Here is a 72,089-nt window from a genome sequence, read left to right on the forward strand (position 1 = left end):
GGGAAAATTGGGAAAGCATTTTTATTCAAATCCCCTATAACATTTCCTTTTTAAATAGCTTAGTAATTCGAAAATTGCTTTATTTTAATCCACAAAACCCACTAAATCAAGTGATATGTACTGCATCATTGTCAGTGTTTACCTTACACATGTCAACCTTAATTTAGCAGTAGCAATAAATCTCATTCACATTTGTTTTCTTCTTACAAACAGGTTTGTCTGACATTTCTAACCATCTGTTAAAAAGGAAATGGCTTGTATTAGGTTAAAAACTGTTCATGTATGATTTACATATTTTCTTGTAATACATATTATTTGTATGGATTATACTGGTTAAATTCACATTCATAATATTACGAAAAATGGGGTTAATTGGAACAAAGCTTCCCAGTTTGCTCCAAATAGTGAAGAAAAAAAAATAACGAACAGGTATACTTGATTATAAAACTGTTATATTTAAGAATGTTACTGTTTAACAATAAACAATAATAACAATTGATTTCTTTTTAGCTTGGATGAGGTATACCAAATTTCCCACGTACCACTTTACCCCATTGTGACCTATCGAAAACAAGGCAAGGCGAGTGGGGGGGGGGGGGTTAGAAGTCTTCTTTTCAGCTTAAACAAAGTCAAGGCAGCCCCTGGCCTCCTAGCGACGGCACTACCTTTTAACTTGATATATATGCATTACATTTGCAGGGCCATTACAAAAATGTCCTGGTGAATGAATTAAATCGCGACCCTAGTTTTTAAAGGCAAACGGAAATCTGAGTAGAAATTGAAATGTTGGTAAGTGATCATAAAGGATTAGCTCCTCAAGAAGAATATTTTATCAAGATACATGCAGGTGTTTCCGCAGGCTCTACTGGAAAGGAATGGGAAAATTTAAAAATATAATTTCATAATTATACAGCATTGCAGTTCTTGATGAAGCTTATATCAAACACGTAGTTACTTCAAAATCTATATCGATAATATCTTGTATGTAATTTCGGTTATCTCTTCAACATCATGTTCTCTCTTCTTTAGGGTAGACCCGTACTCGTCAATGACCCAATTGGTAAGGAGAAGTCTGTGATCGACATGGCTTACTCGTGTATCGAACGCGGTTTTATCCCGAAGATGCCCGGATACAGACCAAGAGAAGAGGGGAAGAGAAATCGAGAGGAGACAACAGGTGCGTCTGTACAAAGAGCCAATAATGCTGCTGTCGACCAACGGAAGGACGGCGTCTCTGAGATATGACCGTGCTTTCGGGTGTATTAAGTGGTCCTTTCATTAACTCGTTTTTTTTCTGGACATCATTCGTTCGGTTCACAGTACCGTTACGGATTCGCTGTAGGCAATATTTGTAACCGTGCTCTTAAAAGCAGTCAATATTTGAGTAACCTTGTTTATGTGCTCTGAAAATTGTTATCATCAATCTAATTTCAAATCAACCTACAGGGCTTGTCCTTAAACAAATCCTACTATACTAGGTAAATATTAACACGAATACAGTCTTTTTTTCCCACTCATTATCAACCATTTTCGGCTCAAATTTGGTAAAGGATATTTAATAAATGAGATGAGTTACCAACACTTATTCAACACTTATAACCCAAAATATGATTAGTGAATTGACACTTTTGGCAGCATTTAAATTCTAAAAATTACAATTGTTAGGAACTTATGGGGTGCTAAATTATTAATTACTTTATACAAGCACTTTTTTAGAATGACAGGATTTGTCCTAGCTGCATACGTAAAAAGGTGTTGATCGCTGTTAACGGATTACTGGACAACTGATATGATTGCTCGATAAATGCCCATAAAAAGTGAAGGTTAATATTTCAAAAGTCTACGAATCAAAGATTATTCTTTGATTTGTTATCAAACATCTCTTCAAAGACAACGAAATAATATTTAGCGGACCAAGGTTTGTTTACAAGAAATTCATTCTACGTTATGTGTTTCATGACATCAAAACCTAACGAAAAGAATGACGCCAATACAATATTTTTTTTTCTTCAACCGTCCATCAGCGAATTTATTTATCTCTTCGAAAGAAATGTATGCATAATTTATTTGTTATAAATAGGGCACTATGTATTATAATTCAGAAGAATACAAAGATCGTTGAAGCTATGCTGTGTTATAAAGTAACCATATTCGCGCAGCAGTCCTGCTCTCCAGTAATGCCAGTAAAGCCATAACAGTTGGAAGCACAAATGAATTCGGTGTTTAATTGTCAAGAGATGGCGTATCATTTTATTTGCTGTATTAGCTTAATAATGCTAAAAATACTGTCAAATGGCCAAACAGAAACTATTTGCGGTTTTAAAAAGGTTAATTGCGGTACTTAAAGTCTCATTTCCAGTTTCCCTTTACAGTCTGTACAATCAACAGATTTGATAATTAACATCGTTATCACTGTCTTGTTATGATTACTTTTTTTAATGAAATATTTATTTCTCTTTATTTTGTACTTCTTTTCTTCTTCTTCAAAATGTATTTACTGTTGTTCAGAAATGTATTTATGTTCTGTTTTGTTTATGTAATTGTTTCGGACCCCACGGATGACCAACTTTCCCATGCCGGGTAAGCTGAATGTGGGTTATCCACCGTATCTCATGCATTTTTATTATGTTTTTTTATACGGAAAAAAAATACTACTACTACTACTGTCTTGTAGTACATTAAATATACTATGTCCCTTTTGCAGCCAACATCAAATTTTGTAGAACTTTGCAGGTATTATGAATATGTCATGTATGTCCTATCTGTGCAATTTAAACGTTAGTAGTGTCCTAATATTCAAATTATGCAAGGAAACCCGTTTACTTGCTAGACTTCATTGTTAGACACTATTTAGTGACTGACTTTTTTTTTTCTTCTTTGGCAATAACATACATAAAATGAGCTGTAAAGAGTACATGAACATTTGTCTACATCAATAACCCACTTCTTTTATTGGTAAAATTAAACTGATTGGATCTTTGTGCAGCACAAAACGTACAACCATTCGGTACAATGGTCTGAAATAAGACTATTAGCACTATTTCGCACGTAGCACAGTCGATTAGACACATAGTAGTCGTTATTTTCCTACATAAAGACATTTTCAAGCCCTCCTTTTTTAAAAAGAAGTTCTAAATTCCATTTTTTGGCCGACAAGTGGGTCATAGTACCCTTAAAGAATCATATATTAAAGATTAAAAGTTTGAATTTTCAACGGTGCAGAATGTTCATATATTCTTTCAGTGACCAATAAGCTTATAATCCGTATTGGGATTTCCATATGAATTCTTAAATCTTTAAAATTGTGTCTTTAATTAGGTTTTCAGCCAAGTCCCGTGAAATTACAATTCAAATAAAAACAAAAGTTAATTCTATTTCGTGCAAAATCGAATGAAAGCATCAATCGTTATTAAACAAGCTTTAGTTTTCATAAAGTTAGAAATCAAGCGTGCGAATCAAAACTTTTTCAATAAAACAATTTACGACGTCTTATTAGTTTGAGTCTAAATATTAAAAGAGATGTATAACATTAAAGAGCATGAACGCCATTTGTATACGACAATGAAAATTTAGGCTACTTGTTCGAGTTAATATCAATTTTTGAAACATTTAAACGTGTGCTGTTTTGTATGTTATGGTTTACATACATGTTTAATCTTGCTATGTGATACACACGTATTACGAGCTCTGTGATTGCAAACCATTACGTAGAGTATATGTTAGATATAAATGCTAAACAGTTATATTTGTTCTTTCTGCTGAAAACCCCAGATATAAATATTTAAATCAGATGCTATACGAGATAACAGAATCAAACAATTTATTTGAAAATTTTGCATATGTTTTTACCGTCAAAATATCAGAATGGAAAATAAAAAATGCTTATGTATGTGAAGATTGTAATACCGTTGAAATATATCACGGAATATGATGATAGAGTGTAAACAGATAATTGTGTTTTGGAAGATGTTAACACGTTCGAAGTTTAGTTTGTTCGAAATATATATTAACATAAATGAGAAGACTTGAGTATTAGGTTACGAAATAGGCAAGTTAGATAACGATAACGAAAAACATTTTGTCTAATTTTGCTAAATATGTTATTAATAAAGGACTATGTTAAACATTTGAAAACAAAAAGGAAAATAAAGTGTATCTGATATGAAGAATGAATTGAAATAGCATTTAATTTCTAGTATAAATAAAGAGGTGGGTCAGGAGAGAGAAAGTTTATTCTTCACAGAGAAAAGAGTGTTTAATGAGAGAAAGAGAGAAAGAGAGATCACAGAAGGGTTTAGAGAAATATCATTTATTATAGAGAAAGGGGTGTTTCAAAAGAGAGAAAGAGAGGAGGAGAGACAGAGAGAAAGAAGGAGAGAGAGTGCGAAAAAAAGTAAGATACATGACTAGACGGTGGAGACAAAAATAATTTGTTATAGAAAAGAGGTGGTTCAAAAGAGAGAAAGATCATCTATTATTGAGAAAAGGGTGTTTAAGGAAATACAGAGTGTGTGAGAGGGAGAGAGAGAGAGAGAAAGGGAAACATAATAGAACGGTGGAGAGACAGATAGTTTATTATAGAGAAATGGGTACTTTAGAAGAGAGAGAGGGGAAAAGTGAGAAAGAGAGAGACAGAGAGAGAGAGATAAAGAGGGGTGATTCAGAACGGTGGATAAAAATATAATTTATTATATGGAAAGAGGCATTAAAGGGAGAGAGGGAGAATGAGAGATAGGTGACAGAACTAGATAGAAAAAACATTTTATTACAGAGAAATGGATACTTCAGAAGAGAGAAAGGAAACAAAAAGAGAGAGAGAGAGAGAGGTCCTCTATTATAGAAAACGGGGAGCTTCAGCGTGTTAGAAAGGGAAAGAGAGAGAGAAATAAAATGTATTAAAGAGAAAGAGGTCTTTCAGAAGAGAGAAAGGGAGAGAAGGACAGAGAGGGAGAGAGGGGGAGGGAGTTAACAGAACGGTGGAGAGAAAGAACATTTCGTCGTATGGCCGGTATAAGGGCGCTAGCATGCAATTTCACCATTTTTTTTTTTTTTTTTTTCACAATTCGATAAAGGTTGAACCTGGCCACCTTTAAAAAAAAAAAAAAAAATCGGCTTTGGAAATTGTTTATTTTTTCAGTTATTGTCAATAGTAAAAGGGCGTTAGCAGTTGCAAGGCTATAATCGTTCCCGGCAGAAGGGCGCAATGCGACCTTGCGCATGCGCACAACGTTAGCGCCATTTTACGAGAAACCGTACCCGTCTGCTAATTCCGAAAAGGAGCAAGAGGCCGACCGGTAAGCATGAAAAATTCAGCTTTCCAAAGTTATTTTCAACTCTATTCTATATGATACTGGTATTTAAATCCACACACTGTTTAAATCAAGGCAATGACCAAAAAAAAAAAAGTTAAATCGCAAATTTATGTCATAGTTTGTTTGTTCAGTCCCATTCGTTCAACTTTGTGTATTGTTTATAAAACTTTTCCAAAAAGCAATTGTATAGGGTCTAGTCTATCTTCTTCCAAGTTTCAGTTTGAGTACAGACTGCCGTTTGTTGTAATCCTTATTAGGCTTGTTTTGTAGAAGTTTTGGCTAGAATATGAGAAGGTGCTTTCGAGAAGTTTTGTCTTGATGAGAGTTTCCCACTTTTCTTGAACGATCGCATTTGGTTTCTGTGTGTGAGTCGCGTCGTTGTGAGTGTGACTGTGTCTGTGAATTCTGTGAGTTCATTTTCCGTTTTTGAGTACATCCATCTTTATAGAGTATTTATCGTACTATACTGGGGTGTGTGCAGGTGGACAACTACACTGAGGTTTCCCCATAGGTCTAGGCCTACTCTTTATACAAATAAATCTAGTGCAGTGGGTTCTTAACGTGCAAAGGTAGTGACTCTTCTCTACACACTACACAGGGCCTCCATTTAACGTCCTATACATGGGACGGAGTGTTTTCCACTTTAACATAGACTGCGTCTAGTTGTAGTCATGGCATGGGGGACTGCAGCGCTAGTATTTACTAGCCTAGTAGTACTTGTTAAGTTGTTTGACTTTGAGTGACGGTAGCCCGGCCCGGTAGGGTAGTAGGATTGGGGCTCAACTTTTCGAACGGGTTGAATGACCGTCATCAGGATTGGGTAACTGCATTCATGTGTTATTAAATTCTAATACTTGTAGTGCTGGGAGAACATTAGACAAATAGGGTGGCATTTTCTAAGACGTGCCCACGACTTGGCATGCATGGCTTAAACTTAGTTTAAATAACTAATACTCTATGCAACATGCAATTTGTATAGCGCATAAGTTCTTTTAGTCATACATACCAAGTCGTGGGCATGCATTGGTATAGAATGCCAACAGGGTAGCACCACCTGATTATGAGAAATCCATCATATTTTGTTGTCTTTAACTAGTGTTCACACTCTACATACATTCTTTATTTTTCTAACAGGTCACAGTCATGGAGCCCAATGACAAAACACTACTTCTCATAAGGTGGTTTCGAGATCGCACAGAAAATGTGGTTGCCTACAGGGACATAATATGTCGAAAAGGACATCCTCAAGTTGGGGATACAATTGTGATGCCAAGGATAAGTAGTTTCAACTTGTGTCAGTCAGGTCAAGATGGTTATTAATGTTATTTACTGAACAAAATTTTGATTTATATTTACTGTAGCCATTGAAAATGTTTTAAACCCCATGCCACAGGAAAACCTATGAATTATATCTTGGTTGCTACTTATCCAATGCTTTTAAAAGTTGCATGCATGCAAACGACGTTCTTAACTTTGTTTGCATTGAACTCAAATGACATTTTGTTGGGGCTAAATGGTCCTCAACCCCCCTTGTATTTTTTTCATTGTGATATGCCGCTTATTTTCAGTATTGAAATGAACCCCTTCCCCCGCCCCCTCTCCAGTCATGCTGCATAACATTTATCAGAATGCTACATACATATATTCTTTTTTCTCCATATATATGATAGCTGGCAGAAAAAGGAAGAAGAGAGGACACACAGAACAATATCATAGAAGGTAAATATCGGATCTATAAATCTTAATATTGCAAGGTTTTTTGTTTAGTATATTTTAATAAACGGTACATGCAATTAATTGATTTTTCAATGTGGAAATTTCCCATTGTGAATTTAATTTTTTCGCTCCAAAGTTATATAGATATATGTTTTTTCCAAACTTCACATCCACAAATAAATCGGATGCATTTCAAGCAGTAACAGTATATTAAAGTGATTCCATGCATCGTGTAAGTAGTGAGATGACAGTTTTCACGCCAGATAATGCTTTTTATTGCAGATAAACGTATCAGCATCATGGAAGAGGAGCTGGAGGACACTCATCATATAAAATCATGCGAACACTTTGGTGGTTGTACTATAGAAGTTTTGTTCGGTTTGTGTATTGTGTGAAGTGTTCCTGTGCTACGACCATTTCATCAGCGATGATCCGTGCTCCCAGCATAACCAGTACGCGGTGTGTATAATTAATATGGTTCCCCCTTTAAACTTATTTTTGATCGCAATTGCAAGGATATCGAAACATAAAAACAGGCAACTGGAGATGCTGTGGTACGATTGGATAAGAGCTTGACTTCAAATCACAGGACTCAAGGTCCAAAACAATTAACTGTCACCACCTTAATATAATTGTTTTTTCTTGACAGCTTGGCCTTCTAGTATTTATATTAAAAAAACACATAACAAGTCATATTTACGGGTTATATTTCATGTATGAAAGTAAATACATTTTTGAACCTAGATCGATGTACATGATTCATATGAAAAATTTAATTGCATTTTCAAGTTTACAATTTGCATGAACCTGATCAATATGAATAGCAAGAACACTTATCCAAGTTTGTCGAGCATTGTTGAGTAATCGATCAATTTTACTTTGTGTCTCAAATGTTACAGGAATTTGTTGAGATACCCACAACATGTGACAAGAATGCAGCACCTGTATCTACACCAGCAGAAGCTGACAAGGTACATTATATTATGTCAACAAATATCTGATGGATGAAAGTATATAAATCTTTTGAACCCAGATCGGTGTACATGATACATACTGATAGGTCTGTATAATGAAAATGTTCCATTTAATTGCATTTACAATTTTACAATTAGCATGAACCTGATCAATATAAATAGAAATATAAAAAAGTCATCCAAGCCTTCAAAACTTTTCTCAACAGCTAACAAGGCAAATAGACGGCACTTCATATATACTGCTTTATAAGTGATTGTCAAATGGGGTCTTAATTCCCGAACAGCTGTAAATAAGTTACAAACATTTGTATTTTTAATAAAAATATGAATTCATCCTTATTTATCTTACCAATCATTTGTATAATGTATCTATCTTGTTTTCATTATGATGAAACTGTGATTTATATCGTATTTTAATTTGAAATTGTATAACTTCCTTTTTGTGCCGATTTAAATGATTTCAATCTCTGCATTGATTATTTGAAATGTCCTGTACAATTGATGAATTGCATTTAAAATATGTATTTTTCTCTTTCTGTACTCTTGCAGTGTTGTGGTCTGAAGGGGCTGCTTTTTTCCTTTAATATGAACAATGTGAAATCCATGGCCAGCAGGTGTTTCCGCCATGAAGACATTCCTTTCACAATGCTTCCCTCGTCCATGAAGGGTATACAACTGGGTACTTACTTAGCAATCAAAGGTAAAGACCAGTTTTGGAAACGCCCCCACTCAAAAAATTAAATGGAAGCTCCTATTACCAATCATGTGAAAGAAAATGTTTTGACTAATACGTTATCATACAAATTTTGCAGAGAAACTGCCTTTAAATTGATATATTTGGTAAATTATTATATCTATTTGGACCTGATAGATATAACGCACGGGTCGTGCACGTGTGCGTAGTCCCATATACATCTGTCTGTGTACAGTGCTTGTAACTTTACCAAGACTGGGCCAAATTTCTTATCATTTTGATGATTCCAGAACCTTGCAGTACACAACAATACTTATATGCTAGATGATCAACCTTTTCTGATCGATTCCACAACTTTTCTTTCACAATGAAATCACATGACCATAACTGGTCTTTATCTTTAATGAGTAAACCATTGATGTCTTAGAAGGATTTGTTGCTTAATAAAAACCCTTATCTATAACCATGTCATCACATGTCTGCCAATGTAAAGAATGATTCTTGAACAATCATATTAGGTAGCCTGTAGTGAATACAAATTCTATACAGTTTCATAATATTTCTCATGAAAATATTAGCGGTATGTAATATAGCTCTGAATATCACACACTGATGAAACTTTCTATATAACATGGCAATATTTGTGCCATGAAATATAGCTCGAACTTTCTATAACATATCAATATTAGTGGTATGTAACATAGCTCTGAATATCACACAATGATGAAACTTTCTTTAACATGGCAAATTCTGTTCAGTGATTGGTCAACATAGCATCATGTGACCAAACATAACCTTGCTATGATGTCACCGTGACGTCATCCATGGTGTAGTGCAAACTATACCATGGCACTATACCATGGATGACGTCATATATATGCGATCGATCAAGATCAATGTGCTATCGGTCGTGGTCGCGGTACTGTCGTCTGTGCTGCTCTCACTGCACTCGACACTTCTTCAGTGACAATTAACTCTTATCGTGCCAAGAACACTGTTCTGTGCATGCGCTGGCATGCCACGCTCACATAATTGGGTTTATGGTGGCTTGCCATGCACACATAAACGCTCATTCGCTCGCGTGCCACGGACACATTTTCGTGCATAAGTACACACGCTAATTGAACCTACCTTAAATTAACATGGCACACAGAGGATTAGTGGCCTGCACAATAGGGATTAGCACTGTGGCACTGGGTGAATTGAATAGGGGCAGCTTAAGAGTTAACATAATTAATATTATTATTATTATTATTATGAAGGTTGGTTTGAAAAATATAAAACAAATATATCATGCACCATTTCAAGCCACTGGTTAAAATGATGGATTCTTCGGCGACAGAAATGGCAATATTTTCTTCGGTGCTACGCACCACAGAAAATAGTGCTATTCCTGCCACCTCGATCCATAATTTCAACTAGAGCCTCTCAGTGCATGGTATATTTGTTTATTATCAGTGTGTGATGTTTAGCGATTGCATTCAGGGACAGGATTGACTAAATTACAAGTTTTTACACATTCCTTATATAATATATTCATTGAAATCAAATACAAGTGATTTATTCGACAATGTACACAAAGAATGTGATTATTCATGTGTGAATAATGTATTAATGTAATTGTGAGTGTAATTTTTACCAAAATGAAATGAATTGATATTATAAATTATTTGATAATTTTGTTTGTAATATGTTCTATGTACTCTTTACAGGTATAATGATATACAGTGTAAATCTGAAGTTTGATAGTTCTAAAGAAGACTTTTTAATAATTAAAAGTAATTTTTGTTAATCATGAAATTATTATATGTTTGAATAGCTTCGTTGTTTTATCAATTGATAATACAATTTTTGCTGCAGACAATAACTTGATTGATATAAGCATTGGAAAGTGTTTGGTATGTTACAAATAGTGTCATTAATAAAAATGAACCCTTTTCATGGCTTGTAATTATGTGTATTGTGAACAGATTGTTGTATACCAGTTTCCTGCTTGGCATTGTGTTGTTGTTTTGAACAGAGTGGTTTGTGAACGTATCAGAAAAAAAAGAAAAAAAGATAGGGGCTCTGATATTGATAGATACTTTGATTGTGTGAGTGTATGATTGTAGTTTGATAAAATTGTTGCTGATCTAAATAAAACAAACTTATGTATTTTGTTGGGAGGAGGGTTGGGACAAGAGGGTAAAGGACGGACGGACACACATGCTTCAAACTGAATCATTAATGATAATACAAAGATTATAAGTTTAACATGACTCTACGTGGGACCTATTTGGTGTTAAAAGCCATATTAAAAAGCCTTGGAATGAAACAATATTCAAGAGCAAAAAAAAAGTATTTGAAACTTCCGACCAATAAAAAAATTAAATTTAACGGTTCTACTTATTTAAATAAAAATGTATGCCTTTAAAAAGAACTGTTGCAACAATTTTGCAAAGAAACTAATGGCTTTCCATAATAGGTCCAACTTGGAGTCGAGTTCAACTTTTAATCTTTGTGAAACACCCCCCAAAAGGGGCACTATAATTGATAGGCCTATTCCACCCACTATGCTAAGCTCGGTTTATCTCGGTGAATTGCTATAGTTATTAAAAATAAACTTTGTTTTCTGAAAATTAAAGTAGTCGGCCAAAATACACTCTGATTTCATTAAAAATTACGAGATCTATGTGTTTTAATAATCGCCTACAACTTTATAGACCTGCTGCCCTAGCTCTTCGTAGCGACATAATGCCCCGAGTTGATTTAACACGCGCGTCTATGGGAGCTGCCCTTATGTGATACTGCGCAACACACTGGTATGTTCCCGGTAGAAGGGCGCGATGCGTGTACGGCCCTTATGCAAGGCAGCGCATCGCGCAGTTGCCTTCCCGGCAGAAGGGCTCAAGCATTAAAACGGATGTAACTTCAAAAGTATTTACAACTGAATTTCCAAACTTGGTGTCATTAAATTGATCCATATTTGCTATATAATAACAATCTTATTGTTCAAATGACGTAGCAACTCAGGTATGGTAGGCATTCAAACCTTTATAACATGATTATCTCGAAAACGTTTTTTCCGCGCGCGCACAAGCTAGCGCCCTTATGCAGGGCACGCGACGATTTATTATAGACAAAGGGACGCTTAAGAAGAGAGAAAGAGAGGGTGAGAGAGAGGAGAGGTAAGACAGAGATGACAGAATGATTGAGAGAGAGAGAGTTAATTTATTGTAAAGAAAGGGTGCTACATACAGGCGCGGATCCAGGGAGGGCCTAGCGGGCCTTGCCCCCCCCCCCCCCCGCAAAAAAAAAAAGAGAAGAAAGGAAAAGAAGGGAAAGGGAAAAAGGAGAAAAAGGGAAAGAAAGAAGAGGAAGAAGAAAAGAAAAGGGGTAAGAAGGAGATCGGGGGGCCGAAAGGGCCTTGCCTCCCAGGCTGTTAACCCCCCCCCCCCCCCTATCAAAAAAATAAAAAAAATAAGAGAGAAGGAAGGAAAGATAAAGAAAAAAAAGGAAAAGAGGAGATACTGGCGTACTGATAGAGGGGGGGGGGGGGGGGGGGCTTGGGGGAAATTAAATTCAAACGTGGTTCATTTCTAATTCCACAACGGTTGATAACAAATAATGCTGAATTGACATAATTTCCGAAATTTTTCCTCGCTTTTTAGTAAATTATACGTTTGTATGTGTTTGCTGGAAAATTACAAATTCCTAAATTTACACCCAAGCAACAAATATGATTCTTGAGATTCCTACATGTCAGGGCCCGAGGTACGGCGGGGATCGAGAGCCTCGAACCCCCCCCCCCCCCCCCCCCACTTTTCTTGAAAAAGTATATTAAAGAGAAATAAAATAGAATGAGAGCAAGAAAGTAAGAATAGTTAACTGCCAGTGTTAACAAAATAATGAGGCATCAAAATATGCTCATCTGACCGTGATTAAATGCCTAAAACCCCTAAGCTTCCGGGGGCTTTGCCCCCTGGATTCCATTTAGGGCCCTACGGCGGGTCCTTAGATGATCATCTGACGGTAATTTCTTATTCTCTTATCTGATAGTAATGTATTGCCTTAAACCCCTGAGCTTGCGGGGTCGGACAAGGTATCAAGATGTGTTTATCTGACCGCAGGCGCGTAGCCAGGGGGGGGGGGGGGGGGGGGCCCCCCCCCCAATCGGAAGAGGACGTACAGTGTAGGAATAAAAAGGAGCAGACAAAGAACATCTTTGAAATTCAGACAAGGATTAAGAGTATAGAGAACTCTACAACGAATCGTCTTCTTTCTCTAATAATTTAATAAATCGTTAAATTTTCCGAGCTTCGCGCAGAAGGGGGAGGAGGGGGGGGAGGGGGGAGGGGGGGGGGGGGACTGAATTTAGACAAGGATTAAGAGTCGAGAACTGTACAACAAATTGTCTTCTTTATCTAATAATTTAATGAATCGTAAAAGCTTCCGTGCTTCGCGTGGGAAGGGGGAGGGGGAACTGAATTCAGACGAGGATAAAGGGTCGAGAACGGTACAACGAATCGTCTTCTTTCTTTAATAGTTTAATGAAATGTCAAAGCTTCCGCGCTTCGCGCAGGAGGGGGGAGGGGGGGGGGGACTGAATTTAGACAAGGATTAAGAGTCGAGAATTGTACAACGAATTGTCTTCTTTATCTAATAATTAAATGAATCGTAAAAGCTTCCGCGCTTTGCGCGGGAGGGGGGAACCTGAATTCAGACGAGGATTAAGAGTAGAGCACTTTACAACGAATCGTCTTCTTTCTCTAATAATTTAATAAATCGGATGGGGAAAAACTAAATTCAGACGAGAATTATTTTCGAGAACGGTACAACGAATCGTCTTCTTTCTCTAATTATATAATGAAACATCAAAGCTTGGGAGGGGGAATTGCCCCCCCCCCCTGCACCGACCCCCCCCCCCCCCCCCCGCATTACGTCACTGTTGGTCACCATTACGTACCAATATTTGGCTCGCATAATTTCAAATTTTGGCCCCCCCCCTAAGAAATCCTGGATCCGCGCCTGGCTACATAAGAGAGAGTCCGTAAACTATGTCTCCTTGTTTGATACCTTACATAAAGAAGCCGTAACGTTACTCAAGAACATCCCACAGAGGGCGCAATTCATCATCGTTTCGTGGCTCGGTACCATTGTATAACCGTTGCTCTCCAATCCTCACATGATGGAGATTGAAATGATAGTGAAACCAGGCGCGGATCCAGGGGGGGGGGGGGGGGGGCGAGCGGGCCTTGCCCCCCCCCCCCCCCGCAAAAAAGAGGAAAAGAAGGGAAAGGGAAAAAGAGAGGAAGAAGTAAAGAAAAGAGGGAAGAAAAGCCTCCCCCCCCCCCCCCCCAATCAAAAAATAAAAGAGAAGGAAGGAAAGGGAAAGAAAAAAGAAAAAGAGGAGATAAAGGGAAGGAAAAAAGAGGAAGAAGAAAAGAAAAGAAGGGGGATATCAGTTGCGGGGGGGGGGGAGGCAAAAGGCCCTTGCCTCCTCCCCCCCCCCCCCCCCCGTCCTCGCTAAAAAAAAAGAGAAGGAAGGAAAAGGAAAATAGGAGAGATAAAAGGGAACAAAAAAGAGGAATAAGAAAAGAAAAGGGAGAAAAGAAGGGGAGATCAGTCAAAAATGTGTGGAGCGGAGTGGGGGCCAAAATGACCTTGCCCCCCCCCCCCCCCCTCCAGCAAACCTAACAGAGAGAGAAGGAAGGGGAGGGAAAGGGAAAGAGGAGAGAAAGGGAAAGAACAAAAAGAGAATAAAGAAAGGTAAGGGATATCAGTTGTAATTTCTCCTTAACAAGGTGTAAATCGGGGGGGGGGGGGACTGGCGTACTGATAGGGGAGGAGTGGGGGGGGGGGGGGGCTTCGGGGAAATAAAATTCAAACGTGGTTTAATTTTAATTTAATAACGGTGGTTTACAAATAATGCTGAAATGACATAATTTTCCGCGATTTTTCCCCACTTTTAAGTAAATACTTTTTTATGCGTTTGTTGGAAAATGACAAATTCCAAAATTTACAGCCAGGCAAGAAAATGCTTCTTGAGATGCTTACATGTCAGGGCCCGCGGAACGACGGGAATCGGGATCCTCGAAACTCCACCCCCCCCCATTCGCCCCCCCCCTTCCCCCCCCCCCCCCTCCTCCCCACTTTTTTTGAAAAAGTATATTAAAGAGACATTGAAAAAAGAGAGCAAGAAAGAAAAAATAGTTAACTGCCAGTGTCACATTATAATGAGGAATCAAAAGATGCTCATCTGATGATGATGATGATGATGATGATGAACAGCATTTGTATAGCGCCATTTATCTGCAAAAGCATTCAAAGGCGCCTGGCTCCCTCAATATGTCACATATTATTCGCAATGTTGCCGGAAAAGATAGGTTTTGAGTTCAGATTTAAAGGTATCAATGTTGTTACAATTTCGAAGTTGGACAGGTAGAGAGTTCCAAAGATGCGGAGCAGATGAAGAGAAGGCTCTATCCCCGTATGTTTTTAGACGGGTACTGGGCACTTGAAGAACGAGTCCCGCACAGCGTAGTCCTGGTCGTAGCTGACGTACACTGATGAGAGCAGATACATAGCCAGGGGACAAGTTATGTAGAGCCTTAAATGCAAGCAGCAAGATCTTATACTGCACACTGCAGTGCACTGGCAGCCAATGAAGCTCATGGAGTGTAGGCGAGATCTGACCATGATTAAATTAAATGCCTAAAACCATGAGGGCTCTGCCCCCTGGATTCCACCCCGGGCCCTAAGGCGGGCCCTTAGATGCTCATCTGACAGTAATTAGACGCCTTAAACCCCTGAGCTTCCCGGTCCTGCCTCCTGACCCCGACCAAGAGCCCTAAGGCGGGCCCCTTAATACTCATCTGACCGTAATTGAGTGCCTAAAACCCTTGAGCTTCCGGGGGCCCACGCCAATTAGTGACCTGCCAGTGTCACAATGAGGTATAAAAAAAATGCTCATCTGACCGTAATTAAATGCCTAAAACCCCTAAACTTCCGGGGCTCTGCATCCTGGACCCCGCCTAGGGCCCAAAGAAGGGCCCCTGAATGTTAATCTGACCGTAAATTATTGCCTTAACCCTAATAAGGCCGGGGGGGGGCATTATGGCCCCACCCTCCACGATTTTTCCGATAGCTCGAAAACGCAAATGCATGGCGCCCCGCCGCTCGCTGATTTTTTTTTGAAAATCGGACCTACGGTTACAAGGTCACGTGACCTTTTATCTTTGCATGTCAGCCCGAAAATCGCTCATGTTCGTGATTTGTGTACAAAACATATGGAAAAGTATTTTTTTCCTAAAAACAGATCAAACATGGGTTATTGGGTCTTGTTTAAAGTTTAGGTGGTTTTTTTTTGGTGTCTAAATAGTTGAATAGTAGTAAAAATTGAAATAAAACAACAAAAACAATGGAATACATATGTTAAACAAACATTGAAATACATAAGAAATTATCAAAACAAGGGATAACAGAAGGAATAAGCTGGCTCTTTCAAATTTGTTTGTCGTATTATTATTCAGAATGGTCTAATTAAGTAGTGAAAAAGAATGCTTAAATATGAATAAAATATGATTTATGGGTACAAATGTGATTTTTTTATGACTTTATTTGCATAAATTACCATAAATATGCAAATAAGTGATTTTTTTAAAAAAATGAAATTATCATATTATTCTGTACACTTCACTTGACATGCGTGCACATTTTCGTGGCGATCGGCCGCTTTGCGGCCGAGATCTAAAGGGGGGGGGGGGGGGGGGTGGCCGTACTAAGACCTCAAATAGCCGGGCCTTTTTAGGGTAAAACCCCTGAGCTTCTGGGGGCAGACAAGGTATCAACATATTTTCATCAGACCGCAGGCGTGTAGCCAGGGGGAGGGGGGAGGGGTGGTTTTGTCCCCCCAAAAACGCCGGCCAAAAAAGAGAGGAGTGAAAAGGAAAAGGACAGAGAAAAAAAAGGGAGTAGACAAAGAACATTTTTGAAATTCAGACAAAGATTAAGACTCGAGAACGGTACGAATCGTCTGCTTTCTCCAATAAGTCAATACAACGTCAAAGCTTCGCTCATGAGGGGAGGGGGGGGGGGGGGGGGGGCTGGAACTGAATTCAGACAAGGATTAAGAGTCGATATTGGTACAGTGAATCGTCTCCTTTCTCTAATGCTACGTTTACACTATGTTCCCGGCGGCCACGGCAACCACGTTTCAGGCCACCGTGGACGAAACGGGATTGACGTGACACAACGCGGGGGACCGTATGGGCAAACGTGTCAGGCCGTGATTGCCGTGGATACCGTGTCAGATTTTTAAACTGTCAAAAAATTTGCCACGGCAGTCACGGTGCGGATGAGAAACCTAGTAGGCCGTGATAAACCGGGATGAACGTAACAAAACGTGACAGTCCGTAATAGGCCGTAACAAAACTTGGGGGTGGTCCGTAGTGGGACGGTTTAAGCGCCCGGCACGCTACGGCGCGTTGCGTTCTACTACGGTCTGACACAACGCGAGGTCTCAGAATACCATGATTGCTATTGCTTGGGAGACCTTCTTTTTATACCGCCGGCACAAACGTGCTCCAAAGGTGCCCTGCGTCCACGTTTCATCCGTACAAAGCCTTGACAGAACGTGAAAAACGTGTCAGACCTTGATCAGAACGTGGGAAACGTGAGGGACCCCATCAGAACGTGACGGGCCGGGAGGGAACGTTCTGGCATCCGTGGTAGAACGCGGGCCGAACCGTAATGCGCCTTGGAGCCTCCGGGACTCAGCATCCCCTTCCCCCTACGGCCCGTCACGGATACCGTGGTAGACCGTGAGAAAACTTGGCAAGACTTAACAAAACTTGAATCCAGAGATAAAATTGGTCTAAATCCCACGGCGCACTACGTTTCGGGCAAACGTGGCTGCCGTGGCCGCCGGGAACATAGTGTAAACTAGCATAATGATTTAATGAAACGTAAAAGCTTCCGCGCTTCGCGCAAGAGGGGGAAACTGAATTTAGACGAAGATTAAGAGTCGATAACGACACAACGAATCGTCTCCTTTCTTTAATGATTTAATGAAACGTAAAAACTTCCGCGCTTTGCGCGGGAGGAGGGGAAACATAATTCTGACGAGAATTATATTTGGGAACGGTACAACGAATCTTCTTCTTTCTCTAATAATTTATTGAAATGTCAAGGCTTCCGTGCTACGCGGAAGAGGGAGGGGGAAACTCACCCCTCCCTGCACCCCCCCCCCCAATTACATCACTGCTGGTCACCATACTGTACCGATATTTGGCTCTCATGATTTTAATTTTTGCCCCCCCCCTAAGAAATCCTGGATCCGCGCCTGAGTGAAACATTCGTGATGACGACACCTCTAACAACATTTGAAACCTTTGTGACTCGTCAATGACATCCGAGTGCAACTCACTGTCATTCGATGGTGGGGACAATCTTGGAAGTGGCACCATGGTACTTGATGACGATACCGATGCAGTCAACCCAGAAACAATCGTAAAATTAACATTCATGAATTGAACACCGAGAACCTGACTGACAGACTAATTGAAGCATTACTCACTAGTTGAGGAGTTGGAGTGATTTACTCACAACATTAGGTTAAATAACTCAATAATTTAGAATACTCATTTGCCATGTCACTATAATGTCAAATTAACAAAACCCATTCCTGTGCTTTATTAATCTCAATTTAATGAATTAATGCATTCACTTAAGTGTGTCACTAAAGTGTCAAGGTTTATTTGCCTATTTGAGTAGGATTACCCAAATATTTCTTTGTGTGTAGGAAAACCAAGTGCACGTGTGTAGATTACCATTTTCTTTCTCCAGAGTTTTACAGAGCAGGAAAATGGACTTTTAAAACAAAGATAATTACTAGCGATGATGTTTGAACATTTGTTTAAATTATGCTTATCACATTTTATTTTTTTTTCGCAAGTATTTTAGAGACTTTGAGCTTGTAATTCTCTTCAGAATCCATACCAAACAGTGGCAAAGAAGTCTATTATTATAAATGCCGATATTTGTAAATATTCTTTAGTATCGCTAAACACTATCAAAATCCTATTCTTTTGTTTACAGCAAAGTGCTAGGTCAGCGTGAGTTATGGTCATGGCGACTGTTTACAGGGCCTGGCTATTTACATTTTTAAAAGAGCAACCTTAATCCATTCTGTCATTCTGTAGGTGAGTATTTTGGACAATTAAAGCGTTATCAACACTTTAAAATCTTTGCTGATATAGTTGGCTTGATCCCCCGTAAAACTCTCAAATATGCCTTCTATCCAGGCAAAACAAATTTAAATGATTACCGTCAGCATTGGCAGGACATTGCCAATCTTGTGTGGTATTGAGTGGGTACACCAACAATTTGTGAAGTGATGCAAATGAAACAAATTGCGCTACTACAAGGTGTCAATGGAATAAAAAAAAATGAACTGATTTCTTTTCGTAACCTCTTTTCGATGAATTTAAAAATGTAAAAGGTTTCCACGATGCATGACGGATTCCAATTATGATCCGACATAACTACAAAACATCATACAGAGAAAATTCTTTTGAAAAAAAAAATCGAAATTTAGTGAATTGCCAAAATGTATGACGCTTTTTCTTTTGACCATTTATAAGCAAACATGCTTGCGATCGAGACTAATTTATCAACATATTTCAAGTTTGAAAAAAATTATAGCGAACAACACCTCTGCCCCTCCCCACTCTTGACAAAATAACCTGTTATATGTTATCTCCTATCCACCAATGTTCTTTTAAAGCTGTAACCGTACCCACGCCCATACACACACATCATACACACCCGCAAACACATTCTCCCAAAACACCCACACCAATACACGCCCACGACTATATTTATCATAAATTTAATTTTTGAAAGATATTTTTTGTTTGTTATGGATTGAACATATAAATCTCACTTTATTATTATATTGTTTGTTGTTAAGGCCATCAGAAAATCAAATTCTTAACTCACACACAAACACACACACACACACACACACAAAGTAACGGGGATATAATGGGATAAAGTGCTATTATTTGTCATCATTTAATATATTTTACACAGAATGGGGTCTTTTGAGAGCTATATACTGTATAAAGAAAGTGTACAAAAGCTTAGTTTATGCATTTGTTTGGACTTTTGCAGTATTTATCCAAGTTCATACAAACTAAGATTTCAATTAAGTTCGATGAGGTGACCACCTTCACCCTCATCCCAGTTCACTCGGTATTTGTAATGCCGACATGTTCAATATTGCACGCATAACGTGTACGTGCACCATTGCCATTGCCTTTATGATAACATTTTTTATTGACATAGATATCTTATCTCCAAGATACGAATGTTTAGCCTTTGAAACTATTGAGCGTCTTTATTACCTTCTAAACAAAAATTCGTGGACAAGATCTAGATCTTTTTATTGATAATAATAAAACTAAACCAGGTTACTGTGTGCAAGTACCTTGGGGTATACATTGATAACTCGTTAGATCGGGATAAACATGTGAAACATTTGAGTAAAAGTACTGTGAAGAATTTGTTTTTGTTAAAAAGAAGAAGACATTGCATCTCACAAAAAACGGCATTACTTTATATAAGTCAATTGCTCAAAGTAGATTAGATTATTGTCATTTTGTTTGGAATAATATAAAGAAACAGAATATTCAAAAACTACACATTTTACAGAATAGATTATCTCTTAAGTAAATTTAATTTTTAAATACACTTCCTATAGCTTGAGAAACGCTCCTCGTATATTCACTTTACCAAGAATTAAAACGTGCTTTAAAAAGAAAAGGTTTAGTTATTTTGGTACAAAACTACGGAATTAATTGCCAGTAGAAACTAAATATAAACCAACTTAATATACTTTCGAAAGCAGTTCATAATATTGTTAATACCATGTTTGACTTTTAATAGCAAACAAAAACAACTAATTTGTTTTTCTTCTAATTTTTTTTTGCTAATAATATTTTGTTCTGTTCGTATTCTTTTTCTAAATTAGGGCTTGTTTGGATTTCTCGCCTTCTAACCTATTAGTATGGAGTATGCCACCGTGCTAAAAATAAAATAAATAAACAAACAAACAATACCTTCATCACATAAACAAAACATTACAATCAAGTTTAATATAGATAGATTAATATCTTGGCACTATTTCCATGCCGACTTTCGATAAAGGGACGATATTGTCGATACAGCCAAAATCAATTCTCTCTGGTATGCACAAATAATATCAATTTGTAATAAAAGTGAATTTCATTTTTATTACGTGGTATGTCCATATCCATACAGCATAGACTACCATACTTTAAAATATAAGTTTATAGGGTATGCACGTTTCAATACACTACTGTACATAACATGAAAGGGAATGTCGCCATCGATTATCAAGTATTTTAAAAGACGCCACAATGTTGAATAGCGTGTAACCTCTAAAGAATACTCATCGTATTTTCATGAATCATATTTACATTTGGAGTTATATCTGATACACTATCTGTAAGGTACTAATTACTCGTCTTTGACACTGATCTCGTCTTCATTAAAAATAGCCATTATGATCCCCTTCATAAGCACTACTGGGTAGTGAGTACTATTTTTGTTTGGGGAGCCATCGACAATTTGAAAAATCGCCCCCCCCCCCCCCTTGAGCGCCAGGGGAAGACGCCCATCTCCAAACAAAGGTAAAATTAACTTGTTTTTTGCCCCTTTTTTCTAGGGGGGGGGGGGGTGCGGGCCACTGGCATAAACCACTATTTCATGAGAAAAAAAATGGTGATTTATGTAACTTTAAGCACCGTACGAGTACTATGGAGCGTGAGCATTGAGGAATTGGCACAAGGGTGATACGGAATGGTATTCATAAACATTTTTTTTCTTCAAATTAGGGTATTATGAACAAGACAATAAATACCTTCACATTTTAAAGTACATTTATGAAATAATGTGATGTACTTTTACACATTTTAAAGCCGCTCTAAAGTGTTTGGAGTCCACATTTAGCTAAAAATGTGATGGCAAATGTCACCTAAATGGCATCATAATGTGAAAGAGGATGTCATTTAAAACACTTGTGTAAAGATTGTTAAGCTTATAGTCAGGTCAAGATATGGTTTGACCCCCAAAAAATTGCAACAAAAGGTTTTTCAACGGTTTTTTAGTAGTATTCGACCTCAGGAATAACATACTAAAAGTCGACCAAAATCGAATGTTCAGAAAGCTGTTATTTTCAAGATGGCGTCCAAGATGGCCGCCGATACCTAGAAATGGCCATAAATCACTTATTATCCATCCTAGAGACATAATTTTAGTGTCTATCCCATGGTTTGGGGGTCAGAGAATCCATTGAGATAAGTAAGAATGGTTTGTAATGGTCTAGGAAACCCCCAAATCCGAGATGGCGTCCAAAATGGCCGCCATAACATAAAAATGGCCATAAGTCACTTATTATCCATCCGAGAGACATAATTGGGGTGTCTATGCTATGGTTTTCGGGGTCATAGAATCCATTAGGATAAGTCAGAACGTTAAGCAGTGGTTCAGTGAACCACGAAATCCAATATGGCGTCCAAAGGGCCACAAAACCATTAATATTTCTCAATAGAGGGCGCACTTTATAAACAGGAAATGAACTTATAATGTTTCTCTCACCCTTATGGTGTCATCGAACCCAATCCCCCCCCCCCCAGCAAGAGGGTCAATTCAATTTTTGACAGGTCATTGTCAACACTGAGAGAGTGACCGAGGGAGGGGGGAGTGACAAAGACAAAGTAACAACTTATACTAATATCTAGACACACATTTATAATACCTACCATACAATTTAAAATGTTTAAAACCTCGTGTTGTTCATGTCATCGTATACTATAGCGCATACACATGCAGATCTTCATGTTCCTTCATTTTGATGAGGAATGTACTTTAGTAAGGAAAAATCATTTTCTGCTTCACTATCAAGTGACTCGTTATATAGATTGCGGCATTCATCAAGTTGGCAAGGTCTACACACACACTGTTACATGGTAGTCCGTAACATATGCGGGTACAGCAAGGTGTGCCACAAGCATTACAGGAGTTGCAATGAATCAACTTATCAAGAATATTACTCGGTACAGCCTCCGTATTCAACATTATTGTCCTCTAATTTCCAGTCCCAGTATGTGACGTCTATGTCTTATAGTTCACTCTCCATCCACGCCATGACTTGGTAGTATGTTCTGAAGGAGTGGAATTTGGCGGAGGCTGGCGTAGGAGGGAGTCGCACTGGCAATTTTCTTGACAAGCAAGTTGTACCGTAATGATGCAAATGAGTCATTTCAGCTACACCAGCAACCAAACATGAAAGACATTGCTTTGACCAAGTTCCTCAATTAGTTCCTGTGGCTGACTTAATTGAAAGAAGGAATGTACTAGCACTGGATTCTTATGTGGGGCTGTATTTCACAAGCTTCTGGAAGACTGCTCTCTTTCCGATTCCGAATATCCTGGAAGTCGAATCGCAACCAGTGTAGGAATGTCGAAAATGTAGTTGTGAGCATAGATCTTTACCCAGGTCCACTTTCAACGAACTGATTAATGTTATACACCTTCGGAGTCTTGCATTGTTCCATTTTAAGAGTGGAAGTATAGTTCTCTGCTATCTTCATCCGCGTAATGCAAGCGTAACACCAATAGGTAATGCCTTCTTAAATCAGAGTAGTAGACTGACGACGAAAATAATTCACTGCAGCTTTAGCAATATACATCTGCATCTGCAGGGAAAAAAGCTATCAGAGGCAACGAGAGCAACAGCTGACAGAGAAGGATGGCGTAAACTTGTGATGGCCACAGCAGCGCAGCTAGCGCCACCTGACTGAAGAATAAGACATCTGCATCCCCGGATACATTGCTGACGGTGCAATTACCCTTCCTCAGTTCCTCACTAATGAGATTCATGAGTCCCTGCTTATTGCAGTCTTTTGATAAAAACTCATCCTTCTTGCCTGAGAATACTGTGTCTACATTGAATCTGACAACTGGATGGGCATTCTGCCCACCTCGCTGGTGTGTATTATCATTAATTGACGGCCCTCCACCAAAGCCGTCAAAAACTACATTTGCAGAACCATATAGTGGGGGGGGGGGGGGGATTGTGAAATCAGGATATGATCGTGCTATTCTGCCAAAGCTGTCTCCTGTCTTCCATGGTATCCGATGCACCAATAAACCACCATCAAGGACATACTGGTCTGTTTTCTTTCACGGCTTCACCCGACACTTTACATGATCGGTTGTAACATGAGCTAGCTGAGGCTTCTTAGCCTTCCGAATGACATTCCTAGCCTCGAAAAGTGCAGGTATGAACGGACCGAGCTCAAAGCTCATCACCTCTGCTACATCGAGTTCCCCCTTTTTTTAACTACCAGGAACTGTTGAAACAGCAAAGCAAAGCAGCAATTATGGTTTACAGGTACAATTTGCACTTTCAAAATCTCTCCCAGAGTCGTAGCTTTGGCTTTCCTTTTGAACGAGATTATTAAAACAGCATATTGGAAGGCTGCTGAGCTGAATAGCCCACTGAAAGCGATTGACTTGCAATTAGGTTGCTTCCAGACCTTCATGATTTTGCTGGAATCAATCGGTACTCTAACGAAAGGAACTGGACTTCGCATAATTCTTGGAACAGATAGCAGGGAGCTATACTTCCACTCTTACAATCGACAGCCAAGGCTCCGAAGGTGTAGAACTATTAGCAGTTGAAATTCGACCTGGGTACGGGATCTGTGCTCACAACTACTTTTTCTGGATGCCTACACCGATTGCGATTCAACTTCCCGGATATTCTTAAAGGAAAGAAAGCAGTCTTCCAGAAGCTTGTGAAATGCAACCTCACTTTGGAATCCTGTGCAAGTACTTTCCTTCTACCAAGTCAGCCAAAGTAACTACTTAGCGGAACTTGGTATCGAAGCAATGTCTGTCATGTTTGGTGGCCGCTGTAATGACTCAGTGGCATCATTACGATACAACTTGTTCGTCAAGAAAATTGCCAGTGCAACTCCCTCCTACGTCAGCCTCCACCAAATGCACTCCCTCAAAACATACTGCCAAGCCCGGATTGGGGGGGGGGGGGGATTAGATTATAAACCCCTACCTATTTATAGGGGTAATTTTTCTCGAAGATAAGCCCACTTTTCACAATTTTCAGAATGCAAACACCCGAAAATCCACACGGATCCATGTTTAGGGTCATTTTTTAATAAAAATGGGACCCATGTTTAGGGATTCATTAGAGCGGCACACGCATGTATGTCTTAATATGTGAGTACCCCCCCCCCCCCCTTTCTCGGGCTACCAAGTCATGGCATGGATGAAGAGTGAGAGGACATGGACGTCACAGACTGGGGCTGGAAATTAGAGGACAATCATCTGGTTCCACTAATATCAAATACGGAGGCTGCACCTATAGTAATCTTCCTAAGTTGATTCATTGCGACTTCTGTATTGCTTGTAGCACACCTCGCTATACCTGCATATGTTACGGACTACCATGTAACAGTGTGTTTGTGGACCTTGCCAACTTGATGTATGCCACAACAATCCATATAACGAGTCACATGATAGTGAAGCAGAAGATGATTTTTTCCTTACTAAAGTACATTCCTCATCAAAATGAAGGAACATGCAGCTAGATCTGCATGTGTATTCGCTATAAGATGACATGAACAACACGAGGTTTTAAACATTTTTAATTGTATGGTAGGTATTATGAATGTGTGCCTAGATATTATTATTATGTTGTAACTTTGTCTTTGTCACCCCCCCCCCCCCCCCTCGGCCATGGCCACTCCCTCGGTGTTGACAATGACCTGTCAATAGTTGAATTGACCCATTTTCTGGGGGGTCGGTGACACCATAAGGGTGAGAGAGAAACAAGTTCAACTCCTCTTTATTAAGGGCGCCCTCTATTGAGAAATCTTAGTGGTTTTATGGCCCTTTGGACGCCATATTGGATTTTGTGGTTTCCTGAACCACTGTATAACGTTCTAACTTATCCTATTGGATTCTATGACCCCGGAAACCATAGCATAGACACCCTAATTATGTCTTTCGGATAGATAATAAGTCACTTATGGCCATTTTTATGTTATGGCGGCCATTTTGGACGCCATCTTGGATTTGGGGGTTTCCTAGACCATCACAAACCATTCTTACTTGTCTCAATGGATTCTCTGGCCCTCAAAACCATGGGATAGACACCAAATTTATGTCTCTAGGATGGATAATAAGTGATTTATGGCCATTTCTAGGTATCGGCGGCCATCTTGGACGCCATCTTTAAAATAACGGCTTTCTGAACATTCGATTTTGGTCGACTTTTAGTATGTTATTCCTGAGGTCGAATACTACTAAAAACCGTTGAAAAACCTTTTGTTGCAATTTGTTGAGGTTGGGGTGTTTTTTACCGTATATTGACCTGACTATTATCTGTACTAGTTTATAGGAGGGATTAGACCCCTGCAATGTGACTGGACAGGGGGTTATCTCATCAACTCAGCTCTCAATTAACATAAGGAAAAGAGGGTCATTGGGGACCAATGGTCACCGATTAAGCACTGTTTCTATATAGAGGGAGCAAGTAGCTACAAGCAGGACAGTGTGGCTTTAAAAACAAATTGTATCTATATCTTTCTTTTGAAAAATCACATTTTTTTTAGGGGGGACATTTTTGCAGACGTGTTTTTAAGTGACTTCCTCTTTCATACTATGATACAATTTAAGTGAAATGTTGCCATTCAATTGTTGGGACTTCCCTCACTTTAGATTGGCTTTAAGTTTCAAATCAACCAATCAGCAAGTTTATGAAATATTAATTTCATGTAGCTTTAGTGCAAAACGTCATACAAATGACATGTTTATATCACCATCTCGAAATAACAATCAATTAAATCTGATTTAGCTTATTAAGTTTGACTCTGCTCGAAAGACTTGGGTCTATATAGATTCCTGATTTTTAATAGGCCTGTACGGAGATTGAAAGGGTTAATTTACATAATTATTGTTGAATACATGTATAGCGAAAGACAAGCCTTTGTTATTTAGGAGCATAGGGCCAATCCCAGTTACAGTACTTTTTCATATGTATACTTTGCTGCTTTTGTATATCTTCGTGATGATTAAAATGTGCCCGCTAACCCAGACGTTGTGTGATCAAACACATTAAATTGTGTTATAAATCATTATAAATGACAAACATCTGTCATGTTTAGTGCTATTTGATGAAAACCTTTTTTCAAATACAAAGGCAAACATAACGGCAGCTTAATTAAAAAAACAACCTAAATCATCATACAAAGCTTAGCAAAGCAAAACACTTATGACTAATCCGGCGATGGAACAACCTTTCACCGAGGTTTCTAGTTTGTTCACCTGTCGTTTGAAATTGGATCAGTATTTGCTTTGCATATGAATCGAATATCTATAACATATTTCGATCTGAAGTAGAGCTAGGTCCAAACCTAAATGTTAAGTTCAAGGCAGGTTTGTTCAATGAATCATAGAACAAGAAAAAACATTATAGAATATACAAATGAAATAATATAATTTCAATCATATTGCCCTCATGAGAAAATACATAATTGTATTATCAACAACTTTGCCGAAATCGCTTACCTGTCATATATTTATTTAATTTCTTGTTGTTCTTCTTGTTTTGTTTTCTGTTCTTGATCTTGCTACCAAGCATTGGCATACACCCCCCCCCCCCCCCCCCCCCCCGCGCCAGCACTCCCTCTTACTTGTTTGATCAGTGTTGAACAAACTTTATCTAGTAATTGTATCCAACATATAGATAACATGTGAATTTTTAGGACAGATTTACAGATAGATAAAGAGAGAGAGAGGGGGGAAGGGAGAACAGAGAGAATGGGAATTAATTAAAGAGATGTAATTATTAGGAGAGAGAGAGGAAAAACAGGGATGAAGGGAGAGAGAGGGGGAAAGAGAGAGGGGAGGGGTGTAATAACGTGAGAAGAGATGAATGTAGACTAATCTCTTGTCCACATTAATGCGGTGTTTTATCTTGAGCTTCTTAATGTGTCGTCTTTGTTGATACAGATGAAAAAAAATAATTAGCGACCCCTTTCATCCATAATTCATGGCCTCAACAATACACAATATGATAATTACTGAATTACATTAAAATGTTACAGGTTATTGCTATGTAAACGTGTATATTGGCATATGGAGGGTGTATTTTGATACTCGAACGAAATGCATCAACATTGACTAATTATCCACATCTATACCCCCGCACAAACACACAATGAAAACCTAGGTAGAAATTGTAACGAAATAAAAATTCTTCATTGATATAAACACAATGCCAAAACATGTTTGAAGCATATTTGCTAGATCTGCTGAAGGAAGAACATGCCTTGAACTTCTGCACAATGGTATAGGCCAGCTGACATAATCATGGTGCGCTTGTCATGCTCGTAAGGCTCGCCCTACACTCTGATCATGCTCATACGAAACTCGCCGTAAGTCCCCGTACTCGATCTAAACTCGCGTAAATGTTGTGAGCAATTCGACATGACTTGCAGCACGATCGTCGTGCTCGTACTCCACTTTTGGAAACTCGAATAGCACTCGCGTATACTTGAAGGTGGCGAGTTGATACGTGTTATGTAGAATGCAGTGCGAGCTTGTTACGAGCAATGCGAGTATATTGCGATTGTAAGCGATTTCATCTCGAGTCACAAGGAGTCAGTAAATTGTTTGAACATGTTCAAAAATGTTGAACTGCTCGCGACTTCGAGGAGAGTCGTGGAATGTTGTAGAGAGTTACGTCGAGCCATAACGAGTTGTTGCGAGTTTACAAGAAGAGCTTTTCGCGAGTTATTGCGAGTGCCTCCTTGAGGCAGCTTACCACAACTCGCCATATTAAACTCGCTAATACAACTGGGCTCATACCCCTTCACATATACAGATTTTTCTTACGAGTCCTTACGGATCGCACAAATACACGGATCTTTCACGGATCCTTACGATTTGGCCATTTTTACGACCGGTTAAAGAGTTATTACGAATTGTTTGCGTTTTTACGGATTGTTACGAGTTATTACGATGTGTTACGAGTTGTCACGGATAACTACGAGCAACTAACGTTTTAGTAACGACCTGTTTACGTGTTGTTAAGAATAGTTACGTGTAACTTACGAGTATTTGCGAGTCCTTACGATTTTTAGCCAAAAATTAACAACTGAAAATGAAGTGTTAAAATTTGCAGCTTTTATACCTTTCCCCAAGTCGTTAACAGTTCGTAAGCATATGCAAAGTATACCTATACCTCTTCGTAAAGTACTCGTAACTTCACGTAAAATGTTTGTAAAAACCCGTATCAATCCGTAAAGCCATCCATAAAATGACCCGCATAAAATCGTAAACAACACGTAAGCACACGTAACCATCCGTAAACTGCTCGCAATAATCCGTAAATAATCCGTAAACAAATCGTAATCTAACCGCAACGAAGCGTTACAAAAATCTGTAACGAGTCATTTACGGATTCTTGCGAGCATTTTACGGTTACGTGTTGTTGCGAGCGATTTGCGGATGGTTACGGATTGTTACGAGCTATTTACGGACATATCAATCCGTGGACAATCGTAAGGAGATTTTTGACATGTCAACAAATTTGCCTCTCCTTTCACGGATCCTGAAGAGTGTCTACGAGTTTTTGCGAGTTGTGACGAGTTATTTACGGATACCAGCGAGTTATTTACGGGTGCTTGCGATTGACTACGAGTTGGCGATCCGTAAGGACTCGTAAGAAAAATCCGTGTATATGAAGGGGGTATAAGTGGGAGCCCTGCTGTCACAGAACTACCTGTTACGTAATACCGATTGCCAAATTCAACTGCCACGACCACATACAAATTACCTCAAAAAGAGCCCTCTCTATTCAGCCTCAAAACTTTTTCAATAACCTACCGGCAAACATCCGATTAGAAAATAGCCTGGCAGCATTCACGAGTCTTACATCCCTTTCTTAAACAATACACCCCCTCCATCGTTTCTGTTATCCAAGTAATTTGTTTGTTGTTGTTCACGGCCTTGCTGAAAAGCAGCTTTTAGCTGAAAGCAGGTTTTTTAACCGTGGTTAAATAAATAAAATATAGAAACAAAAACTAAAACAAAATTATGAATAGCGGTCCCGATGAGTAATGACCCCCGATATAAACTCTGAATAGCACCCCTTCCTCTTGATAATAAAACAGCGACCCTCATTTCGTATTATAAATAGTGAAATTCTTCCCGTTTTATGAATTGCGACCCTCTTTTCGTATTATGAATAGAGACCATCATTTAGTACCATGAATAGTGGTCCTGATGAGTAGTGGCCCCCGATATTAATTATGAATAGCCCCCCTTCTCAATGATTATGAAAAACGACCCGGATTTCGTATTATGAATAACGGTCCCAACGAATGATAACCCTCACTTTAAATTATGAATAGCGACCCTCATCTCACATTATGTAAAGCGGTCCTTATCTCTTCATAAATAGTGACCCCATTTTCTTGTTATGAATAGCGGCCCTTCAGGTAAGGGAAGTTTCACGTTATGAAAAGCGGTCCTTATGAATAGCGAGCAGACTTCGTAAAAATATCAGAAAAGCATACTCAATAAATAAAAACAGCTTAGTCAGAACATAAACCATGGATAGCAGACTATTCGCAATTCGCTCATGGGCTTTTGGCTATTGCTCGACTGCGATTCGTACTTTAATAAATTCATATTCATGTAAACCTATTGTAACGAAAACGGGTCTCTTACTCCCTGGGTAGCGTCACTTCTTCAGTCAGAACCCGCTCTTTCTCTGTACTCGACGTTCTCACAAAAATATATTGTGCAACAGACACTCTCAGATCAGCTTACAATCACTTAACTAAATTAAGTTACCAACACAGGAAATAATATGCACTTACAGATCAAGTAGTGTTTCCAAGAACTTTAATAATCTGAACTTCCAAACAAATTAAGGCACAACTTCCTTCTTCCGCAGCTCAACACAAAACTGCCCACAAGATTAACCCCACGTACGCGCATCGCAGTGCGCGACGTAACCATAGCGACATCTACAATAACAATAAACAATTACAATAACTAACGCCCTCTAAAGGCTAGGTAATGTAAATAACGATTTCGTTACACTACCCCGCCCCAAGTCTGGGCAGTCCTCTGACCAAAAACACAAAATCGTCTTAATACATGCTTTTGGCAAGAATGAGGCAAAATTACATAGATAAAACTTTTATACATTTATTTCAATTAATCATTCTGTCCTGCGAACAACATCTATAAATACATTTTTGCAATTAAAGGCCGAAAAATCCGCTGGAATACTTTCACGTATAGCAATAATTACATATAATTGTACAAGAACAAGAGTGGGAAAAGATCAAGTCCTTTCCAAATTTAAACTATTTCAACCTGTACTATCAGTATGTACGCAGTACCACTATCCTCGAATAAGCCTGCAGTTAAACATGAGGTAAGAGTTATGTAAAAGTAATATATACACACGCATTATCATCTTTGGTGGAATAGATCATAGAAATTCATTCTGGCGTAAATATTCATACTAAAAACAACAACAACATCAATAGTTACATGTAAGGAAAATTTAATCACTATAAGAGGAATATAAATGAGTTCCGCCATGAACTTCAATTGCAGCATAAAATACATACAAGAAAACAGGTTTCCAAGTAATTGCAATATTAATGATAGCTGAATTGATATACATGTATGAGTTAAACTTCTGGTAAGATTGCTCCAGCCTTCAAGTTAATACTGTAATTGGTCCTGATCTCTTCCTCCACTACCAGAATCCCGTCACAAAAAGATCGTCTTGTGGTGACTTCAGTAATGCTGTTAACCCGGCCGACCAGGGCCCTTTCCAGCTCCTGTACGGACATTGGGGAACCTAGCGACTGATCCGATGCGAGGTGATGCAACTTTGTAGGCGCCGGCGAACTTTCCTTCTCACACCCATGCAGGAAAACCACGCTGTACTCTCGTACCTTTTCCTCCTGAAAGAGCTTCTTGCCCCCCGAGAACTGTGTTGAGGAAGACCTCTCTTCTACCTGCAGAGGGGTGCCCGGAAGAGTGCGTCGCAGATCCAACCCCTGCATTGGCCTTCCCATCTGGATCTTCCGAAACGTTGGGGTTGGGCAGTCCTCCACCTCAGCTTCTGATTCTGACGATACCGACGAGGTCTCACTTTCCCTCTCCTTTAACAGCATGCTGAGATCTTTACCGGTCGGCCTCGATGCATTCCCGTTCTCTGAAGAGAGTGTTTCCTTCGAAGCATGAATACTCAGCTCACCTGCTGCTACAGGGGTTACCACAGGCGCGTCTTGCCGCTTGTCTTCTGTTGTCTTCCCCTCGTGTCGACTCTGTACGTGCCTCGTCAGGTTGTCCTTCCTAAAAAAAAGACTTGTCGCACCCTCTGCATTTGTGTTCCTCCCTTCTTCGATGTCTCTCTTGAATGTGTCTCTCCAAACTTCTCTTGTGGGAGAAGTAATGACCGCAAGAATAGCACTTCACGTTCCCCCTGGAATGTCGCATACTGGCTTACTGTAAGAGAATCGACACAGAGGACATCAGGTTAACACAAAATCGAGATCATCTGGATTATCATTCATCACATATAATATAGTTGCAATGGGTTAACTATCTAATTAATAACTGTAGCGGATAGGCTCGTTTCTTTTCCTTGACGGATTTCTTCTAGGGGGTGGGACCGGAACTTTTCGTGGTGCCGGAACAGGGGGTGTGACAGGCTGGGAATCTTCCCTGTTCAAGTCCTCGATGTCCATATGCTGTGGCAGTTGGCTAGGAGACTCCTGCTCATTTCCTTGAGCGTCCCTGCTTTCACTTGCTTCTAACCAGGATTGAAGAGGTTCCCCCTTGTACGGCTTCAACCTGTCAACATGGACCACCTTCATCTTTCCATTTCTCTTCGCCTGTATTCGGCAAGTAACATCTGACAACTGCCGAATTAACAAGTAAGGGCCCTCCCACCTCCTCTGGAGCTTCGGGGACAAGCCTTTGGTCTTTGCCTCGTTGTAGAGCCACACAAAGTCGCCCACTGCCAAAGGACTACCCCCTGCCTTGGAGTCATAATCCTTTTTCTGCCGCCTAGCACTTTCAGTGCAGTTCTTACGGGCCCTTTCGTGAGCTTCCCGCATGCGTTGCCTCAAGGTGTATGCGTAGTCTGTCTCAATATCATGCTCCTCGGGGTCCTCTAGAGCCTCTGTGGTCAGGTCTATTGGCAAATGCACTTCCCGCCCTAACATCAGCATATTAGGTGTCTCCCTTGTGGAGTCTTGGGGAGCACTACGGTAGGCAAACACTGCGATCGCCAACTTCTCGTCCCAATCTCGTTGTCGCTTATGGGGTTCAATCATCATTGAGATCATGTTGAGCAGAGTGCCATTAAACCGTTCAATGAGTCCATCGGACTTTGGGTTGTATGGGGTGGTGCGTGTCTTGTGAATGCCAAGGATGCCGCACATTTCCTTAAAGACGCGAGACTCGAAATTCCGGCCCTGATCCGAATGCAATACTTCAGGAACACCAAACCTACAAACAAACTCGTTTACAAACTTGTCTACAACCGTTACAGCGGTTTGATCTGGTATTGGGTAGGCCTCCATCCACTTGCTAAAATAGTCCCCTACAAGCAGAATGTACTTGTTCCCTCTCTCCGTCTCGGGTAGCGGTCCAACTACGTCCATGGCGACACGCTCCATCGGCATTCCTACCGTATCTTGTTGCAAGGGGGCCCTCCGTTTCTTAGCTGGTGACTTCTTGGAGGCACAGACGTTGCATTGTCGAACTACGGACCGTATGTCTGCATCCATTCCGTACCAGTAGAATCTCATGCGAACTTTGGCTATGGTTTTGTTCATCCCTAGATGTCCGCTGGACTTCCCACCATGCAACTCTAGTAAGACTTTTCGACACTAGACTTTGATGCCATTGAAGACCATTCAGGCCTGTCTTTTGATTGTTGTTTGCCGTTCAAGATCCACTTGATTGATGAATCTTCAGTTTGTTCTTGGTTCAGGTGTGCATTGGTGATACTTGGTGCTAGGGTAACCGCATTTACCTCTGCACGGCCATTTCCAGGTCCTGCTTGGACTTCGAAGCCTGCAGACTCCTCAACATCCCGTTTACACTGGGGACAAGGCCGTCTTGACAAACTATCTGGATTGGCATGCGAGCGACCAGCTCGGTGTATGATTTCGATATCATACTCAGCTATCACTTGAAGCCAGCGGGCCATCTGCCCTTGCGGATCTTTGAAATTCAGAAGCCATCGCAATGCTCCGTGGTCCGTCCTGACCGTAGTCTTCTGCCAATACAAGTACTGTCGGAATTTCTTCAAAAATTATACGACGGCGAGCAACTCCTTTCTGGTAACGCAATAGTTCTTCTCTGCTTTGTTCAGAGCTCTGCTAGCATATGATATGACTCGTTCCTTTCCATCTACCACTTGAGACAGGACAGCCCCTATCCCCTCATTACTAGCATCCGTATCCAGGATATAATCCTGTTCTGGGTCTGGGTATGCTAAGATAGGCGATTGGTACAGCCGCTTCTTGAGTTCCTGGAAGGCATCTTCACATTCCTCAGTCCATACGAAGGTGTGGGCTTTCTCGGTTAGCCGATGTAGTGGCCGGGCGATATTGGCAAATCCTTCAATAAACCTCCTATAGTACGAGGCCAGTCCTAAGAAACTCTGGACGTCCTTTACACTAGTAGGGGTTGGCCACTCCTTGACAGCTCTTATCTTTTCCGGGTCTGTGGACACTCCTTCCCTGGACACTACATGTCCCAGATACAAGACACTCTCCCGAAATAGGTGACATTTCTTTGCTTTGAGCTTCAATCCTGCTTTCCGAAGACGTTGGAAGACCATCCCCAGTCTAGTCAGTTCTTCGTCGATTGTTTTGGCGAATACAATGACATCGTCCAAGTAAACCAAGAGTACTTCCCAATGCAGTCCGGACAGGACCTGCTCCATCAGCCTCTCAAAGGTGGATGGGGCGTTGCATAGCCCGAAGGTATCACTTTCCAGCTGTATAGCCCTCCTCGAACAACGAAAGCTGATTTCTTTTTGGCTTCTTCATCTAGCTCGACCTGCCAATATCCTGAGGCCAGGTACAAAGTAGAAAACCATTTTGCACCTCCAAGTGCGTCCAGCGAATCATCAATGCGAGGTATTGGGTAGCTGTCCTTGATTGTCAAGTGATTCAGACGACGATAATCCACGCAAAACCTTTTTGACCCGTTTTTTTTTTCTTTACGAGAACAACATTGGATGACCAAGGGCTGCCTGAGGGCTCTATTCTGTCATGTTCAAGCATGTCTTGGATTTGACGATCAATCTCTTCCTGCTCCTTGGGTGGAAACCTACGGGGCCTTTGTCTGATTGGAAGACTATCCCCTGTGTTGATGTGATGTTTGACAAGGCCAGTCTTTCCAATGTCTGAGTCCGAAATTGCGAAAATGTCTTGGTTCTCGCACAGTAGCTTGGCAATTCTGTCATGGAAGACCTTGTCTATCCCTCTCTTGCTTCTTTCAAAGAGATCTACGAGATGGTCTGGGACTGTATGATTATCGGTTGTTGGTAAAGGTTGGCCTGGAATTTCTTCAATGTCCTCCCCGCTGATGGGTGTTAGATGGCCGGCAAGTGTACCTCTGCGAATTACGCATGCCTTCTTTCCTGGGTTGAAGACTCGAACAGGGAGGGTTGTTTCCGTCCTTTCTACAACTACCCGTGCAACGATGATGCCTTTGTTCAGGAGCTCGCTACTCTCCGCAGGTTCAATGAGACCTAGACCTGTCCCATCTTGCAGCCCTGTCGTGTAGCCTGGAACAATAACCTCATGACCTGGTGGCACCCTTGTAGTTGCCCCTATCAATACTCTGGAGCTAAATGAAACTCCTCGTGCATCCGTACATTTGATTCTCTCCCCCTTGAGCCGTAGTTCCTTTGTCTTCAGATCGATAATACACCCATTTGGTTCCATGAAGTCCAGCCCAAGTAGCCCGTCTACCTGGTCGGTATTGCCGAAGACTACTTCTAGTGGAAAGATGCATGTTCCTACACCAAGCTCCAACCATGCACTACCTAGCGTTTCCATGCTACTGCCATCTGCATTGCGAACTCCCACTTCTGTCAAGTCTGGCCTATTAGTTGAATGTTTCCGATAGTACACGGATGAAGATAAAATGGTATCGGTGGCACCTGAATCTACCAACAACCTTGCTTTGATTCCCCTTATCTCCACTTCAACAAAAAGACCACGTCGTGCTTTATCAGATATGTAATTCCTTGAAGGATATTCTCGAGGAGATGGAGGTGTGTCAGTTACATGCCCTGGTGTCCGTCCAGCCTCCCCTCGGGCCTCTGGGTTGGCTGAGCCTCGTTTCCCGAAGGCCTCCTGTATTCTCTTGCGTGAGGGCAGTTACGCCTAAAATGCCCCTTCTCATGACACTCGTAGCATTCATCTGTGGCTGTTGGTGTTCTCCGCCTGTACGAGTTGGGTCTCTCCCGTCTGAATTCTTCTGACTTGATGGGTCGTTCCTGTTTGGCGATTCTCTCATCTATACTCTTCAGCTCTCTCCAGATTTCATTGATCGTAGCTGCTGAATCAGTGTCAACGGCCCTTGCTTGCTTCTGCCTCCTGCCAGACCGTTGTTCCTCGAGTCTGAAAAAAATATCAGTTGCCAAGGCCGCCTGGATGGCTTCATCCATAGTTGTTGGCTTAGGTCGAAAGACCCCTTCCCTGATGGATTGGTCCTCAATCGCCTCTGCAAAGTGTGTCCTTGCCAACCGATCCTGGGCTTCTTCAGTAAGTTCCGGGTATGCCAACATGGATAACTCCCGTATGGCCTGACCCAGTTCCTGGAGGGTCTCTCTGGGCCCTTGGCGTCTGTAACGCAGTTCAAGGAGGAAGTTCTCTGCCAACTGTCCTGGGCCAAATATCTTCTCTAGAAGAACTACCAGGTCTTGGTATGCGATCCGAGAAGTGTCAGCTGCCTTGCTGCCCAAGATCTTCAGTGCTGATCCCCTCAAACTTGCTGCTAGGAAAACCTTTGCCTGGTCATCACCCCAGTTATTATCGACCTTGCAGGCTTCAAAATGGCTGAGGTAATCCCTCCAAGGTGTCCTCCCATCGAATTTGTCGGGCGATACATTTGGCTTAGACAGTGTAACAGGTAACCGTACCCCTGGAACTTCGCTCCCGTGTCGCTGGTAGTGAGGAATTGATGCAAGAACATCTGAAGCATCCAAATATTGCCTATGTAAGAAGCCTGTTCGTAGCCCATCTGCCCGACGAACGGCTGTTGATGTTTTACTTGGAGACCACTGTGCAGCATGAAGTTCCTTCGCCTCAGCAGCTGCAGTCTGCTCGTTTGCCACCTTCACTTGCGTTTGATCCTCTAGGCATCCATGCATTGGTGATTCAGGTCCCTTGGGATTGACCAGCAAGTTATCATTCATTGTGGTCGCATGAGTCTCCGTTGACTCATGTTCCCGTCTACCAGCAGTGGGTGGTGTTCCACTCTGGGACTGGTTAGGGAAACTTACAGGAGACTGATCGATATGCAGCCTTCTTACCTGCAGTCTGAGAAGCTGATTATGTTCTAATAATGACTGAATCTCTGTCTTGGACCGACGTAGATCTTCGTCGCCTCGCTGCACTTCTGCTGCAAGGACTTCTACCTCGTCCTCTATAGTCAGTCTCTGAGAAGCCATACCACAATGTTCTTCCAAACACTGATGCTTTCTGCGTCGTTGTTGTGTGGAGGCGCCACAGAGTGATGTGTTGAAGCGATGAGGCGCTATAGAACGCCGTGTTGAAGCGGTGAGGTGCTTTAGACCACCGTGTTGAAGCAGTGAGGTGCTATAGACCGCCGTGTTGTAGCGGTGAGGTGCTATAGAGCGCCGTGTTGAAGCGGTGAGGTGCTATAGACCGCCGTGTTGTAGCGGTGAGGTGCTATAGAGCGCTGTGTTGAAGCGGTGAGGCGCTATAGACCACCGTGTTGAAGCAGTGAGGTGCTATAGACCGCCATGTTGTAGCGGTGAGGTGCTATAGAACGCTGTGTTGAAGCGGTGAGGCGCTATAGACCGCCGTGTTGTAGCGGTGAGGTGCTATAGAGCGCTGTGTTGAAGCGGTGAGGTGCTATAGACTGTCGTGTTGTAGCGGTGAGGTGCTATAGAACGCTGTGTTGAAGCGGTGAGGCGCTATAGACCGCCGTGTTGTAGCGGTGAGGTGCTATAGAGCGCTGTGTTGAAGCAGGGAGGTGCTATAGACCACCGTGTTGAAGCCGGTGACACTATGAACATGACAGACAATGAAAGCGGACAAAATATACAGTTCCTCAGGTAGACAAAGGAACATCCCTTGACTGCTATTATGTAAAATGTGTAGAACAGGTGAATATGCATGTGACACCTGTTCTACACATTTTTACATAATAGCAGTGAAGGGATGTTCCTTTGTCTACCTAAGGAACTGTATATTTTGTCCGCTTTCATTGTCTGTCATATTCATAGTGTGAGGAGTTGCCGTGTCGAGCTAATGCTCGATTAACCTTATTTTTGATAATCAGCTCTGCCGTATGCTGATCGAGTACCGTGTCTCGTGTCTGTTTTAATCCCACCGCTAGCCACCAATGTAACGAAAACGGGTCTCTCACTCTCTGGGTAGCGTCACTTCTTCAGTCAGAACCCGCTCTTTCTCTGTACTCGACGTTCTCACAAAAAAATATATTGTGCAACAGACACTCTCAGATCAGCTTACAATCACTTAACTAAATTAAGTTACCAACACAGGAAATAATATGCACTTACAGATCAAGTAATGTTTCCAAGAACTTTAATAATCTGAACTTCCAAACAAATTAAGGCACAACTTCCTTCTTCCGCAGCTCAACACAAAATTGCCCACAAGATTAACCCCACGTACACGCATCGCAGTGCGCGACGTAACCATAGCGACATCTACAATAACAATAAACAATTACAATAACTAACGCCCTCTAAAGGCTAGGTAATGTAAATAACGATTTCGTTACACTATGAGTAAGTATTGATTTATTATCGCATGAAAGAATTGATTTGTATAGATCAATCAGCTTTCCTACTCAACCAATACATGTATTCATATAACTATAGATGATTGGCTGGAATCTTTTAATGAAAACAAATTGTAGTTGCGTGCTTTTTATATATTTTCAAATGTTTTGATTCAATTGACCATTAATTATTACTTAAGAAACTACAATGTTATGGTATAAAGGATAAACAGTTAAAATGGTTTAGTAGTTATTCGTTTTAAAGGAGACAAATAGTTTTCTGTCATGGTATACTTTCAAACTCAAAAACATTTTCAAATGGAATACCTCAAGGGAGTGTCCTCGGACCAATTTATTTTTACTTTTTTTTAATGATATAGCTCAGTCTTTGCAGACATGTACATGTAATATGTTTGCTGATGATGTCATTATATATTCTTCTCATAAGAACATTGATGAACTAACCATATTGTTGCAAAAAGATGTTCTTTCAATACATATATGGTATACTCAGAATAAACTAAAAGATAGTATTATGCTTTTGAGTACACGTAAAGCATATGAGTTGTATATATACATGGATGGAACGAAAATGGAACAGGTTCTTAATTTTAGATATTTAGGGGTGGAAATTGATGAACACCTTACTTGGGATATTCATGTTAAAAGACTTACCAGATTGATTTCTATGAAACTGTTCTCATTACGTACTATGTCCCAATATTTAGATGTCAAATCCGTAAAGCTCATATATAATACAATTATTCTACTATGTATTGGCTATTCATACACACTCTGGGGAAATTGCTCAAGGCAACAAAATAGTTACTCTTAAGGTTACGAAAGAGAGCAGCACGTATAATTACATCCAACTATGACTATGGAAATGTTAGAGGTGATGATTTAATACAATTGATGAAATGGCAATCATTTGACGAAAGGAGAAATGATTTTTTAGCTGTTTTAATGTATAAATCTGTACATGGTATTGCACCAACACATCTGTGTAATGCTATAGTAATGGTCTGCGATAGACATAACTTAAATACTTGAGCCGCTGACAAAACAAATGTAATATTTCCAAAACCTAATCTAGCATGCTTTAAGAACAGTCTTATGTACTCAGGAGGAGTTATCTGGAACTTATTACCTATTAACTTACACAATTTTACATCTATTTCTTCATTTAAATACCTTTACAAAATATTGTACTTTCATTAATATTATAAATAACCAATATCTTGATAGATGTGTGTATATATTTGTTTACCCATATGAATATATACGAGTGTGTTATTTTTGTTTTCTTACTTTGTTTCATTTTTTTTGGTGTGATTATTGGTAAATCTTTGAATGTAAATCCATGTGTCTAGTCGCTGGTTATTTTATAAAACGTTATATTATTCAATATCCATGTAATCTATTCATGTTTTGCATATTTCAATGATATTTTGTATTTCATTGTTTGTATTTTACCAAGTATGTATATGCAGGACCAATACGAAAAACAGCCTTGGTCGATATTGTCATCCTGTATAATAAATATCTTTGAATAAATAATAAAAAAAAATAATAATAAATAATAAAGTTATAATATAGTCTCTGCGAAGCGGATGACGTCATTAACTTTTTCCCCACGTGACGCCCCTTGCCCTGTCAAGTTTGTCTTATCGAACCCCTTGATCGGGTGTGCGATTATTAGTAGTACTAATACTTGACAGGGCCCTCCCAAAGACAGGTTGTTGATCCCTAACTTCTCACACGGGTCGCTAGGCAGGGATAACAGCGATAGTTCGATACGAATCTTGTCTACTATGGCTAGTGAAAGGGACTACATCATAATCATAACATCGCATGGAATTTGAAAGAAAAGAAAATTCATAAACAACATACATGTTAGTTTAATTTAACTTTGACTAAAATTATTTAAAACTTGACTGCCCATTTGCGACTTTGAATGCTCGAGATCACATTTCCTGAAGTGCCGATAATTGTTAATGAATCTTGGTACATGCCCTAGACGTAAACGAATCGAATGCCCTAAACACTAACTTGAATAAACTACACGTTTGAATGACGTTCTCCGAGGAAAAATGAAGGTGTGTTTTGAAACTGACTGAAACACATCAAAATTGGCCTGAAAAACCTACGGTAACCTTCATATAGACGTACACAAACTTGACCCTGGTCTATTGGGGAAACTAGTAAAAGTAGTAAAAACTAGAACAGGAAAGAGGATTGAACGATCTGGCTAACTATCGCCCAGTATCAAATTTGCCTTTTCTGGCCAAAGTGACTGAGAAAATTGTCGCAAGTCGTCTGACAGCTTATCTGCAGGGCAATGATCTACATGAGTGCCTACAGTCTGCATACAGAAAGAATCACAGTGTGGAGACGGCACTACTGAAGGTCTCGGATGACATCCTAACATCAATTGATTGCAGAAAAGCAGCTGCCCTAGTTCTGCTTGACCTGTCAGCTGCATTTGATACCATCGATCATGCTGTTCTGCTTGAGAGGCTTAGAGAAGATTTTGGAATTGAAGCAACTGCACTCCAATGGTTTGAGTCTTACCTCAACGACAGAAGACAAGCTGTGGTCATCAATGGCAAGCTATCACCTGAGACCACCCTTAGCTACGGAGTTCCGCAAGGCTCTGTCCTCGGTCCCTTGCTCTTCACACTCTACATCACCCCTCTTGGCTCTATCATACAGCGACATGGTCTTAGCGCACATTTCTATGCAGACGACACCCAGCTCTACCTAACTTTTGATCCAAAAGTTGGAGGCGCTGAGGAACGTGCAGCTGCAGCCATCAGTGCTGCCATCGAAGAGATTCGATGTTGGATGAGACGCAACTTCTTGAAGCTAAATGAAAAGAAAACCGAGTATCTCCTTTTGTCTTCACCACACATGGGAAATAAGATCACTGGTACTCCTATTCTAGTCGGTGAGGAAGCTGTATCTCCCAACAACAAGGCTAGAAATCTTGGAGTAGTCTTCGACAGAACTATGAGCATGAAGGATCACATTTCGCGTGTCTGTCAGTCTGCATTCTACCATCTCCGCAGGATTGCAGAGATCAGACACTGTCTCACCAGAAGTGCCGCGGAAAACCTCATTCATGCTCTAATAACCTCAAGGCTGGATTTCTGCAACTCTCTCCTTGTCGGCTTACCATCATCAGCCATCAAACGTCTCCAGGCGGTCCAGAATGCTGCTGCTCGCCTTCTGATGGGAATCAGGAAGTTTGACCACATCTCGCCTACACTCCATGAGCTTCATTGGCTGCCAGTGCACTGCAGAGTGCAGTATAAGATCTTGCTGCTTGCATTTAAGGCTCTACATAACTTGTCCCCTGGCTATGTATCTGCTCTCATCAGTGTACGTCAGCTACGACCAGGACTACGCTGTGCGGGACTCGTTCTTCAAGTGCCCAGTACCCGTCTAAAAACATACGGGGATAGAGCCTTCTCTTCATCTGCTCCGCATCTTTGGAACTCTCTACCTGTCCAACTTCGAAATTGTAACAACATTGATACCTTTAAATCTGAACTCAAAACCTATCTTTTCCGGCAACATTGCGAATAATATGTGACATATTGAGGGAGCCAGGCGCCTTTGAATGCTTTTGCAGATAAATGGCGCTATACAAATGCTGTTCATCATCATCATCATCAAGGTAGGACATAATATCACAAACATACGGTATGCGGATGATACTATATTAATCGTAGAATCAGAGAAGGACCTGCAATGACTTATGGTAATTTCAAAGAAGGGAGGAATACCTTGATATCTTAAGATCAATAACGATCAAAAAAGCAAGCCATCGCCATAATTACCTCGGGACTACAACTACAGACAATGCAGGAGGCGAGCAAGAAATCAAAAGAAGGATTGCACTTGCAAAATCAACTTTCTCTAATTTAGAAAACATCTTAAAGAATAAAAAGCTGAATATGAGAACGAGACTCAGCGTATCAATGTATATGTGTATACAGTTACAATGTATGGATGTGAAGCTTGGACCCTGACAACAAACCTAAGACAGCGACTGGAAAATTATGAAGTTTGGCTCCTGAGAAGGATGCTAAGAATTTCATGGACAGAAAGAGTTTCTAATAATGAGGTATATTGCTATGGCAGAAACAAGACGAAAGCTTCTGAATAATATAACAGGTCGACAGCTGAGCTTCTTGGGCCATGTTATACGGAAGAATGGTTTGGAAAATCTTGCGCTAAATGGAAGAGTCGAGGGGAGGAGGAGTAGGGGTAGAAGGAGGATTATGTGGATGAGTAGCCTAAGGAGTGGGATTTTTTAATGTGGAGTTGATCTCGGGGAGAATGAATTACGTCATAGAATATGGGACAGAGAGTTGTTGTACCCCATGGTCGCAAACGTCTCAGAATATGGCACGTAGAGATAAAGTAAAGCTCAGTAGTATCATTTTGTATAATGTAATGTAGAAATAGCAATATTAAAATAATTGGTCACTTAAATTTACCTTTCCAGTTGTATATATGCATTATCACAATGTTATTGCAACAACGTGATACTTAAATGCCTTTTGTATCTTATTGATTTCAATATACAATGTAAAGCGAATGAACTCAGGAAAGAAGAATGGAAGAGCATTAACAGTGCCCTGAAGGATGCAATCTGCAAATGTGAATCCCAAGAGAACGCCTTAAAATTAATGGAATCTCAAAGAGGTATATCTAGTTAACGTGTATTATTTATCCATTGTTATGAAAAGAAAGATTTCATATTTTCTTATGTATATCTTATTATTCTTAAAATGCTCTAAAGATGTATCCTGTCGTTTTTTTTAGCGAAGCATCCTTTTTTAATAAATGCACATAAAGGATGTAAAATAACAAAGCAGTTGAAAGGTGAAAGAAACATTATTTGTAAATCTTCCTTTAGTTCCAAAAATAAATATCAGCGAGTTGTATATATGCAATATCTCAATCTCATCGTAACGAAGTGAGGATACTTATATATTATGTTTCTGTTATTCATTTCAATATCCAATGTAAAGATGATGAGCTCTGTGATAGCGAGTGGAGGAGCATTAACAGCGTACTGAAGGATTCATTCTACAAATATGTATCCGAAAAAGCTGCCATAAGATTCATTGGACGTGAAAAAGGTAGCTTAAAAAAAGAAGGATTTATCCATTCTGATAAAGAGAAATATGTCATGATTTATATTGCATATCTTAGTCATCATACACATGTTATGAAACAATTATTTCGCCGTTTTTTATGGAACACCCCCTTCTAATAAAATGAATATAACAAGATATTTATTAACAAAGCAGTCGAAAGTCATATGACATACTATTTCGGCTCCCTTTTTTTTTAGATAAAACATAACCGATTATTATGCAATGGATATTAGTCCAGGATACGAAATTTACAAACAAATTCGTGTCATTATTACTCGGAACCATGTGTGATAATATTGATTACAATATTGATAATGATAATACTAATAATAATAATAATAATAATAATAATAATAACTAGAATTTAATTCGTCACGAAGACGAATAAGGTAGTCTGTCTTCAAGTCTGATGGTAGATTATACTTTTTACTATATTGAGAAAGGAAGAAGTTATAAAGACATGTAAACAATGATGATGATGATGATCTTGAAAGTAATGGTTATGACGATGATGATGATGGTAATGCTAATGTTGATGATGATGATCATGTTGATGATGATGATCATGATCATATTCATGATTATGTTGATGATGATCATGCTAACATCTGATTGAAAAAATGAGGGAGACATTTAGATAGCATATAGTCTCAGCTACAACGTACTCAAAAATCAACAAAAACCAAGCGGAAATAACGGCGATATTGCTCGCAAAAAAACAGAAATGTAGAATTTAGATTTGAGAAAAAGTCATCTCCCATATAGAGAAAGAGAGAAATTATATAGACATGTACATGTAAACAATGATGATCATAATGATAATGATGATGATGATCTTGATAGTAATGGTGCTGATGATGATGTTGATGATCATGATCATGATGATTTTAATGATATTGATGATGATCATGAGCGTGTTCCTGACATCTGATTGAAAAAATGAGGAGGACAGTTAGATAGCATATAGTCTCAGCTACAACATACTAAAAATCAACAAAAACCGAGCGGAAATAACGGCGATATTGCTCGCAAAAGACAGGAATGACAAATCCAGATTTCAGACCGTGATGATAATCATCATCATCATTATGATCACGATGATCATGATGATTATCATATCATGAGCGTGATCCTGATATCTGATTGAAAAAAAAATGAGAGGACATTTAGATAGCATATAGTCTCAGCTACAACATAATCCAAAATCAACAAAAATCAAACTGAAATAACGGCGATATTGCTCGCAAAAGACAGGAATGTAGAATCCTGATTTGAGAAAAAGTCATCTCCCATAAGGATTACACGCAAAAAAGTAATAGATCAAGTGATAATAGGGTAATAATAAAGTAAATATAGTTGTTTATTACATTATAAGCGATTCTACGTGTTTTAATATTCAAAGGAGATGGTACAGGGAAAGGTCAAAAAGGAAAAAAAAGGTGAGGAAAAAAATTGTTGGAGACGCCCAGGTCGGAAGTCAAGTGCGTTACCGATATACCAAAACATTTCCCATAGCGATTACACGTAAACGAAAAATGAAATTCTCAAATCCCACTATGCAAGTGAAATATGAGCATGATCCCGGCATCTGATCGAGAAATAAATGGCACGTAGATGATAGCTCATTGTCTCAGCTACATCATACTCGAAGCTCAGCGAAAACAAAGCTAAAACCACGGAGATATTGCTCGCGATAAACAGGAATGTAGAATCAAGTTTTGAGAAAAAGTCATGTCCCATAGAGAATACACGCAAAATGTGAAAAAATTGACATGCCTCCTTTAATCTCAAAAAACGCCGTGATGCTTTCGTCAAAATGAAAACTCGTGTTAAATGCATTTGTAGAGAATTGTCTCAGCTAGAACATATCAAAATTTAGAAGTAAATCGATCTATATTCACAGAGAAACAATCAATTTCCTGTAAATATGCTGACGTCATAATATGCAAATTTTCAGTTCGGAGGCCATTATGATGACGTCATGAGTTAATTAAGGGTCAAATGAGACATGAAATCATATCTCCGACTTATGCTCTATCTAAATATGAAAAAGATGGGGGAATATTAATCCATTCTGAAAAGTTACAATGAATTTTGTATAGGCATTTTTTGCACATGTATTTTGGATAAGGATAGCGCAGATCCGCGCGTGCTGTTAACTTTAACGGACGCCAATTGCGTTATTACTGGTCAGAAAACGGTGAACAAGGTATCAAAATGGCAATACGCGGGTAGTTTGAAAAAGATTAAAATGGCCTTATACGTATGCAAAATTAATTTGAGATGATTTGGAGCACTCAGATTTTTTGTGTAAACAGTAACAGTAAGAGGGAGAGGTTGAAAGTGTAAGAGAGATAGGGGGAGAGATGCAATTAAGAAATATGCCTTCAATATTTCTAGCATAAATAGCTAGGCTCTTGAAAAAAGTGAAGAAAAAATTGTTGGAGACGACCGGGCTCGAACCAGGGATCTCAAGGTCGGAAGTCAAGTGCGTTACCGATATACCAAAACATTTCCCATGGCAATTACACGTAAACGGAAAATGGAATTCTCAATTACCACTTTGCAAGTGAAATATGAGCATAATTCCGGCATCTGATCGAAAAAAAAAGGACATCTAAGAGATTGCTTATTGTCTCAGCTACAACATACTCGAAGCTCAGCAAAAACAAAGCTAAAACAACGGGGATATTGCTCGCAAAAGACGAAAATGTAGAATCCAGTTTTGAGAAAAAGTCATTTCCCTTAGACAATACACGCAAAGTGTGAAAAATTGACATGCCTCCTTTAATCGCAACAAATAAGCCATGATACCTTTGTCAAACTAGAAAATTGTGGCCACTGCATTTGTAGAAAATTGTCTCCTCTAGAACATATTAAAAGTTGGAAGAACAGCAATCAATATTTACAGAGATACAATCAATTTTCCCAAAATATGCTAACGTCATAATATGCAAATTAAAATTTTGAGTTCGGAGGCCATTATGATGACGTCATGAGTAAATTGAGGGTCAAATGAGACATCAAATCATATCTCCATTTCATAATCTATCCAAATTTGACAAAATATTGGGAGTTCCTTTCTATTCTGAAGAGTTATAAGGAATTGTGTATAGGCATGTTTTTGCCCATGTATTGTGGATAAAGATAACGCAGTTCCGCGCGTGCTGTCAACTCTAGCGGACGCTCATTGCGTTATTAAAAGGTAAACAAGTTATAAAAATGGTTGGAAAAATGTGCCAAGTATGATGATAGAGAAAACTTGGCGATTCTATGTTGCAAAATGCCAGTACGCGCAAAAAATGCGCGCGTGTACGTCGAATGCTCCATATCGCCTAAAACGTATGCAAACAAAATTTGAATGATATGGAGCATTTTAAATGTTTGCGCGCGCTTAAACACGCGGACGAACGCGCACGCGCGTTTATATGCACGTTTATTGACCTGAAATTGACCAGACGGATATTGATCTTAATCATGATAATTATGAATGAGAACGTTGATTTTCACAAAATGGCTCTTGGATGACGTCACGATCATTTCGACTCTCTGAAAAGTCACGCAGATCTAAGTTAGAACTAGACTTTAAATTGTCACTTTGACGAATTAGGTGATACGTATGCTATTTTGTGTGCCAATGGTGAGCTAATGATAATTTTCATAAATACATTAATGACGATATTGATGATGATTTTTTGTTTTGTTTTAAATGATGATGACCATGATTAAAAGTGGTATAGCGCCTCTTTAGGTATTCGCTAGAGAAATGTAAAAATCAGGATTTCAGAGAAAGTCACCTCCCATACGCCTAACAGGCAAACTAACAAAATTCTGACATAACGCCTTTAATTTTCTTAGCTACAACATTTGGGAGAAAATAAAACACAAATGAGCTAGATAGTGCTCTAAGATGAATGTCATGTAGATTCATGATGCGGACAAAATTCACCTTTCATAGGCATAACAAGCAAATTAAGACAATTGTGACATGTCATCTTAGATCGCTATTTTCACTATGATGACGTCTTTAAATTTAAAAGTAGTGTGTATTGGACTTGTAGAAAATTGCCTTGACTACAACATATTAACATTTAGAAGGAAATCGATGAATATTGAGAGAAATACACTAAATGTTCCATAAATATTACGACATCATAATATACATTTTTGTATTTTGACTTTCAAGGCCATTATGATGACGTCAAGATGTACTTAATGTCCCAATGAGATATGAAATCACATCTCCAACTCATGCTCTATCTAAATATGAAGAAAAAAAAAATGCGGAGTCTCTAGGCATCCCCCAAAACTATTTATAATGAACTTTTTATAGGCATGTTTTTGCCAATATATGTATTACAAAACTCGCGCGTACGGACAGTTATTTTAAACGGACGCTCATTCCGTTTTTAATAGTAATAAAGAAATGAACATGGTATCAAATTGTTCAGAAAAATATGAGGAATATCCTGTCCACAAAAATCTAGGAGGAATTATTTTGCGTTCGGCCGTAACGAACGAAAACGCGCAAAAATGCGAGTTTTGCGCGATTTTTTATGAAATTATTATAATGGCCTAAAACGTATGCAAACAAAGTTGAAGACGATTTTGAGCGATTTAAAATGTATTTTTGCTCGCATTCAATGACGCGAAATTGACGGGACAAATATTGACCTTGATCGTGATAAATATGAATGAGACATGGCTTTCTGTTATGAAGATATGATCATAAGTTGATTTTCACAAAATTTCGCCTGGATGACGTCACGGTAATTTTGAGTCTCTAAAAAGACACGCAGTTCTAGGTTAGACTAAGATCTAGCATCATAGCAAGTTTCATGATTATGGCTTAATTCATTCTAGAGATATCTTGCGAACAAATTCATGGCAGAATAAAAAAATTAAAAATCTTGACGAAATCAATAGGTGACACGTAGACTTCGTACGTATCACCTAATAATAAAAATCTTGACGAAATCGATAGGTGATACGTATCACCTATCGATTTAACATCGACATAACAAATTAGAACGATCCTAATATTCATATTCATATTTATTTCGCTTCCAAAATAAGTATAACGACAACATCACAGTTCTTACATAATGGACATAAACAATCTAAATGTAAACAGATAAGTAGAGATTAAAAGGAAAGAAAAAAGGGTGTCATTATTTTCCGAAAACATGAATATATGTTTTCAAGAATGTATTTATCATTATCTGTTCAAATTTGTTTATTTAGCTTAATCCTTTGAAAGCAGTTAAATTTAGTTTATAAGCAGATATGTAACATTTGATATGGCTTCTAAAGTAGACATTTTCGTATCACAACTTTCAAAAGAGAAAACAACGTTTGGGTTGAGCATCATCAACCATCCCGTGGTCCTGGGACCTATCATCTGCGAAATAGCTGAGGCCAATGTTGAGCTCGTAAGTCGTGGAATGGAAAATACTAATCAAGGACGTTCCGAAATCTGTATTCCCGTATGCGATGTACACGAAGTTGCTGAATGCCATATCGAGGCCATGAAGTTTACACATGTAGAATGTGAGTTCCTTCATTATACAAGGGGGTTACGAATGCATTCGATCCGAGTGCGTAACAAAAAGACATTTTATGGTTCAACTATATATTGTTCCAAGAGATTTCTGTCCATTAGCTCAGGTGGGGAGAGGTATCTTTTCCATGGAATAGTCAAATACCATTTTATATATATTTGGTCTAAAGTTAGTAATGTAAAGAGACCTGACTATACATATTTTCTACTTGTAATTACACTCTCGCTCGAGCTCGTGGACGGAAACCTGTTAAAACAATATGTGAATCATTGGGGTCAAATGACTTTTTAATCCCCAATCTAGTCGCTATCTAATCACAAATCTAACTCAGGTTTTTAACTTGATTACAAATAATTCACGAAGTAAAATAATGATCAAAGGTGGTCGGGACATTTATCGGACAACGGTAAATATACCTTATTATCACAGGTTTATCTTGCAATATCAGGGAATCCAAGCAAAGTTTAAAAGGTTGCAGATGTATTTTCAACTTGTTATCAGATGATAATTAAATTTCATGTCATGTTTGATAAACTCCTATTCAATTTATACATAATTGATTTTCTGTTTATTTACATTGTATGGATTGCACACATTTATTTTTATACCTCAGCCATACTACATATCTCTGTCATCCCACAAGGATTTAACTTAAACAAAATGACAGCTATCCTGAAGAGAGAATTCAAAGATCACGGTAATGTAGATTCAAGACTTGTAGTTATTAATTGCAAGTGAATATAGAGAAAGAGAGATAGATTAACATTAGATACAAACTTTTGTTGGAATAATGTTATTGTGCAATACTCTAAATGAAGTTCCCTTGTTGTCTAAATGCGTCATCTTTTAGCTAATCGAGTCATTCTCCTTCCATATACCACCCTACTGTCCCTGCATACCAATGATCAAACGCTAATATAAGGGACTGTCATAGTAATGGTACTGCTCGTGTTACCATTATGAAGGGTGTAGGGTTTTGGTTTTTGGTTACCTAAGCTTAATCCCATGAACACTGATCCCATAAAAAACAAATGTTTATTTTTTAAAGATTAAGACAGGCGAGACTCTTTCTTTGGAGGGGGGGGGGGGGGGGGGGGGAGGTTGGAAGTGGAAGGGGACGAAGAGATTAGGAATGAGTTTGAGAGAGACATGTCACCAAAAATATTATATTGATTCAGAAATATAATTCTATGTCGAATGCAATAAATCCATAAGTTTATGATACAATTATACCTTTATATTGCATACTAACTTTTGTTAGTTCTTAGGTCAAACAAATTGATTGTAAATGTTGTACCTCTGCCCAGGTCATCGGTGTCCTCAGGACTTGGAAGGTAACAGAACAGAACTAAATCAGCATGATAAGGTAAGCAATACACGTTTACATGTCTCGTAAATAGCTTAAGTGTAAAGTCTGAATAAATTACAATCTGAAGGTACGACTAAGACCATAGGCCTTCAAAGTTTTTTGCAGAACACCTTGTGAAGTATCTTATTGCAGGATCACATATCGGAAGCATATGTAATTTTACAATGTTCAATGATCGTTGTCGCGGTTGTAATCGAGTCTAAAGTGATGACATTGTAACTAAAAAAAAGCTTTATGTTGTACGGTTACCTCTCAAGACTGATATTACTTTATCTGTAAAACAATGTTTCTTGACTACAATCGACCCATTTGCCATTTATATTTTAAAATTATATATCAAAACTCCATATTCTGAGATTTGTATGGTCGCAGCTACCATGGAATGGCCTTGGGTGCTATTTGAAATATTTGAAATTTACTGGGAGCACGGGTAAATGTGTGATTATTCAATTTCTCAAAAGCAGAAGTGTTTTAGGAGCTTAATTTCTAAGTGTTTGTAAGACATCCACAGGAGCATCCGAATACATCAGCATTTTGAAGAATTACTATCCATCAAACTTTCAAAATTTCATAAAACGTTGGATTACCTATAGCACATTCTTAATGGTTTTAGCATAACATTATAAAGATATGATGACTTTTAGTAAGATGAGGGGTTCGAACTCTCTCAAGTTCCACTGTACCACGCTCTCCCCTACGAAGAACGAGGCCAGGAGGAATGGGGAAGGAGTCTTCTTTTAAGTTTAACAAAAAAGTCGAAGTCCCCCCCCCCCCCCCCCCCCCCCCCTCCTAGCTTCGGCACTACGTTGAAAATATATACAAGTGCATCAAATTGCATGGCCATAACAGAAAATGCCCTGGTGAATGAATCAAATCGAAATCGAAATCAAATCGAAATGTTGGTAAGGCGAGGCGTCAAAAATATCGATACCAGCAGGCTGCCGCCTCACGTATTGGCGCATCGAGGCTGCAATTACGGCCGAAGCCTGGCTGGGGCAATTATTTTTCACTAATTAGCCCAGCCGGCTTGCGCCAGGCTGGGATCTGAGGCTCGGTTTCCATTCGAAAGGCGGCAGCCGGCGCATGCTTTTGTTTGGAAACCATTATGATGACATCATGAGTTAATTGAGGGTCCTACCGCCAGCGGTAGCCGGCTGAGCTAATTTAAAAAATGCAGCCAGGACGCACAAGTGCAGTTAGCTGCCGCTGGCTGGTATATTTATTTTTGACGCCTCGCCTAAGTAATAATTAATAATTACAAACATTTTATCAAGTCAAATATTTGAGATATTTCGACAGGCTCTTGTAGAAAGGAATCAGAAAATATTAAATAATATTTTATAATGACATATTTGCAGTTGTTGATGTATCAGACATGCACCTACTTAAAACTGCATATCTATGATCGCTATCAAATATATATAATTTGTGTTTTCTCTTTTACATCATGCTATCCTCTATCTAGGATTCCGGTATAAAAAAGTCTATAATCGACATGGCTCACTCGTGTATCGAACACGGTGTTATTCAGAAGGTGCCTGGATACAGACCAAGAGAACAGGGAAACAGATATAAAGAGGAGACAGCAGGTGCATATGATGTACAAGGAGCCGAAAATGCAGATTATCAATCAAATGAATATCTCACAGATATGGCCATGCAGGGAGATGTTACATATCCCTGGGTCATGCATGCCTTTGGGAATACCGCGTGAGTCAACAAAAAGTACTGGACAAACCATGATTGCGAAACAAAAAATACCGGGAAAAATCATGCATCATGATATTATCATAAGGACGTATGGTTGATTAATCAAAGTCAAGGAATCAAATTAAATTTTGGATCTGTAATAATCCTTTTAAATAATACCGATTCTTGGCAAACGTAAATTGGTGTGGTGACAATAAAACCGAATATTATTTTGTTACATTTTTCAACCGTCTATCATAGGTGATATTGCCTTCTCTAAAAGAAACAACGTGTTACAACAATTAGGACAATATATATTATGATGCAGATGATTACCCCAAATCGTTTAAATTATGCCGGGTTATCATGTAACTATTTTCGCGCAGCAGGCTTACTGTCATGTCATACCAGTAAGGAAGCGGTGTCATCCCACTCGCCTACACGTAGCTTAAATTGCCTACATTGAGCAAATTATGGACAATTTTCGGTCTGCGATGATTTGTTGCGGCTACCGCTTGGCTGGGGCGAGATTGTTGCGTGTGAGGGCATGAAGGGGGTGCGAGGGTTGTACTTAAGAACTTTCTTCGTTATTTGCAGGGTATAATGATAACCTAAAAAAATATGCTTTGTGCATCATTCTTCGTGCTATCGCTGGAGAAGAGATGGCGATTCCAGCAAAGCATCTACGGCTGGTTCTGCTTATGTCTAGGTCACATTTGCCGCGGTGGCCGTGCTGTATAAAATATCTACGGCAACTAGCAATTATAGGGCCGCAGCATTCCTACGGTCACATACGGTAACGGTAACATAATGCCTAGATTACATTTGCCCCGGTCGCCGTACAATGAATTGGTCTGCGAATTTTCGTGCGAATTGGGGGACATCGTAGGAGGCTACGGGCCACAATATTTGTGTTTACAATACCTTTCTACATTTCTTGTATTTGCCCTCGGGGGCAGGTCGGGGCAAATTTGTACAGAGGCTTCCTCGGAGATTGTACGGAAATCGTGTAATTGTAGCAGTAGCCGTGCAGTCGACTTCATGTCTACGGAAAAAGAAAAAGAGTTGCTCTTAGTCGCTGAAAAATATAGGGTCATATCTACGTTACGGATAAATAAAAATGGAGCACTCAAATGGAAAAAAGGACATTTATTAGAAATGAAGAGGAACATGTGTCTAAGTAAAAGGGGCAGTAATCAGTGGTGAAAACGGGGCACTTCTCGTACCTGATAAGGGTCACTCACCAGAGTTGTTAAAAAAAAGGCACTAATAATAATGAAAAATGGGCATTTTTCGAAGGAAAATGGGCACCCATAAGAGGAAAAGGGTACTTACAAGAAAGGAAAAGGAAGCATGTGTCAAAGAGGAATTTATGAGAAAGGGAAGGGGCTCTTATTAAAAAGGGAAAGGGGCCATATCAAAACATAAAAGGGCACTTATTAGAAAGTATAAGGGGACGCGTGTCAAAGTAAAAAAAAATATATAAAAGAGATATCATCAGATATCACAAGGGGCACGCCGTAGGATGACATTATTTTTTACAGTATACGAGTAAGGAAAGAAAAATGTAAGAAAGAAACCAACGATTACTTTTAAGATTAAAGACAAAAATAAAAAAAGATAAAGGAAAGAAGAAACGAAAAGGGTAACCAGGCCTATACAAAACAAGAAGTAGATAAAAGAAAAAAGAGTGAAGATATGGTATCAATATTATCTTGCTCCTTTCCCTTCTTCTTTCGTCTTCTTTTCATTTCAATTTTCTTTCAATTTATTTTTTATCTTTCATGATTTCTTTTTTCCATATTCTTTATTTTGTCCATTAATTTATTATTTATATTTATTTGATTTTTTACTTTTTCTTTCTTCTTTCTTATCCGATTTTTTTTCCTTCCTTTCCTTTCTTCTGTTTCTTCAATGTCTTTTTCATTTGTTGTCTTTTCTTTGCGGCTTACTTTCCGGCATATTTTCATCATCAAGAGAAGTTAAATTTGCTAGATAGATGGAAACAGAAACATTGATATCTCCAAATTCTACTGGCAACTGATATTAGACTGAAGTGCATCACTTCATGAAACACGCCAAAATAGGTGATAGGTGATGGCTTTGTCCCCCTATAACGAACGGCGAATAACACGGCCTGCTGTGTAGCGCAGTCGGAGCGTAGTCTATAAATTCTTCGCGATAATGATAACATTCGTCCTTTTCCACTTGAATCTCTCCCTCCCTTTTCTCTTACTTTATGGGATAAAAGATAGCTTATGAAGCTACTCATGTTAGGCATAATCTTTCCTATCGTAAGCATTAAATGTTGAATTGGTACACTTTAGTCGAACAATTGCTGCAACTAGCTAGCTAGCCCTAACTAAAGCGAGCAGCATACAGCTAGTGACAGCTGTGCGTACGAGCAGCGTGCACGCAGCGACTACTTTTTCAGGAGCTTAGGTACCGTGTTACACTTTAAGACCATGGTACACTTTAAGACCATGTTACACTTTAAGACCATGTTACACTTTAAGACCTCAACATTCGGCCCCGTAGACCAATCGCATGCTACATGTAATCTGGGCATAATTTAGGCGTTAGGGTAGCCGCATGGCGTATTATGAATTTGTGGAGATAGAAAATCTGAGGCTACCATACGGCCCGTGAAGTAATGACGCACGGTCGTCTTAGGGGCGTCCCTGCAGCGGCCATAGATTTTTGACTAATACTTAGGCAGACGCAAGGTAGCTGCAAGGTGCCCGCAAGATGGCCGAAGGTGGGAAAAGGGCGACCGTGCGGTCAGACTGATGCTAGCGCTTCCCCCGGAGTATATAAAGCGCAATGCCACCGTACGGCCGACATACAGTCGCCGTGGAATCGGTCTACGGCGGACCTAGAAATGAAAACGGTTTTAAACCCGCGTTATAATCCCACGGCGACCCGTACGATCTGTGCAGATGGGGATACGCCGTAGGTGACCCTGAGGCCACAGCAGAATCTCTGCGGCCGCCGCAAGTATCTCTTGCCGTAGAGCAAATGTGACCTAGGCATTATTAGCACACAAGCACCCACGTACCATACCCACGCACTGCCTACGTGAACACCTTGTAAATATGCATTTTCTACGTGGTATCGGACGCAGGTGATGTGACCACTCCCAGGTAGAAATTTCCATGGTAGACAAATTGGTAACGTATAAAAATGTACAGCTTATGTGGGTCGGATGAAACCGTGACTTTAGGCCACAGAAGAGAACATGGGTGTGTTTTTAATTGTCAAGAGAGGGCGTGTCATTTTGTGTTGCTGTATTGGCTTTCTAATAATATGCATATACGCACAATCAATTGTGGAATGAAACCCCTTACCTCCGGTTTATACAGTTTTGGAGAGTAAACGACGGATTAAAAAAAAGTATCATCGTTATCACTGTTTTTTTTTATACATACAAACATACTATGAACAAATTGTATGTTTATATATATATACGTATATACTCTATAATGCGTACCAAGATATCACAATAAACAGTTTCGGCTTAAAATTGTGAGTCAATGTTAGTTTTCACAAAAACCCAAATAATTACAATCCCCTCCAAAAACCACAAGTTCATTGTATTTCGTGGAAAATTGAATGATTGCATGAATCGTCATTCATGAAGCTTCCTATTCCTTTAAGGAGCATGCGATTTAATTATTTTGCCATAAAAATGTATAAAACATTCTTTTAGCTTTGAGTGTAAATCGAAAAACATAATTCTCAAATGAAATGACAGGAAAGCTATTATATAATTACGGCTTCTTGTTCGAATTGATATCGATTTTGAAACATCCAAACATGTACTTTGTGTGATTGGTCACAAACATTTGTTACTCTTGCTATGTGAAACACATGTATTTTTAGCTCTGTGATTGAACACCATAATGTAGAGAATGGAAGTATTATTATGTTTATTGCGATAAATATGTATGTACTGATAATACAAGCAATATTCTTGTTGTCTTAAGCATTTATAATAAATGCATTTAGGTCTGAAACGCCTGTGAATTGCTCTCTGAATTCATTTTCTCTCCATATGATTGCATTTACAATTCATATCCCTTTATCTTTCTGTACAATACGCAAACATCCATGCACATCCACACTCGTCTCCCTTTTCCACATACCAGGTATACTGTCTCACTCTACTTCTTGAAATATATATAGAATTTAATTTGTCATTCTGTTATCATGCCAGTGTTTATCTTTACAGCAGGAGAGATGAAGGAAGGAGAAAGAGAGAGAGAGAGAGAGAGGGAGAGAGAGAGAGAGAGAGAGAGATAAGGAGTAAGATACATGCAGATGTGAGGACAGTGGACTGAAAGATAATTTATTATAGAGAAAAGGGTGTTTTAGGAGAGAGAAAGATCATTTACTGTTAAGAAAGAGGTGTTTCAGCAGAGAGAGACAGAGAGAGAGAGAGGGGTAGAGAGATGACAGAACGATGGAGATAAAGATCGTTCATTGTAGAGAAAGAGGAGTTTCAAGAGAGAGAGAGAGAGAGAGAGTAGGGGAGAAAAAGAAAAAAAGGTAAGAGAGAGAGAGATGGAAAATGGTGTAGTGAAAGATCGTTTATTATGGAGAAGGGGGGTGTTTTAGAAAAGAGAAAGGGAGAGAGAGAGAAAGAGAGAAAGAGAAAGAGTAAGGTACATGTAGATGACAAAAACGGTGGAGAGAAGGATCACTTATTATAAGGAAAGGGGTGCTTTAGAAAAGAGAGAAAGGGAGAGAGAAATGGAGAAAGAGGAAGTAGAAGAGATGAAAGAACGGTGGAGAGAATTATCATTTATTATAGAGAAAAGTGTGTTTAAGGAGAGAGAAAAATCATTTATTGTTGAGAAAGAGATGTTTCAGCAGAGAGAGACAGAGAGAGAGAGAGAGAGAGAGATGACAGAACGATGGAGATAAAGATCGTTCATTGTAGAGAAAGAGGTGTTTCAGGTGGAGGGAGTGAGAAAGAAAGAGAGAGAGAGATGACAGAACGATTGAGAGAAAGATCATTCATTATACAGAAAGAGGTGTTTTGAAATTGAGAAAGGGCGAGAGAGATTCAAATGATTCAAATCATTTTATTCCTCAGGCAAAACACATAATGCAATGAATAATTATATTACAACAATTTGCATTTGAACGACAAATATGGTATTTTTTTAAAGCACGAGAAATGAGGAAATAACTAGAAACAGAGCTTGTTGAAGATGACAAAACGTTGGATATAAAGATGATTTATTAATAGAGAAAGATGTGTTTCAATAATTTAGTCCTTTTTTTTCTCCAAGTTATCTCTTTTTTAAATGATGATCTTCATTTTAAATATGCTCGCTGAAGAAGCGTCAGTTTGTGTTGGTTAAGACAAAACAATAACATTAGTGACCTCTTTCGTCAAATAAGTATCGTTGCTTGCGGTTGACGGTATACTGAAGTTAAACATTTCTATTGGAAAGGAAACATAACAAATTTGAATTAAAATATTACATATTTTCATAAATTGTTTTTTTTCATGATGATGTGAGGTACTTGCCTATGGAATGTCATGTAGGCCAACGATGACAATCCCACACATAATACGCAACACACTCCAATTCAACGAAATAACAATGATGATAATAATAAAGTTATTGATGATAATGATAATAACAATTGTTATTATTATAATAATACATTTCTCCACAATAATAATACAGCTACTACTAATAAAAGTAATAACGATGATAACGATGAGAATAAGAACAATGGTGGTTTTCTTTTCCGCCTTAGGTACTCCTGCCGCTCAACGATGCTAAGGCCCGGTCTCACCGCCAGAACTTTGCTAGAGCGTTCCTGGAGCGGTGAAAAAAATTCATCACCGCTCGTAACCGTTCACCACCGTTTAACAGAAGTTGGCCCCCGTTAAGGCAACGCCGTATACGCTCGGCCACCGCTGATGGTCCCTCCTACCGCTCCGAAAGTTTTGAGCTGCACAAAATATTGCGAGCGGTGAGGAGCGGGCAATTTTCCGCTCCGGCAAAGCTTCAACAACGCCCAGTCAAAGTTTGGCACCGCTAGACGCAAGTTCGTGGACGCTTTGGTCCGCTAGGCCAACGCAGAAATCTTGAACGCTGGACCACCGCTGCTTCGCCAGCTTTGCCCGGGCGGTGATTAAACGTTGCACAAACTTTGGTGGAGCGGTTGTAAGCGTTTTACGAGCGGACACGGGATTGCTGGAACGGTGTCGGGCGTTGAAGCAGCGATCCATTGCGGTGATGAACTTTAGTTTGGCGTTGGTATGGAGGTATCGGAGCGGGACCAACGCTCGCTACCGCTCGCTATCGTTAAACCAACGCTAAAGCAACGCCGGCTTCAAAGGTGCACCGCTAAGGCAACGGCCGTGTTTTCGATTTGTTTCCCATTTTGTGCGCGGTGACGAGCGTTGTCGAAATTCAGCCCCCTCTCCCTACCGTTCAAGTAACGCTCCAGCAAAGTTCTGGCGGTGAGAACGGGCCTTTAAAGGTATTACAAAGTTTTGGCATGGGGTCATGAATTCGGTTCCATTTAAAATATTGGAAGCATATGCGTTCCTATAATATTCATTGATCGTTGTCGCGGTTGAAATCGAGTCTGAAGTTATGAAATTATAAATAATAAACTCTTTATGTTGTATAGCTCCCTCTTAAGGTCAAGATGTTAATTTAGCTTTGAAACAATGTTTCTTGACTAAAATCGACCGATTAGCTATTCCCGTTTGGAAATTATATATTACAACTAAATATTCTAAGATTTTCATGGTCGCAGCTACCATTGTACGGCCATAGGCGCTATTTGAAATTTATCAAAATTTACCGGGAGCCCCGGTAAATTTTTATATTCAATTTTTCTCGAAAACAGAAGTGTTTTAGGGGCTAATTTTTTTTAGTGCTTATAATACATCCACAGGGGCATCCAACTATATCAAAATTGTAAAGATTCACTATCCACCCAATTTTCAAAATTTCCCAAAACTTTGTATTACCTTTAAGAATATAATTCAAATTAATTGTGCCAAAGGGGCATTTGCGACATCTATGTTAAATTTAGGTTTTCGATATTGCGTGTATTATTCTCATTGTCTGCATGATGAAATGTGAATTTCGGTTGAGTTTGCACTGATACTGTTATCTCCAAGATACGGATAGGTTGCCTTCTAGACTGTTTGTTTCTATGAGTACAACACCTCCTTCATTAAAATAAAACTTGAACCAAGTTAAAAGTTTAAAGATCTATTTCAGATAATCTTAAATATCACCGCGTCAACCTCGTAATATGATATACACTTTAATAAATACTAATAGGGAGTTGAAAATGATAACAGGAATATATGGCAACCGATTCGAATACGCACTGATCACGCTGATATTACAAGGACAATTTATTATAATATTTAAACACGTATAATAAGAGTTAATTTATCTACAGCTAAAACCACTATGTAGGAAAATGTAAATTAAAAAGATACAATGAATGTATCATCATTGTGTTTTTTTTAATGCAAGTTTAAGCAATTTATTTATCGGCTGCTTTTTGCATATTGTAATCAACCACGAATAAATTAATATCCTACATCATGGAAAAAAAGGTCACACAAAACTCTGCAATCAGGTAAAAAGTATATACATTTATTTCTTTAAAAATATATACAAAAATATCACGTCCACCTTGGTATGATATTACATTTTATATACAAAGTTAATAAGGATAATGGGACGAATCGAAATACTCTCCGATATTATAAAACAAGTAATGTTATTATTTAGTCATGTGAATTTCATTATAAAGAGTATCTGTATACAGCCTTAACCCGATTTTATAAAAAATGGGAATATATATGTAGGCCTACATGTCATTACAGTTTTTAACACAGTTGTACCGAAGAGGCAATATCAACATCTATTTGAAAGCATTTGTGTGTACGTTGTTCAATATTGCGCGCATTACTTTCAGGATTTTCGTTGTTATGATGCATTATATTTGAAATTGGAGTTTCTTTATAATAACGTAATTGATATGTTTGATATGTATCAATTGTTGGCCTTTGAAATATATTTCATATTCATTGCCAGTCACCTATAGTTAGCATGATAAATTAAACACTTAAATGGCTAAAAGTTTATGGATCTATCGCATATAACATGCGATCGCTTTTATGTTCACCTTTAATATAGGCAATTTAGAGAGATGCTGTCTATGCAGTGGATAAAGTATCCTCTCAGGTATTAAACAGTGACATTATGTCGTAAAGTAAATACAACTGATATCATGAAAAACGCCGATTTACGCAATGCATACACGATTATATATTTTAAAATACAGTACATGAATAGGTAATGCATAATATGTTATGGATGTGTCAATACATTTCGTCCGTATGCACAAACAAAGGCAACAGCGCCATCTGTTGTAAAGAAGATTTAACATGTCGTTCAATACTATCTGTATTATGTACAGTATTCTTGTCGTATTTAAGGATGAATTTTATTTGAAGTTGGAGTTTATTAATGATATAATATCTTCAAGACATCGGCCTTTGAAACTGTTTGCATTTTAGTTACCATCTTTCATCATGTAAAATAAACATTTGAACGGGGTTCGAAGTGGACGAAATAACAGTTAACATTTCTACATTGCTATAAATATTTCCTTTCATTTTTGTTTTGTTTAATATCAAAGTATTAAAAACTATTTGTCAACGTACAATACTTTTTCATAATAATAACATCAATCAACCAATGTAATACCTTTTCATCAGTTATAATATAAAACAAATTATAACCCTAATCACTTAGTAACCAACCCCAAGCAACCCTCCCCCACCCACACTCATTGTTACGAGTTGTTTCCTCTACCCGTTGTCCCTGGGTCCTTTGTTCCACAACAACAGAATACACAACACAAAGTGGTTAGATTTCAAGGGCTGATCTTCATTATTGAGCTTCGTTCTTTAACTCCAAAACTAGACTAACTCGTCCTGAGGACGGTCTGTACAATGTCTCTAGATTCGGTCGATACACCCATCACACCCCCCCCCCCCCCATAAATTAGCATTTAATATACCAGTAGGAGAAGTGCTATAAAAACATTTCTTTTTCAATGCTGTTTCAGCAACTGATGTAAGAATACAAAAAACCTGAAAGTATTTATAAGTATGAGGTCTTTGTAGATTTAGAAATCTGATAAACAAGTCAGCTTGTAAAACTATACAGTACCAGCATGCAAATGGTATCACAGCGTTGTCTAGTGGTTTCTGTTCATACAATAAAATTGAGTATGAACAGCTATAAGTAAAAACATTAACCATTCTTTTATCATCCTGCTCTATCATCCTCATCGCTGACTTTTGCATATATCAGAAGTCATTTGTACTTAACATAAAACAAAATACAATTCAAATTGCAGAGAAGTTCACCTTAAATGACCTATCAATATTAATATGTCTTCATGCTTCTTCGCAAGTTTGAATCTAAACATATTTATTTGCATAAAAAAAATACTAAACAAACTTCATCAACATTAAACCTGTCTGAAAGATAATATGATATAGCCTTCATGTCAGTTGTAAAAACATGTTACTATTAATCTGAAGTTTTGCATTGTAGGGTAAAACCATATCATCTGTGTTGGTTGAGTATTGAATATTTTCAAGAATAACTTTGATTACTTTATATCCATAACCAAACATATGGTAAAAAACACCAAAATACTTTTTGTTCCAAAGTTCCTTCTTTTAATATATTTATCCTACCTTGGATAAAACATATAAATCAATTTACTGTTTCTGTTTTTATATATAAACATGCACAGACAAAATGATGACTCACTAGGCTTTCTAGTTCCTTGTGTTTGTACCAAAAGGGTTTTAACACAATAATATTATCATGCATGTTCAAATTCGTCAACGAATACGATAAGCATATCACATACATATATACACTGGTTTACAGACATCTGGAAAGCAAACATAAGAAAAATACATTTTCTGTGAGTCCAATAAACAGTTTCAATGAGTCCAATCAGTCTATGTTCACAATGCTTTGTGATTATTAAAGAAACCATCAAAGTTAAAAGTTCTGGTTCCCTTTCTCACATAGTATTCCAATGAATTCACCAATGTTCAACTGTTCAAGAATGATGCTTCACTGTAAGTGTTCAACTGTTCAAGAAATATGGTTCACACAAGGGTTGTTTACTTTCCCATGTGAATATATCAATTAGTTGCTCACTTCTGTCCAAATATCACACACGAGATAAAGCGTCCGCAATAACATTGTCCTATCCTGGCACATGTACAATGTCCAATTTGTATTCTTGGAGCAGCAAACTCCATCGCGTCAGTCTTTGGTTCTTGTTTTTCATTCTGTTGAGGAATGTCAGGGGATTATGATCAGTTAATACCCTCACTGGATGTTGAGATCCACTGACATACACGTCGAAACGTTCAAGTGCAAGTATCAAAGTCAATGTTTCTTTTTCCACAGTTTCTTTGAGAAGAATAATATGGGTCTGTCGATACCTTCAGCGTCTGCTTGAGTAACAACTGCACCAGCACCCACATCGCTCGCGTCCACCATCATGCTGAACGGCTGGTTGAAATCCAGAGCCATCAGTACCGGATTGGTAGATAAGAGGGCTTTCGCCTGGTTGAAAGCACTCTCGCAGTCGATTTCCTTTTCAAGATTTTTCAGTTTCGTTGGGTTTGCACGATATGGTGCCTGTTTGATTGGGGTCATATCTCCCACACCTACATCATGCTTAACAACATCAGTTCGAGAGGGAACATCAGCAAATAACTGTGGATATTCACTCAACAGCTCTTTCACATCACTCCTCTCCTTCACAGATAAGTGTGTTGGTCTGTTATCGATGTGTGCTAGAACCTCTGAATTTTTCAATTTCACACATGGGTTCTCTCTCTCAATCTTGCACACTTCTTTCTCAACTTCACACTTTGAGTCACATTCAACAGCACTCAACACTGGTTGTGCTTTACTCTCGTCATCTCTTCGGATATATGGCTTAAGCATATTTACATGACATACACGTCTCTTCTTCTGCCTATCTGGAGTATTGACAACGTAGTCGACATCACCAACTCTCTTAGCAATAGTGTACGGCCCAGAAAATCTAGCCTGCAGAGAATGACCAACTATCGGCAGTAAGACCAAGACTTCATCTCCTACCTCGAAATTCCTCTCTTTGGATTTCCTGTCATACCATGACTTCATCTTCTCCTGAGAATCTGACAAATTCTGTCTGGCAACCTCCCACGCCTTATTCATTCTCTCACGGAAAGTACTCACATACTCCAACACATTTGTTTGTGAATCATCACACAACAGTCTCTCTTTTAGCAACTTCAATGGTCCACGTACTGAGTGACCGTATACCAACTCAACAGAGCTGAAACCAAGCGACTCTTGTACAGCATTCCGCACAGCAAACAATAACAAGGGAACTCCCTCATCCCATTGTTTCTCTGACTCTATACAATAAGTTTTCAACATATTCTTCAAAGTCTGGTGGAATCTCTCCAGTGCTCCCTGGGACTCTGGGTGGTATGCACTTGAAACTACATGTTTTACGCCCAGTTCCGTCAACACCTGATTGAACACCCTAGACATGAAATTTGACCCTTGATCAGATTGTACAGTTTTTGGTAGCCCTACAGTAGTGAAAAATTTCACTAACGCCTTTGTCACATTATTCGCTGTAATGCGCCGCAGTGGTACTGCTTCGGTATATCTCGTCGCAGCGCACATTATCGTCAATAAGTATTCATTACCTGCCTTAGTCTTTGGCAGAGGACCTACACAATCTACTATGATCCTAGAAAATGGCTCATCGAACGCCGGTATTGGCTTCAATGGTGCTGCCGGTATTTTCTGATTCGGTTTACCTACAACTTGACATGCGTGGCAACTTCTGCAAAAATTTGCAACATCTTTTTGCACACCTGGCCAAAAGAAATGAGAAAGAACTTTCTCCTGGGTTTTGTGAACCCCTAAATGACCTGCAAGTGGAGCTTCATGAGCAAGGCTAATTATGTCCTGCCTGTATGTAGAAGGGACTACAATTTGGTGGACTTCTTTCCACACCTCATCTGCAGGGACATTTGCTGGCCTCCACTTTCTCATTAGCACACCTGCTTTCTTGTAATAACAAACAGGCACAGTCAATGCCTCCTCCTCAGAAACAGCTCTCTCATTCAAAGAAATCAACTGAGGATCTATCTGTTGCTCCTTTAGCAACTTACTCTTTTTCAAAGATAGTGGTTCAGATTTTTTACTATTTCCTACACTATGAACCTTTCTTGCACTCTCATTCACATTGGAATCAGACTCATCCTCAACCAAACGACAAAAGAAAGAATCTCCTAAGTCAACATCTATTTCATTAGACTTCTTCTCTGACTCAACTTTCTTAGCCTTTGAACGAGTTACAGCACATGCTGGGAACACTACAGGAAATTCTGCAACCAACTCATCTGTCTCAGAACTTTCACAAGGACTCGAACTTACTACTGAACATGACACGACTCTATCACCAGCGAGATCATTACCTAATATGATGGATACCCCTTCCACAGGAAGTGATGGTCTAACTGCCATCCCTTACAAAAAAAATCCATGATATTCCTATGGTACGGCTCTATGGTGAATGGTATTTCTATGATATATTATATGGTAGAATATATTTCTATGGTATACCACACAATTGCTGAATGGTGGAGTTCTATGGTCAATGGTATATCATTGATGCCGTCCTATGGTGTATGGTATTTCTATGATATATTATATGGTAGACTATATTTCTATGGTATTTCTGTTGAATGGTATCCCTATGGTGGAGGATATTTCAGTGGTAGCTCTATGGTGGATGATGACTTTATGGTATATCTATGGTGGTTATGTGACTCTATGGTGGCTCTAAAGTGAATGGTAGATCTATGGTAGCTCTATGGTGGCTGTATGGTGTATGGTATTTCTACGGTATGTTATATGGTAGAATATATTTCTATGGTATTTCTGTTGAATGGTATCCCTATGGTGGAGGATATTTCAGTGGTAGCTCTATGGTGGATGATGACTTTATGGTATATCTATGGTGGTATATGTGACTCTATGGTGGCTCTAAAGTGAATGGTAGATCTATGGTAGCTCTATGGTGGCTGTATGGTGTATGGTATTTCTACGGTATGTTATATGGTAGAATATATTTCTATGGTATTTCTGTTGAATGGTATCCCTATGGTGGAGGATATTTCAGTGGTAGCTCTATGGTGGATGATGACTTTATGGTACATTAATGGTGGTTAGTGACTCTATGGTGGCTCTAAAGTGAATGGTAGATCTATGGTGGCTGTATGGTGCGGGGTATGGTGTATGGTATTTCTATGGTATGATATATGGTAGAGTATATTATATGGTATTTCCGTTGAATGGTATATCCCTGTGGTGTAAGATATTTTAGCAGTAGCTCTTTGGTGGATGATGACTTTATGATATATTTCTAGTGGTTAGTGACCCCATGGTGGCGCTAACGTGGCACTTTTTACATAAAAAGGGCCCCTTTACTTTAAAAAGTGCCCCTATTATTTTTTTTAAAGTGCCCCTTTTCCTTCGATAAGTTCCGGTTTTCCTTTGCAATAAGTGCCCTTTTTCCATCTCTAATAAGTGCCCCTTTTCAGATACGAGAAGTGCCCCTTTACACTTTTGATAAGTGCCCCATTCACCTCTGATAATTTCCCTATTCAAATCTGAGAGGGGCCTTTCCCCTTTTAATAACTACCCCTTGTTTAACTCGGATAAGCGCACCTTATATTTTCACATGTGCCCCCTTTCCTTTCTAACAAGTGCCCCCATTTAAAAGAGAGCCCCTTCCCTTTATCATAAATGCCCCCTTTCCATCTATGAAAACAGTTACTTTTCATTCTTAAGTCCCTCTTCATTCTCATAGTCCCGTTCAATCTCTAGTAAATGACCCTATTAAATTCTGAGAGGTACTCGTTTTATTTTTGACAAGTGTCCCTTTTCCTCCTGATAAGTGCTCTTTTCATCTTCAATAACTGCCCCTTTTATTTTGCCCCATTTAAAAGAGAGCCCCTTCCCTTTATCATAAATGCCCCCTTCCCTTCCTAATAAATGCTCTTTTTCCTTCTTTTATAAGTGCCCCATCCCCTACCCATAATTACCCCCTTTTTATCTCTCATAAGTGCCCCGTTTATCTTGACATGTGCCTCTTTTCTTTTTAATAATAGCCTGCACTTCCCCCTTCTCATAAATCCCCCCCCTTCCCCTTGTATTAAATGCCCCTATTAAAAACTGATCGGTGCCCCTTTTCGTACAACAAATCAACATTTCCCCTTATTATTAGTGCCCCTTTTTCATTCTCATAAGTGCCCCTTTTCTTTTCACCTCAGATAATTACCCTTTAACAATGATACGTACGTGCCCCATTTTCACCTTCTGATAATTACCCGTTGTAATTTGACATGTGCTCCTTTTTTTCTTCTAATAAGTGTCACCCTTTTCGATAAGTGTCCCCTTTTCCTCTCATCACGTGCCCCTAATTTCCAGCTACTAAGAGCAATATCACCCAAAGCACACCCGCATTTCTAGATGTTATAATTATGGTACTTATCAAAGGTCTTTTCAGTCTTCTGTTATGATAATGTAATAAACCCATCAGGATTGGGTTTTTCTTCTTTATAATTGATGTAATTTTTCGCACTGCGACCTCACAAATCTTATTTATAAAGATAAAAAAAATATTGAAATCATCCCTGATAATCTAATCACAATATAGGGGGTATATACAAATGTTTTTTTTTTAAATATATATTTTCGCTGTGAGATTTCCCTTTGTAGGTGCCCTATTTATTTTCTCCAGAAAGTGCCCTTTTTGTTGGTGCCCCCCCCCCCGGCACCCCCCCCCCCCCCCACTTAGGAAGTCGCTCCACTGCCTCTGTTTGCACTCAATTAGTCTCAATCAATTAAAGAAATCATTAAATAACAAATTCTAAACCAAATTGTAACAAGTAATGTATATCAGCAGAAAGTAGATAACAAGGGCTGTTTGCTGCCACCTTGTGCCCAAGATTTGAACAACTCTTCTAGCCGTTGGTCTCCAATTTCTACTCACTGAAAATGCTTCGCAAAACTCCAAAATATGTGAGGAAGAGGAAGGTGTTTAAAGGAGATCATTACCAGATATTACAGAAGAGTAACATGAATGCTGGAGAGGTGCCAGAAGAACTAACAGCTAATTCAGAGATCGAGGAAGCTTTCCCTGAATAAGTGTTTGGACAGCCCTATTTTTGGCCCTGGTCCCACATGTGAAGATCCGCGTCATTAGTGGCCCACAACTTGCAGCTGCTTTGCAAAAGGCTCACGTGTGTCTGGGAGGTATGTACTTCCTATCAAACAATATTTTTAGTTTGCAAACTGTTACTTTGAGATTGTATTGCATGCTCAAAGGGTGAATGGCTCAAAAAGCCAAATCAAATGATTAAGAATAGAGTAAAGGAGGGGGTAATCGACCATCACCAGTTTTCGGCCGATCCGTTGGATGCATGGTAAAATCCCTGTAAAATCCATCGCATAACAGCATATCATATATCCCACACATACCATACCATGCCAGAGTCACTGAAGAACCACATTTGCAATGGAAAATATGTCCTAAAATGGCTGCCCCTAAAATATCACATTTTAGCGATGTAATCGGCGGTCCCGCTCCCCGAATCTGAAAAATTAAGTATCTTAAGCGTGTAAGGAATATGGGTACCATAAAATGAGCTTTATTTCAAGTATTTTTCAGATTTAGAGTCCGATTTTGTGTGAGTCGCAAGCTCAAAAGTATCTCATCGCATGTATTTAATCAATGCAGCCGGATACCGCAGCGCACACACGATATCTCTGTCTAATTCAGATTCCAATTTCTGATCACCGCAGAGATAGTTTTCAGCACGGGAAGCTCCGGCTTGGGATACCTGCTCCGGCCGCTAGTGCTATAGATCAGTGGGGAAACGCATGGCGCGCTTGCTTGCTTCCTATTGACTTTGTACATGCGGCCGAAAACTGCCTCGCTAGGCCGAAAACTACCTTCGAAACAGTGAAAATTGAAATGAATGTTGTCATGGCAATTCATGATTTTTTTTCTGGGATTCTTTCTTTGTTTAAATAATAATAGTATTTGCTTCATGATTTGAACAAGAAATGATAATAAATAGGAAGTAAAGAGTCCAAAAAATAGGATTTTGTCTTAAGTGGCCGAAAAACCCCTCCTTTACTCTATGGTGAATCGAAGTGGGGGCATCGGAATTGTCGTGAAATCTGTGAACATGTGTATTTGTGTAATATACTACATGTATGTCATAACTAGCACTTTGTTATTATTTGGGGATTGTGCTTTTCAAAATATTTTCCCTGTTCCATAAAGTGTTTTGAATATCTTTTACAGGGCATCTCATTCCTCTGGAGAATTTGTCAAAGAGGAATGGGTTGAACTGCGCCATGGTCCTTGGTTGCTTCATTTGCAAGAAGGAGAGGACATTCTCTTCATCAGAAAATGAATGCGAAGGACGTGGAAAGTCTGCAGAAATAAACCGCAGAGCTACTCTGGCAGCAACGGAGGTTGGTTTGGCACGGGATAGCTTGTGCGACTTGCTGACCATCCTCGGAACAGCCCCACTAGTCGAAGCCCCTAGCTACAACAGGCACATAGCCACTTTATCTTCCTTATCCCAAGAGGTTAGTCACCAGCCTTGTGTTTTCTTCATTACATTATCTTAGCTGTACGTACATTTAATCCAAACATATTTTTATTTCTTAGTTATGGTCGATAGACAGTATAATACATGTACATCAATATCCCTTCTTGTCAAATCAAGGGATGAAAATTAATCAAATCTAAATATTTGTAATAGGGTCTAATAAGTAAGGGGCCTGAGGGAACTTGAAATTTACTTGTTATTTATTACAAACTCTTTTTTTTTTTGCAGACCAGTAAGGATCAGAAGAAGAAGGTGGCAGCATGCCTACGTCAAAGGGCCATGGACAAGGATCTGACCATCAGGGAAAATGATCATGTGGACGTGGCAGTGCCCTACGATGGAACATGGCATAGACGAGGTTACACATCGAATCATGGGGTGGGGGTAGTGATACCGATCGATACAGGGGAGATTGTTTGACACAGAAGGTCTATCAAAATCATGTAAACAGTTTGAGTATAGAAAGGGTTGGGTCTTCAGTATTCTCAGCCAGAGGGACCTTGATCGCCTTCAGAGACTCCAAAAATGAGCAGCAAGGCTTGTATTTTCTGCTCCTCTTCGAACTCACATATACAACCTCTTTGACTTGAACTTCATTGTACATGTTTATACAATGTTTTTGAACATTTCTGTGCTGCAACTCAGTGCCTCAGTTTTTATTGTACATGTTTATATATTTTTAACTTGCCTTTCATTTTAGTCATGTTTACATACACACTATATATGACATTTTAGTTATTTAGAGGAACTAGGGTGATATATATGGGGGTATTTATTACACCTTAGTAGAATAAGTCCAAGTAATATGTGTTGCAATTATGAACTTGCCTTTCATTTGAGTTTTTATTGTACATGTTTATACAAGGTTTTAGAACAATCCTGTGCTGCAACTCAGTGCCTTAGTTTTTATTGTACATGTTTATATATTTTTAACTTGCCTTTCATTTTAGTCATGTTTACGTACACACTGTATGTGACATTTCAGTTGTTTCTTTTTAACTTGCCGATTATTTAGAGGAACTAGGGTGATATATATGTGGGTATTTATTACATCTTAGTAGAATAAGTCCAAGTAATATGTGTTGCAATTACGAACTTGCCTTTCATTTTAGTTTGTAGTGTACATGTTTATGTGATATATATTTTTACTTGCCTTTTATTTTAGTTTTTAGCATATGTACATGCATACAACTTTTGATATAAACCAAATACATCCTGCCACTTTCATTCAATTCATTTTTTTAATAAGCATCATGTGTGTATTGTAAGTTAACATTTAAGTTTAGATTTCTCAAAAATTCAATATATTATAGTCACCATTCTGTGTACTATAGAACGCACTACAGCCACCATTCTGCTAACCATAGATCAAGATCCAAACTACCATTCTGAATATACCATTTCAAAATGCTACAATTAAGCGTAACATTTTGTTGCGTATTTTGAATGGTAGTGAATGGTAGATGAATGGTGGCTCTATGGTAGATGAATGGTGGCTCTATGGTAGATGAATGGTGGCTCTATGGTAGATAAATGGTGGCTCTATGGTAGATGAATGGTGACTCTATGGTAGATGAATGGTGGCTCTATGGTAGATGAATGGTGGCTCTATGGTAGATGAGTGGTGGCTCTATGGTAGATGAGTGGTGGCTCTATGGTAGATGAGTGGTGACTCTATGGTAGATGAATGGTGGCTCTATGGTAGATGAGTGGTGACTCTATGGTAGATGAATGGTGGCTCTATGGTAGATGAATGGTGGCTCTATGGTAGATGAATGGTGGCTCTATGGTAGATGAATGGTGGCTCTATGGTAGATGAATGGTGCCTTTATGGTAGATGAATGGTGGCTCTATGGTAGATGAATGGTGGCTCTATGGTAGATAAATGGTGGCTCTATGGTAGATGAATGGTGACTCTATGGTAGATGAATGGTGGCTCTATGGTAGATGAATGGTGGCTCTATGGTAGATGAGTGGTGGCTCTATGGTAGATGAGTGGTGGCTCTATGGTAGATGAGTGGTGACTCTATGGTAGATGAATGGTGGCTCTATGGTAGATGAGTGGTGACTCTATGGTAGATGAATGGTGGCTCTATGGTAGATGAATGGTGGCTCTATGGTAGATGAATGGTGGCTCTATGGTAGATGAATGGTGGCTCTATGGTAGATGAATGGTGCCTTTATGGTAGATGAATGGTGGCTCTATGGTAGATGAATGGTGGCTTTATGGTAGATGAATGGTGGCTCTATGGTAGATGAATGATGGCTATATGGTAGATGAATGGTGGCTCTATGGTAGATGAATGGTGGCTCTGTGGTAGATGAATGGTGGTTCTATGGTAGATGAATGGTGGCTCTATGGTAGATGAATGATGGCTCTATGGTAAATGAATGATGACTCTATGGTGGCTCTATGGTATATGAATGGTGGCTCTATGGTAGAATATGTAGGTGTGGCCTAATTTGAATAAATGAATAAATTTGTCCCAATTATTTTAATTAGTTCTATGGTAAATGAATGGTAGATCTATGGTAGATTTGCTATGGTGTTTGTATGGTAATCTATGGTAGATTTGCTATGGTGTTTGTATGGTGTACCATAGAGATTTTTTTTGTAAGGGATCTTCACCATACCAGAAACAAGGT

General features: G+C 39.1%; 2 protein-coding genes and 1 long non-coding RNA gene across 4 annotated transcripts; 2 read left to right on the forward strand and 1 right to left on the reverse strand.

The window, feature by feature from the left end:
* Positions 1-31,504: 31,504 nt before the first annotated feature.
* LOC115927351 lies at positions 31,505-33,667 on the reverse strand. Its single transcript, XM_030993133.1, has 2 exons — positions 32,443-33,667; positions 31,505-32,256 (listed from the first exon to the last, which is right to left on the reverse strand). Exons 1-2 carry the CDS (start codon positions 33,665-33,667, stop codon positions 31,505-31,507), a joined length of 1,977 nt encoding a protein of 658 aa, XP_030848993.1.
* Positions 33,668-37,829: 4,162 nt separating this feature from the next.
* On the forward strand, positions 37,830-38,854 carry LOC115927139. The gene is made up of 2 exons (XR_004065445.1): positions 37,830-38,008; positions 38,329-38,854. It is a non-coding gene; the product is annotated as an uncharacterized LOC115927139 (long non-coding RNA).
* A 29,008-nt stretch (positions 38,855-67,862) lies between these two features.
* LOC115927142 lies at positions 67,863-70,675 on the forward strand. Of its 2 annotated transcripts, XR_004065447.1 has the most exons (4): positions 67,863-68,073; positions 69,131-69,420; positions 69,672-70,058; positions 70,309-70,675. XR_004065447.1 is itself a non-coding variant. In XM_030992611.1 (3 exons), exons 2-3 carry the CDS (start codon positions 69,184-69,186, stop codon positions 69,861-69,863), a joined length of 429 nt encoding a protein of 142 aa, XP_030848471.1. In that variant the 5' UTR covers positions 67,863-68,073; positions 69,131-69,183; the 3' UTR covers positions 69,864-70,675. The 2 variants fall into 2 exon arrangements, 1 of the variants encoding a protein (XP_030848471.1); XM_030992611.1 differs by having other exon boundaries at positions 69,672-70,675.
* Positions 70,676-72,089: the final 1,414 nt, after the last annotated feature.

Source organism: Strongylocentrotus purpuratus, unplaced genomic scaffold, assembly GCF_000002235.5.
Source record: "Strongylocentrotus purpuratus isolate Spur 01 unplaced genomic scaffold, Spur_5.0 spur5_scaffold_20, whole genome shotgun sequence".
In the NCBI taxonomy this organism is placed as follows: Eukaryota; Metazoa; Echinodermata; class Echinoidea; order Camarodonta; family Strongylocentrotidae; genus Strongylocentrotus; species Strongylocentrotus purpuratus.

Bases quoted from the DNA above. Each gene is read 5' to 3' on its own strand.
- LOC115927351 (XM_030993133.1), bottom strand. From the start codon at position 33,667: ATGAACAAAACCATAGCCAAAGTTCGCATGAGATTCTACTGGTACGGA. The intron at 32,257-32,442 runs GTTATTAATTAG...CCACAAGAGAAG, and splicing joins AAACGAGCCTATCCGCTACA to TTTGGAGAGACACATTCAAG.
- LOC115927142 (XM_030992611.1), top strand. From the start codon at position 69,184: ATGGTCCTTGGTTGCTTCATTTGCAAGAAGGAGAGGACATTCTCTTCA. The intron at 69,421-69,671 runs GTTAGTCACCAG...TTTTTTTTGCAG, and splicing joins TATCTTCCTTATCCCAAGAG to ACCAGTAAGGATCAGAAGAA.